This window comes from Rhipicephalus microplus, chromosome 6 (assembly GCF_043290135.1).
Source record: "Rhipicephalus microplus isolate Deutch F79 chromosome 6, USDA_Rmic, whole genome shotgun sequence".
Taxonomy (NCBI): Eukaryota; Metazoa; Arthropoda; class Arachnida; order Ixodida; family Ixodidae; genus Rhipicephalus; species Rhipicephalus microplus.
Genome location: NC_134705.1, coordinates 108,973,327 through 109,045,415, shown reverse-complemented (window position 1 = coordinate 109,045,415; position 72,089 = coordinate 108,973,327). Strand labels below are relative to the sequence as shown.

General features: G+C 42.6%; 1 protein-coding gene across 3 annotated transcripts; it reads left to right on the top strand.

The window, feature by feature from the left end:
* Positions 1-22,188: 22,188 nt before the first annotated feature.
* On the top strand, positions 22,189-63,077 carry LOC142765421 (uncharacterized). 3 transcript variants are annotated; one of them, XM_075866409.1, is made up of 9 exons: positions 22,189-22,304; positions 23,865-23,912; positions 24,357-24,404; positions 35,662-35,703; positions 38,679-38,726; positions 41,489-41,536; positions 49,345-49,392; positions 51,948-52,125; positions 62,844-63,077. In XM_075866409.1, the coding sequence occupies exons 1-9, from the start codon at positions 22,215-22,217 to the stop codon at positions 62,870-62,872; spliced, it is 579 nt and encodes a 192-aa protein (XP_075722524.1). In that variant the 5' UTR covers positions 22,189-22,214; the 3' UTR covers positions 62,873-63,077. The 3 variants fall into 3 exon arrangements, with proteins under 3 accessions (XP_075722524.1, XP_075722523.1, XP_075722525.1); XM_075866408.1 differs by lacking the exon at positions 62,844-63,077 and adding an exon at positions 58,126-58,307; XM_075866410.1 differs by lacking the exons at positions 35,662-35,703; positions 62,844-63,077 and adding an exon at positions 58,126-58,311 and having other exon boundaries at positions 24,357-24,398.
* The last annotated feature ends 9,012 nt before the right edge of the window (positions 63,078-72,089 follow it).

The following is a 72,089-nucleotide window of genomic DNA, read 5'->3' as shown; positions in this document are numbered from 1 at the left end:
CTCGTTTTCGTGCGGGTGTCTAATCCCATACTTTGTCGCCAGCTTGATAGACCACTGTTCTGCGGTGAGCATTCTATTGGTCTGGTTCAATAGTAACGTGGATTCACAAATTCCTTTTAGACAGGAAGCTCTAATGCTCAAAGGCGGCTCATAGCGGCTCAAAGACGGCTCAACCGCTGCTTTTCATTGATTATGCACACACAAATGAGAGGAGTAACGCAAGGCTCTGTGCTGTCCACGGTGTTAATTAATGTGCCGATGAGCACCATTTCACGTAACCAGGACATAACCACTTATCGTTATGCAGATAATATCACCTTCTTTGCCACAACAGACACAATTCAGACGTTATACGGCCGCCTGTAGGCTTACCTCAACAACCTGGAGAACTGGCTTGATGACAGAAAATTTTTACTAAACCCGAGTAAATGTGCTCTTCTTGTTCCCTTACGCCCATCCGCGGTGGTCTACTGGCTAAGGTACTCGGCTGCTTACCCGCAGGTCACGGGATCGAATCCTGGCTGCGGCAGCTGCATTTCCCGATGGAGGCGCAAATGTTGTATGCCCATGTGCTCAGATTTGGGCGCATGTTAAAGAACCCCAGGTTGTCGAAATTTCCAGAGCTTTCCACTACGGTGTCTCACATAATCATATGGTGGTTTTGAAACGTTAAACCCCACATATTCATCAAATCTTCCCCTCAAAATATCCCGTTCACATATCATGTTGTTACCACTCCGAGGGCATACCACTGGTGGAAACTATTAAATATCTTTGGGTAATTTATATTGCATCTCTAAACTGGCGGCAACACATTGAATACATAGCTGATAAGGGTGCTCGAGCCGTCGGCATGTTACGTAGGGTAAGCAACTACCAAAGAGGCATGAGAAGAGATACACTAGTAAGGATATATCTAATGTGTGTTCGCCCTATTTTGGAATTAGGATACGTGCTTTTCTCTGGTGCTCTAGCCCACAAATCCTGGCCTCTCATTCTTTTAGAAGGATAATCGTTACGCTTAGGCCTTGGTCTCCCTGAAACAGTTTTTAACACAGTTTTATACCCAAAATCGAGAGTTCCTTCTATTTTGTGCAGGTTTAGTATCTTGACTGTTCAGACGTTCTTAAGAATTTATGAGTCAGCACTCCAGCTGTCGCAGATAGTATTTATATCTTCTCCGAATTAATTTTTTGCTGTTAGGTGGCCACGGTTTCACACCCCACAGTTTACATTTGCACAACGTAAACTGGACCCGCTAAACGTACGTATCGCGAGATAAGGCAGACTAGCGATAATTTATCCCATGTAAATATTCAGTTTGGCGATATTTTTCCTAATAATCCAAACTTGCTCCACCATCACACTATAGATCGTTTATTGCAATAACACTTGCAGATCATTAAAACAAGTGTAATTATTGCTACAAATTCATCACACAGTGACGAAAAGTCAGCTGTCTGTATATTCGGCCCGAACTTGGATTGGTTCTATTCACTCCGACTACCTGATTTCATACTAGTTTTCATGGCTGAGTTTCTGGCAGTGGTACTCGCCTCACGAAAGTTGAACGCGGAAATTTCATCAGCTGTTTTAATTACAGATTCTCTGTCTCTTTGCGCTGCACTTTTTCTTGGTGCTGAATCGCACATGATACTTGGCTCTTTGTGCAATATTACCCGCCTCCCCCATTTGATCAAACTCTGATCAGTCTGAGTGCTGGGCCATAAAGTGTTGCTATTAAACGAAATGGCTGATTCTTCAGCGAATTCAGCATTCATGGACAATCTTTACCATGTTCTCCGCCATACACTTATGTAACGGCTGCGCGATTTCGCAGGCGTACAATTATGGAAAGCTCCACAGGTACATCACACACGAATTCGACGGAATATTGGCTGAATTTATATCCCTGGCACCACTCCTCTTGTGACACCCGTAAACTACAAGTCGCAGTTACCAGGCTGCACGGTAGGGTGCCCAAACAAAATTTATACCTACATAGGTCAGGCCAGGCTCTTTCTGCAATGTGAGCTTTCTGTGGCAAGCCAGAAACTATGGATCATTACTTTCTCACATTTAGATGATATCCTACAGCTTGTAGAGCCAAGTTAGAAATAAGTTTAGGTGCTATTGCAATGAATTTATCCATGCTTGTGTTTCTGTACGTTGGATCCCCTTTTTCTGGGTTTGCCAATGCTAAAATTTGCGATGAAGTGGGGAATTTTTTGAATCAAACGAAAAGACTAACAACCTAATATTATTCTTCTGGTTCCACATATGCATAACTTCTGCTTTTTTTCTTTTTAAATCTAGGTTTTGATCTAGCTTATCATTATTACCTATACAAGATTACTAATATTACTAATACAAATCTTTATAATAAAACAGATCAGTGATCACCAAAGTGTCATTCCAAAGTTTGTAACGTGTTCAATTTGTAAGTTCTTTTTCCTAGATCGAATAATACTTTATAATACCACTCAATTATTGGCCGATCCTTCGCAGTGGGTATGAGTCACAAGTTAAGGAAAGCAAGCACAAGAACAAGACCTTATTGTCCAAAGAACAGGGGTACGCATAGGGTCATGCATTGCTCCGATTATTAGTGACACGATTCAGGTTCTTCACACAGGCAACTAGAGGGTCATCTCGGTAATTTGTGGAGAAGAAGTTTCTGCTATGTTGACGACTTTGCTGTATTTTCAGTTGTTGCTTTCACAGAGAGGATATTCATAAAATTCTCACGTTATTCAGACAGCGTGGTATGACCCTCGCCTTTACGTACGAAGTTCTTGAAACTAATGAACTGCACTTTCTAGACATTTGAACCACTGTTTCTAAACCTGAGACTAGTCTTTGGGAAAACTTTGCGTGCTGTAATTATGACTCCAGGTCTGTTAAACCCATCCTAAACTTCAGATGCTGTCATTCTTAGGTCGCCAAAAGAGCCATTGCGAAGACCATCTTAAATTCGTCTCTGAAGGAATCGATTTGATTGATATGTGGGGTTTAACGTCCCAAAACCACCATATGATTATGAGAGACGCCGTAGTAGAGGGCTCCGGAAATTTTGACCACCTGGGGTTCTTTAACGTGCACCCAAATCTGAGCACACGGGCCTACAACATTTCCGCTTCCATCGGAAATGCAGCCGCCACAGCCGGGATTCAAACCCGCGACGTGCGGGTCAGCAGCCGAGAACCTTAGCCACTAGACCACCGCGGCGGGGCTCTCTGAAGGAATCGTGCGCTGACATGGCTGAATTGACTTTTTATGATCCGGTAAAACGTCTAATGAACGCGGGTTACGCTTATGCTTTAGTTTCATCTGTATGTGATCCAATTGTTTATGACGTCAAACATATAGAAAAGAAGTAAAGCTGATAATACTAACTCTGATGAATTAAAGAAAAAAATAGGTTTCGTATCTGCACGTTTCACTGCAAATTTCGTTGAAAAACGATAGTATTGCATTTGAAAAGAATGAACGAAACGTTTATTGGATGTTATGCTCGACACAATTGGTGAATTATACTACGGAAGCACTGCGTAAAGAGTCTCGAGCCGTACACCGAAGGCGAACGAGCGCACGGATCTGGCAGTTATCTTCGCAAACGAAGGAAGTCGTGCGCGCATGTCTCGGAGGCGATAAGGTGTAGAACACAAAGCGACGAGCAGGTGCCACCATAGTGTCGCCTTGGGAAAGCGTTGGAAACACTTCCCTTTTGGAGCATCGCATTGCATTGTCAGCGCAGCATAATAACCGCTACGGTCCCTATAATTACTTATGTATGTCTTCTCTAGTATAAAGACACATATACAAACTATTGACGTGCTGTCATGGTGTCTCAAAGTGCAACAACAGCTTTTTAATAACAATCACACAAATATAAACGCTGAAACATGAGCAGTTTTAGTGGGCACTGCGAATGGGGTTGACAGTTTTGGATATTGTTTCAAGTGGTTAGGAATATCGTTATGGCGAACAAATAGACAAACGCACGAACACACAGACAGATCAAAATTTTTGAATCTAAGGTCCCCTAGAAAGGCTATTGTCTTTTAAACGGCAGTGTTTCTTTACGTACAAAGACTAACACATGGGCATAAAAATGTCGGCTGTACGGTGTCAACGCTTTTTTTCTCTGTGAAACTGAGGATATATCGCATGTGCCCGATGATTCACAATGGCCTGAAGGACAAGCAGGTTAAAGGAAAGTGCACCACTAATCAAAGGAACAAGTACATTGCGTTTGTTAAGGGAGCAGCATATGCTGCAATATTACAATGTGGTGGGGAATGCCTAGGGTAAACTAAGCTATGTGTCAATGTTCGACTGCGGAAGCATGAGCGATCACTTCAAGTGGTTACGCAACTACAACTGCCGGTTAGCTGAAGATCATGTGAGTGTCACCCTATCTTCAATAAAACCACCGTCGTTTTTAAACACGTCAGTAAATTGACAAGAGAAATGGCCGAGGCATATAATCTGCTAGTTGTAAGAGCTGTATCAGTGAAGCATCTATTTTTAGCATGAGAAGGAGTTTGATTACTTCGGCCGATTATGAATATATGTATGTATGACGACGCTGCTGGAATATTTCCTCTGTCTTGCGCATGTCACTTACTATATATATATATATATATATATATATATATATATATATATATATATATATATATATATATATATGTGTCACAAGTCAATTTTCTATTGAATTAGCTGAGAGTCACCGTCATCTTTTTTTCCTATTTTTGCTTCTTCCCTCTGTCTGTGTTTTCGCTGTTCAGCTGTACACAAGTTCATGATCAATCACAACCATCTGGTGCAACTTACCAGCTTAGTTTAGCACATGAGCAGTTTGTAGCCGTTTGTCGTTGGTCTTGCGGTGGTCCACGTATTCGTGAGACAACGCGTGTCTGCATTGGTAGCAAAGGAGCAAGTTTGATGTCTTTGGCATGCATGTTGAGGGACCGGAGTGCTGTAGTCATAAACAGCGGCAGTGTTTAGGAGTGCTGTAGTCATAAACAGCGGCAGTGTTGTTGGCAATGACCACCAGCATCAAGCGAAGATCATCGGTAGCATTACTCGGGTAGAGATACCGAATGTTGGTGCACCTGCCTAAGGCGACGTAGAGGAGCTTCTCTAGATATCGTTCACCACCTTCCAGCTGCTTCGCATCCACAGATGGTTCCCTATAGCAGTGATACGACGCAATTTTTTGTTATTTCAAGGTTTTTGAACTCATAAACCACATGTACCAAATCCCTTAATACATTGCACCTTTGCGTAGCGCACAATACTTTAGTAATGCGTGATACGCAAAGGACTTCAGGTTTCTGATTGACTGTAGGATTGACTGATATGTAGGTTTTAACACCCCGAAACCACCATATGATTAGGAGAGACGCCATAGTGTAGAGCTCCACACTTTCGACCACCTGGGGTTCTTTACTGTGTACCCATACCTGAGCACACGTGCCTACAGTATGTACGGCACTATCGAAAATGCAGCCGTCGAAGCCTGTATTTCATTTCAAGACCTGCGGGTGGTCAGCAGCTGAGACTGCCACAGTGGAGCGACTAAATGTTTCTGTAGGTTTCTGTAGGAATATTGTATACGGTATCACCCAATATTTAGGTCCTACAGGCACCGCATTTAGCTACGGATAGCACTAAAAATACACAACATAAATAGTTTTATACTTCCGCAATACCTTTGCGCCATAACCACAACGCTTTCATAGCGTTGATAATATGCCGATACATGGCTGTGCTGGAACGTGCCTAGGAATATTGAGACCTTTCAGCTTCGCTTTTAAGAGTAAAACGTCATAACAATATCCTGTCCCAAGTTTTATTGTAACACTTAATTCACAATGTTTAACTTATAAATTACAATGGTGTAATCGATAAACTTCAAAGCGGCTTGTGTCAATAGATCTTTAGCAAATCGCTGCATTCTGTGCAAAAGGTAGCATCCTTTAAAATACGACAATTATACGCGCAAATTGTTTGTGAAGTTGCTACGCACCAACTTCGTGGTCTTAAGGAAGCACTCACAGTGGCGTATGTGCCTTTTGTAAAGGGTGTCTGGCTTTAAACCACAAGTCGTTATGATATTCTTATTATGTGACATCCGATGGCGGTGTATATTTGTACCGTGCAATATTACGACGATATTGCCTGTTGTATACAGGACGTATGTGTGTTTGTAAAGCTTGCAGGTTTGTTTCACGGCCTTACTCAGCAGATGAAGTCACTTTCACTGAATTTCCAAGCTGAAGCATGGCTGTGTAGTAGAACACCTGCTTGGGGCCCAATGATTCTTCGGACATATAATTTTTATAATTAAATTTACTTTCATATTCTTCGATTCATTCATCACAGAGAACATGACAATTTTTCGCTCGTAACTAACGACGCTAACGCCGACACCATTTTCAGCGGACAACCAAACCGGCGGTTGCGTCCAGGCCTTTGTTTTTATAGGTGTGTATCCCGCTGTAAACACTTCGGAATCGAGGAGCTCAGCGGAACGCTGTACCAAAACGCTCACAATAAATATTGACACTTCGTCATCCTGGGTCGGAAGTACCGCTGTTGAGAGAGCTACCCTTGGAGCGCCGTAGTCTTGAATCACTTCCCAGCGGGGTAAGAAAAAATGCACTTTATTCGTCGGAGGCCATGACCTAATGCATCAGTTTGGTTCGCTACTGTATAGAGTGCAAGGAAGTCAACTTGTGAAGGTGTGGGCATGCTAGTAATATGAAGAAAATAAACTTGAACTGCACCATCAGACAAAGCACACTGTGCAGAATTACCCGAGCTTTCTAAAACTCGGAATGAGCTCGGAATATTTCCGAACTGCCGGCCAAGTTATAAACCACCGATACGAAAAAGCCAGATCCACCTCTCAGTGCGCTGTGTTTCATTCGTTACGATGCGATTCGGAATTGATTCAAGAATGATTGACAAAGTTGGGCGGTGTTTTGAAACCGTAGACCTTTTATTTCTTTTGTTTCTCGTTACACTGATTGCAGAAGAGCACCAATTCAATGAAACTCTTAAAATTTTTTTTTAATAATATTTTAGGTACACGGTTGTTTAACTTCATTTTCAAGCTTTTAATGCCTGCACTAAGTTCCGTTTAAGAACAATCAGTACGGTGACCTCAAAAATTATTTACAGCTGAGCGTAAAAATTCACGACTAGGTGATCCAGGACGTGCTATGACGAAGTTGATTCCGCAAGGTCAAGGTAAGGTCGAGATAAATACACAGTGTAGTGAAGCATACGCACTAACGCGTATGCGCCTTCCAAGAGAGAGAGAGATAAATTTGCAAGGAAAGGTAGGGAGCCTTCCAAAGAGAACAAAAAACTCCGTACTCTGATTGCACGAGAACCTGGGTCGCCTTTTCGAGACTTTTCGTACGGCCATTTTTTTGTTGCGACATCGTTGTGACTTTTCTGGTTCAATAAACGTCATCACATTTGATTGAGACTGCTGAAATCCCCAAGCAGACCGGGAGCTCCGCTCTCACAAGTTGCCCGAGGGAACACCACGAAATATGACTTACGCGGTCGCCAACCAGCTCATCCCAGCCCAGCCAGCACCACCGGCTGTCCCGTCTACCCGCCCCGGCACTACTCGCCAATGGGACCCACCAAACTTCAACGGCAGTGGTGAGCAAAACGTCGAAGACTGGCTCTCTTTGTACGAACGCGTAAGCACCAGCAACAAGTGGGACAACGACTCTAAGCTATCTTTTACTTGGCAGACATAGCTAAGCATTGGTTTACCAACCGCGAAACTGCCATCGCCTACTGGTCCTCCTTTAAGACACTCGTGACTGAAGCGTTCGGCCGACCAGAGGTCCGCAAGCTCCACGCTGACTAGCGCCTGCACCACCGAGCCCAGCAGCCTGGCGAGACGTTTACTAGTTACATAGAGGACGTGCTTGACCTCTGAAGGCGTGTGAATCCAACAATGCCTGAAGAAGACCAAATTCGGCAGATTCTCAAGGGCATCGAGGATGGCGCATTCCAGATGTTGCTAGCGAAAAGCCCGACAACGGTGGCAATCCTCTTAAGCCTCTGCCAGAGCTTATACGAACTGCGCCGTCAGCGTTCCGTCGCCCGACAGACTGTTCCACTGCCGGATTCGATCTCGGTCATCGCATTCGCAAATGCCAACGTTCGCTAAGAAAGTCTGTCCAACCATATCAAAGAATTCATCAGGGAGGAAGTCGCCCGACAGCTCTCCCTGCTGCCGCATAGCGACGCGCCCACCGCAAGCCTGCCTTCGACACTGCAGCAGGCTGTTTGCGATGTCATCCCTACAGTGCAGGCCCCTTACCCGCACAGTTCAGTAGCACCTAATCTCTCAGCTGCCGGCTACGCACCACCTGCACCACCTTCACCTCTCAGCTACGCAGATGTGGTCACGCGGCACCCACCGCATCCAGTCGCCTTATCGGCTCCACCTCCTCCTGCCTCGCCTCGAGTTTACAAGCCCCCACCTCGCTTGTTTCGTAGATCTAATGAGCGGCGCACCCAACACAATCGTCCTATCTGCTTCGCCAGTGGCATCGCTGGCCACATTGCACGCTTCTGCCTCCGTAGCCCCACACCTGCAAACGCATACTTCGGAATTCCTACCTACGCGCCGCAGCAGGCCACCACGTCTCCATATGAACAAAGGCACTCACACTAGGATCGCCGCCCATCGACTGCTCGTTTTCCATCCCCTCTTCGCCGATCGCCATCGCCTATGCGTCGTCGACCACCTCCTGAGGAGGGAAACTAATCAGTGCAGTTCCGGAGACAAGAACTGCAACTTGTGTGCAATTCCCTAGGCCTCCATTTTCGCCGCAAAATGTTGTTGATGTCGATGTTGAGGGAGTCGCCACATTAGCGTTAATTGATACCAGGGCCGCCGTTTCGGTGATGAACGCCAAATTTTGTCGGAAACTGAAGAAAGCGACCACATCTCTCTGTGGCATGGTGCTGTCCACGGCTAGCGCGCAACGCATTCATCCCTCGGCTGTGTGTACGGCGCGCGTCGTCATCCAAGACGCTTTGTACGTCGTACAGTTTGTTCTGCCATCTTGCTCTCATGACCTTATCCTCGGTTGGGATTTCTTATCACGTCACGAAGCTATCATCGATTGTTCCCGTGCCGAAGTGTCCCTTGTGCCAACATGGGAATTTCCACCACCTGACCGGTCTCCTCGGCTCTGCAAACTCATCGCTGACGACAACATCACCTCGCCTCCGGAAGCTTCGGCCCCTATAAGCCTTCCATGTGTGGCGCAACCTGATGCCACGGTGGTGTTTACGCCATCTCAGTTTTTTACTGAACGCAAGGCCGTCATTCTCCCATTTGCCGTTCTTACAATTGCGTCTGGTTTAACCGTAATGCTGGTTACCAACCACTGCAACTACCCCATTGGCTTACTTCGTGGTGAAACGTTGGGATGTGTGCAACCTGTGGGCCATATCGATGATATTATTCTTCCCGATGAAACGCCATGTAACATTGCCGCAATCACTCATGCGTCTGGGTCATCAAGTTTGTCAGCCTTCGACAATGCTATTGACGCAGACCTTCCCCTCTCGTATCGCTGCCACCTTGTTGCTCTCCTTAACAAGTTTCTCTCTTCTTTCGACTTTCAAGAACCTGCTTTGGGCTGCACCACGACTATCACTCAGACTATTGACACCAGCTCACATTCGCCTCTGCGACAGCGTCCTTACCGCGTTTCCGCCGAAGAGCGCCGCGTCATTACGGAGCAAGTAGACGACATGCTTAAACGTGGAGTCATACAGCCTTCTCAAAGCGCTTGGTTATCACCTGTGGATCTGGTAAAGAAAAAAGATGACACCGTTTGAATTTGCGTGGACTATCGCCGCGTAAAGAAGATTACGAAGAAAGATGTCTACCCGCTACCACGAATATACGATGCTCTTTACTGTATACAAGGTGCCGAGTACTTTGCATCCTTGGATTTGCGTTCTGAGTATTGGCAGGTGCCAATGGCTGAATGCCATCGGCCTAAAACAGCCTTTGTAACGCCAGATGGCCTATATGAGTTCAAGGTCATGCCAGTTGTGCTCTGCAACGCACCTGCCACATTTGAGCGCATGATCGATACGATCTTGCGTGCCAATAAGTGGAAAACTTGCCTGTGTTACCTGGACGACATCGTAGTCTTTTCATCTGATTTCCTGACACATCTTGTTCGCCTCCACGAGACTCTGACGCGTCTAACTTCTGCAGGCCTACACCTTAACTCCAAGAACTGCCACTTCGCAGCACGAAAACTAACCATCTTGGGACATGTCATGACAAGAGATGGTGTTCTTCCGTATACCGATGAGCTTTGAGCTGTCGCTGACTTCCCGTTGCCCACATCACTGAAAGCGCTAAGAAGTTTCGTTGGTCTCTACTATTACTTTCGTCGCTTCGTGCGAAACTTCGCGTCCATCATCGCACCTCTCATGAGTCTGCTTTCCAACAGCATCACAAGCATGGTCTCCTGCATGTGATGACGCATTTCGCCAGCTGCGCCGCCTGCTGACCTCACCACCTATTCTGCGTCACTACGACCCCGCTGCTGCCACAGAAATTCAAACCGATGCAAGTGGCATTGGTCTTGGTGCAGTTTTGATGCAACGGAAAGGCACCCAAGCCGAATACGTAGTCGCCTATGCAAGTCGCGCTCTCAAGAAGGCTGAATTGAATTACTCCGTGACAGAGAAGGAGTGTTTGGCCATAATATGGGCCTTGACGAAGTTTCGCCCGTACCTTTACGGCCATCCTTTCGACGTGGTCACAGACCACCACGCTCTATGTTGGCTGTCCACATTAAAAGACCCGTCCGTACACCTGGGACGTTGGGCACTTCGATTGCAAGAATACGACATCCGTGTAGTATATCGTTCCGGTCGCAAGCATTCGGATGCCAATGAACTTTCGCGATCGCCATTAACACCAGACGTGGCTTCTCTGTCACCCCTTCTTACCACCTTGTCACCAATAGACACCATTGACATGCTTTCGGAGCAGCGTAAAGATCCATACCTTGAATGTTACTCGACTACCTTACTGATCCGTCTGCTGTTCCTTCCACGAGAGTGCCACGCCGACAAGCAGCCCACTTTTCCGTGTGAGACAGCATTCTTTACCGTCGACACTACATGCCTGATAGTCGGAAGTGGCTCCTTGCTGTCCCAACTCACATGCGTTCTGTCGTCTGCATGAATTTCCATGCACACCCCCAAAGTGCTCACGCAGGTGTCCTGAAAACCTACGAAAGGCTGCGCCAACAATATTACTGGCAAGGAAGCTATCGCTTTGTGCAGAAATACGTTCAGTCTTGCACCAGTCGCCAACAGAACAAGACCCCTTCGCGGCCCCTTGCTGGCATGTTACAGCCACTCTCATGCCCGGCTCGCCCATTTGACCGCGTGGATATCGATCTCTATGGCCCCCTCCCATATAGTCGCTCTGAAAACCGGTGGATTATTGTCGGCGTCGATCATCTGACATGCTACGCTGAGACTGCAGCTCTACCGGCAGCGACCACCCACGAAGTTGCACTCTTAAGTCAGCGCAGCTTCATTCTCCGCAGCGGGGCTCCACGGGAATTACTCAGTGATAAGGGTCGAGTGTTCCTGCCGGAGGTGATCCAAGCTATTCTCGCTGAATGTAACATCATCCACCGGAAATCTACCGCATACCATCCAAAGACGAATGGTCTCCCTGAACGGTTCAACTGATGAGGAAGTACACTTCCTCAAACCACACTAACTGGGACGCTGTATTACCTTTTGTTACCTTCGCTTACAACACCGCGATGCAAGCGACTACCGGTTTTCCCCGTTCTTTCTGTTGTACGGCCGCGAACCATACCACTCACTCGACACCATACTCCCGTACCGCCCTGATGCATCAGAGTGCTCCCCGCTTTCGGAAGTCACCAGATACGCTGAAGACTGCCGTCAGTTGGCTTGGCCTAAGACAAGTGAGGCTCAAGGTCTACAAAAACCCGACATGACGACGCTCATCACATAGCGCCTACGTTTTGTACTGGCTCCCTCGTGTGGCTTTGGGTGCCCCCGCACGTTCTTGGCCTGTCTTCTTAACTTCTGGCCCGGTACCATGGTCCATACCATGTCATTGACGCGACCTCACCGGTGAATTACATCATCGAGCCCATGACACAATCGCCAAATTTGCGCCGTCGAGGACGCGAGACCGTACAAGTCGACCGTCTCAAGCCCTACTACGACCCCCTCATTGTGCCGATTCCCTGATTCGCCAGAATGGCTATTTTTCACCCCGGGGGTAGTCTAGTGGAGCATACGCACTAACGCGTATGCGCCTTCCAAAGAGAACAAAAAACCCTGTGCTCTGATTGCATGAGAACCTGTGTCGCCTTTGCCAGACTTGTCGTACGGCCATTTTTCGTTGCGACATCGTTGCGACTTCTCTGGTTCAATAAACGTCATCACAAGAGCATTTTAAGAAGACCATGCTTACGAAGCTAAGGTAGGGCCAGGCTAAATAAAGTATGGTACTTTATAAGTTATATAAAGAATGTTTATTAACATGACGCTAATTATGAGCACGCTAAGTAAAAGCTTGCTAATTAGTCGTTACTATGATGATGATTGTGTTTGTGCTAAGCAGGACAACGTTTTATAGCTCCATACATTACTGACCTTCCTACTTGCGCCCTCCATACTTGCCTTTTAATTGAGACCCTATCAGTGAAGACTAAAGTCTACAGTGCAAGGATAATTAGGCCTTAGTCGGTTAGTACACTCAAAAGTAAGACAGAGCTGATGCAGCCTTCGCTTCGAAGTCAACTAAACAGATTTGTAGACGACCGACCTAAAAATTTAGAGGAAACTGCACTTTACCATAAGCTCCCCTATTTTTTCAGTCTTGCACAAGTATTGCAACCTGACCATAGTAATTTATATGCAAAGAAGCTGCTGTTTAGCGTCCGATGCAAGAAATGCTTCACAGTCACACCGGCACCATGACAGTCACTAGTTAAACTAAGGCCTTCTCAACATCAACAAGTTTGTATCCAAGTTCTCACGTAAATCAGTTTGATTGACAGACGCCTGAGGCAAAGAACGGGTACGCCCACCACGTTTGTTCTTGCCTAGGAGCAGCGTTCACGCCAAGCAGCACAATTATTCTATCAGCTTTATAGAGCAGACTATGCATACACGTACGCAGGAGTAAAATTCATATGATCAGGCGGCTACGATGTCTCGAATTGAATATGTCTGAATTGAAGTTCGATGTCTCGAACTGAACACTGCGTTGCTGCCATGATGCGGGCATCGCTGGTGAAAACCTGTCGTTATATTTATCGGCAATATTTGATTGAAGCGAAACGAGCAGCGTAAGAGTGATGCGTGTCCACCCCTGCTGCCTCGGAGTGTGCAAAATTTTATGCTGCAGGTGTAACAAAAAAACCTGCCCGGAAGTGGACAGACGTCCACGAACACAATTGTGTGAGATGCTCGTTGAGTTGGCAAAAAATAGGGCGCAACCACGCTCTCGTCACTGCACTGCTAAAATGTTGATTGAGTGGCGGTGCTGACGTGTTCGTACGCAGTGTTTTGTTCATACCGACGCAAATGTCCCACTGGTGTTTCCAAAGCCATAAGTGTTCTTGTAGGAAGTTTATTCGACGCTGCTATCGCACACTCCGCACTCTTTTCATGCCATGGGCGTCGCCATTGAGCGAGCTTGGAGCAAACTCGTCTGCTTGAGAAAGTCGAATTATTCTGCATAACACCCAAGGCCAAAAAGTGACGAAGCGATTGTGGGTGTTACGTCTTTTCTTGATCTGATCTGATTTTGCGTTTCTAGTTATTGAGCTTAACTTTGAAAAATACTGTATAATAAAGGCAGGCTTCTTAAAGAATGAAATGCACACCTTGCTGGCAGAAAGAACAAATGACCAAAATGATTAGGTTGACAATGAAACTCACATGTCAGCATTTATTTCGTGTTTTTATAGAAAGAAATGTACAAGCATTTATTGGATGGAGACGGCTAGAGAGGACACCTCATATTTTCTAAACGCGATAGCGTTAAAGAGTTCCTAATACAGAAGATTTAGCGTCGGTCGTCGATGGTTCTGGGCGAAATATCATCATCTTGTCCGTTGCCGAAAATGAAGAATTATGCCGATAAAATAAAAAAGAAATTTGTCCGTGTCCGAGTGAGTGTTTTCCAGTGGTAAGCTACGAAGTAGAAACCTATAGACGCTGATAAAGGTGGTTACACTTGATTTGATGATGACAAAGCAAGCAAAGGTATACCTTAGTGAGTAGAGAAGAGCAGAGTTCATCAGGGAATAAACGGGTGCAGAAAGCACGCTGTTTGAAATAAAGAAGAAATGTATATAGCTAGGCGCAAAGCGTAAGATTCAGAACTAATTGAGGATAATTTTGTAGCTTTTAGGAGAAGGCAAACACTTGAGGGGCGACAGAAAGTGAGACGGGCAGATGAGCATAGAAAGTTTTCTTGTATAACGTGACCTGTTTGATTGGCAGAACATGGGAGTCACCTGCTGCGTGAAAAGGGCGCCGTCAGATTAAAGAATGTTATTACAATGCAAGTGTACTCATACAGCTCAGGAAGCCATCACACGAACTTCGGTGTCAGGTAGTTTACCAATTCGAAGTCCACTTGCAAATGATTAAGCATCACGAAGGGGACTGTGTAAGTATAGCCGAAATTTCTGTAACTGCCGAAAGACTGCCAGCCCTTCTAGCTCGGAAGGCGATTGTAACTTCCCACACCCTAGTGCTGACGACCGACACCCAACAGTACACGTAGCTCTCCTGCAGGTTCAGGTTTCGAAATGGCAGCGTCAATGCTGCATAGACGTTTAGGCCTCATCTAAATTGGCGAGTGATACTTGCTGTACAAAAGCGTTCTAAAAGAAGTGGTGACACCATTTGCCAGTTACATCGCACTGATGGGAATATAGACGTGAAAAGCCAACGCAAGCTGCTTATCAACTCATATCAACTTAAGAGTACCCTACGTTAATGTAAAACTTCGTCAGCGTCAAATGGGGAATAAACCAAAAAGCAATCAGATATTTGTGTGAATACACATCGTAAATATTGGCTATCACTGTTTTCGGTCATCTTACTAGCAAGTTATATCAGATAGGCAAGGCTAATGGTGACAAACAATGGTGCCAAACCAAACTAGCGACCTACAAACATAACATTGCAGTGACTTAACCACTTGCTGTCTCTGCGTAAGGCACTGGAGTGAGATGTGACTTGAGTGACTTTACTGTCAATTTTTCATTGTCTAGAATAGTGATGCGAGTGAGAGAAGAAGATATTTCGGCTACACTATGTTAGTTCCAGCTTTGATGCGGATGAATCTAGAAGTTTCTGAACCATCGGGATGAATAAATAGCATTTCTGATTAACTACCGACAGAGCAAGACCTAAATAAGATGGCAGGAATTCATTGATGACTAAATGGGAAGCAAGATTAAAAAAAGATTGGTTTACGCAAGAACGCGTAGTTATGAAGTTGGTTTCCGTAAAGAAGAAGAGCCATCGATATGCTGTGGAAGCGATGGAGCATGTACGAACGGAATCAGGAAATATTGACCCAAGAGTACGCTTGCACACGAGCCTATGTGAAGCCCTGGGCTCTAGGGCGAGCAATAAAAAGCTGATCGCAATCGTGATAGAATGAAGTTAGAGAGGATTAGAGTATTAGTGGCAGATAAGTGGAGAGGCATAACAAAAAGAATTACGGATAAATACAACATACTGTCAGGAGGACCAAACAAATCGGATGTGAAATTCAGTTTTTTTTTCTGTAGCAAGATATATGAATAAAGGTGACAAGGCATAAGCTTAAATTTCATAAAAACCAAAAAAACCTTTTTGAGAAGCCTGTGGAACACGTTATCATTCTTTCTTAATGGGGATGCTTATAGCATTGATCGACCCATCCTTTCATGACTCTTGCAATCGCGTATATGCAAATGCTAGGAAGTTCGCACGCTGTACAGCAAATAATGTGTTGTGACGACCTGATATGAAACTAAAGACAGACACGGGAAGGGTCGTAAAGGCTTCGTTTTGGTGTTATGTTGTGTGTCAATTCTCACTGCTCAACTCTGTCATCTGAGGAATTGCTCACCCAGAATGGCTCTTGATGTTTGATAGAAGAGGCGGGTCAAAATGAAGTTTCCACATAACGCGTGAGGTGTTCGATGGCCACAATCAGACAGCAATTGCCATAGAATGTGTTTGGCATAGCGCTCCAAATAGAGATCAATGCCGACGCGATTACGCACACTGAAGGTGCCAGGTAGAGATTGGCAGCTGGGCAGCTGAACGAAGGGGATCATTGTAGTGTCCCAATGTATGCATAGAGACGTGCGAATCATGCATCCCGCGCCTCTAACAAGAAGGTACTAGGCGTGTGTAAGTTCTGAGTGCACTTGTAACTGCGCTCTTAGCATCATTGTGAAACTCCGCACAGAGATACGAGCAGAGATGTTTGGAGGGGGGGGCAAAAGAATGTATTTAAGGCCGTCTGAAAAGTAGTTAAGGCACTATTGGCCTGGTGAGCGACCGACAGTGACACTGCCACCCAGACGTGTATGATGTCAGAGCGTACATTCGCGCACTTTCTTCTCGCTCACTTGCCCGGCGCCCTGTAGAAACCACCGTCGTGGTAAAGTATTTCATTGAAACAGTTCACTTGGTGCACTCGAATATAGTGGCTGCCGGCATTGTTCGAAGAACCACGGGTCTCTGGTTTTGTTACTTGTTTCAGAAGCAGAGCTGTTTGTTTCTTGAAACTGTGGTTGCTCGTCTCAACGGCCTGTGCTTCACAACGGTGAAATACTGTTCTATGCCTCAGTTCACTTTGTCCACCAATGAAAAGGGTATTCGCTCTCACAATTACCCTCAGGCTCCGAAGCTGAACAAGAAGTGAGTAGTCAAGATAAGAATTAGAAAGCTTCGCACGCCTTTATTGACCGTGTTCAGCTAGCACTTCATTGACACTAATTTCTGCTATATCCACTCTGTGCGCCCTACCAGTAACCTTGTTACTAAGTTTGAGCGCCTCGCCAGTGCTTCATTCATTTATTGCACGCAGGCTCTAAACATAAGCGACTTAAACAGGTGCGGTGCCGTCCCAAACCAGCCACGCAGGCCCATAGACAGGTAGCGACCATGCGGCCTACGAATCACTTCGCTGGTAAGCGTGGCTCTTGAGCGCAGGTGGGCAGCACTGAAAATGCGAGACTACGGCTCTGTTTTTTTCTTTTTGATATACGTAGACATGGTTTACTCATGAAGCCAAGGGTACCTTGTCGACTTCTTATCATAAATTTATGACTGAAACCTGCTGCCACTGTTTAGTGGATACTGACTTAAGGCTTTCTGTTCTCAGCTGAGACAGTGCAGAAACTCTTTAAAACGCGGAAAATTTTTTAACTTTTTTACACCACGTGCGTGAACATAAGCTCGACCCAGCTGACTTTGTCACGTTAGTTTCTGTGGACCGGTGCGCGGTATATATATTGAGCAATAACTTTTTGTTATTTGCTCATAACGAAGCAACGGGCCTACGTGGTATTATTTTGAACTACTTCACGATATCGTTACCACTGATTCAACAATACTGGAACGTACTGGATTCATTGACACTGGGCAGGGTGTTCAACAACTTGGCACTTGCCCTCTCCCCTGGTCACACGAGTTTCCTCAAGCCCCTGCTTACCGCAATACAACACGCGCATAAACTGTCAATTAGGACAAATTCTCACCAACGCCCTCGACTACAATCATAGCACAAAATTTCGAATTTGGTAATTTCTAGTGAGTGTTCTGAATGACAGGCTCACTGCTGTAGCAACAATTCAAACAATTATCCTTTTGTATTATACTCATTTGTTTCTTGGAAATATCAGAGGGGCATAATTATTCAGAGATCATCACACATTTCCTGATTTTCCCTCTCACCTGTGAAGCTCTGTGCAGTAAAGATATGCTTTGGCCACAAGTTACACAAACACAAGGTAAAGAAACACACAACAATAGCCCAAGCGGCCAAAGCATGTCATTAAGCAAGTACCAACTAGGCCAACAATCGGTACAATAAGGATATTATAACAATGTCAGGCGTACCATTCTCCCAAGGATAGTTGTGAAATCAAATGTCCTTTCCACGGGTGGACGAAGTACACTGAGACACAAAGCAGTACTTTACAAATGCACAGCACGCACCGCGGAATAAAATATAATACTTTGTAACACACTATGCTCACATAAACTAAACTATTACGAACTCTATCACCACGAAGACGTTGAGTGGTGATTTTGCAAGACCACTTATTTGCCTAATTTGAGCCTGACGGCCTAAACCGTGTATTAAAAATATGGCCTGCGTCGATTGTACAGTACTTCACCCTTGATTCGACGTCACTTATGTGTAGATGCTGAGGTAGGCATGGTTACTGGTATATAATAAACTCGAGAACTAATTAGCACGGCCATGAGCATCGGCAGGTATTTTTTTCTTGGGGCGTGAAAACCGGTGTACTATGCTCTGGCACTTAGAATCGTTTCTTCTGACTCCTCTAATGCATTGGAAAGACAAGCTGCAGTAGAAGTACTTTAAATATTTCGGTTTAATAATGCACGTTTCCGCTTAGTAGTACAGGAGAGCCTACGCTCAGTAATTCTTTGTGCTTTTGACGATGACCCTACGTCTGTACATTTACGTCCTGCGTAGACGCACTAACATACTAAGGAACGTTTATATTGGCCGGGAATATGATAGTTTGTTGAAGTGGATGCATCCTTCAATTTGTCCAGCGGGCTTCGTCTGTGACGAGAAAAATGCTGAACTTATCCGCGAAGAAAACGAAGACCAGTGAACGTGCTGGCAGTCCCTAGCCGCCGCTAGGCTGACGATGACGACGCTGTCAGATTGAAGCTGTTGGCCACTCCTGCACTCACTTTTGCGACCTCATGAATGATCCCTTCAGCCGTACGCGTATTAGTCTTATCTGCGCATGACGCCGTGCAATTTGAAGCAGACAGGCTTGCTCAATGATGAATTTGAGCTATTTACATCTTAAATGAATTCTCGCTCCGCTGATTTGAATTGCGTGCAGGAGTTTTGCAATACGGTACCAGCAGATTCAGTAGGGGTGTCTTTGCACTACAAATATACTGTGCTACCGAAGCAAAAACCGCAAAATCACCTTTAGGTTAGCATAGGTGGTCATGTGCAACCTTTCAATTGGCAGTGTAAAAGCACTTTAAATTTTAAAATTGCAATAATATTATTATATTCGAAGCTTCTCTTAGCTTCCATATTACGGACTGTAGTATGTTTTGCAGGAGCGCTGACAGGAGGTGGCACACTGAAGCCCTGCCCCCACCCTAAAATTTTTTTCGCCATGACGGATAGGGCGCAAAAATGAACAATTCAAGAGGCAGCTCCCGCCCTTGAATGTGACGCAATTTACATGGCACTAACGTTTCGTAGCCAACCCAGTGCTCCTTAAGAAGAACACTTAACGCGGACGACTGCCTTGAACGAAATGTATGCATTGTTGCAAATGTTTACTTCATGCAAGAAATTCACGTTTTGGCACATTGGGTAGATTTGTTTACCAATATTGATAACATTTATTGGTAAAAATACACTGAACGTATCAGAGCAGCAGGTGCTGTATGTTTGGGGCAATGTTAGTACATCGACTTCTACAGCCGGTGATCGACTGGCCATGATGATGATGCCACTATGAGCAACGAATGTCCTGCCGCTCATAAAGTGTTTCTTTCCTTTTTGTTTCGAACGTTGCAATACATTATTTTACATTGAATCTTTACTGGGCATGTTCTCCGCTAGATGCACACAAATTCCCGCCGTTGTGGCTGTTTGTATGTGCATATCTGCGTTTTTTTAGTGGCAAATCATGCATGTTTCTTGCATTTTTTACTAAACAAACCATTTTTATGGCCTCTCTGACAAGCATACAAGCCGTGGAGGGGGCTAATTTTTCTCCTCAAATCCTACCATACAGGTAAACTAATGTTTTCTAAACGCTGTGCCTTGTTTTTGTGGCAGATGAGAAAAAAGCCGGGAGCCGACGAAGGCACGAAAAATGCGTAGTATCTTTCAAAGTGACGGCACGTTCGGAACTTTTGCATTGAAGAAAATCGCCCTTCAGCCGTTGATGCAGTGAAGTATTGCTAACATAATAGAAGAAGATTTCTTATTTTATGACGTTTTATGTGGATTTTATTGCAAACTATATGCACCAATTCATGCTGCTTGCGGGCACGAAGCTTTTTGTGCTGATTACCTGACGGGACCTGCCGTGTAGAGCGCGAAAGCCATTACTAAGCGCACCTGTTATTTTCAATAATATACTTCTTTTATATATAGCTTTTTTGTGTCAGAAAGGCCATCATTATACAGTTTATGGCCTCTTCTTGGCAACGACGAAAAGTGTGTTTTCTAAACCTTGGGTAAATGTCCTGTTTTATTTGGAATTCTGTCCTATGTGCATTTCAGAATGGCCGCATGGCCGGCGGCCAACACCACTACGTGTTCATAGCGTAATTTGAAAAGAAACAACATTAAGGTTAAGATTTCGCGTATAATATGTGGGGCCAAGAAACTTAAAATATCAACTTCAAGAATTGCGCAAGCTCACATGTCTATGAAGCACTTTGAGTCCTGGCTGGGAGAATTTCAAGACCCTGCTTTTATTAGTCGCTTGCTCTAAGCAAACTGTGTCCATGGTCACCACTTCTTGCGCTAGCGCTGTACACAAACTAAATCTCAAATTTTGGCTAAGAGAGGCCTAATATTGCCAGCAGAGTTGTACTCCCTTAGAAGAACTTTGCGTTCCTAACTCTTCAAACGCTGGTGATAGAAATGAAGACAGTACTGCAGTTCAGCCACACGTTAACAAGGGCTAACCAGTCTCGTTGTTCATCATCATGAAAGGCTGCAGATTTGTCATTTTGCCCTCTGGGCAACTCTAAGTTTTTGCACAAAAGCCAAAGCGAAAACTCACGGAAGTGCATAAGATTAATTTGTTGTTATTGTATTATGTAACAGTATTGCATTTAGCCATCACCTTCCAAGTAACATTCACGCGACCAATTTAGCAGGCAAACTGTCAGACAACTAGAAACAAAAGACCCCGTTAGGATAAACTTCAGGCCAGTGCTTTTCTGCGTTGTCACTGGATCATTTTTTTGTTTTCTGTTGTTGATAACATGTTATTGGCCCCTATATCGAAATCATTTGTTCTGATTTCACCTAGCCCTCTTGTTTTTGGAGTCAACACGAGTGCTCAATCAGTTGTTTTAAAAATTGACACACTTCGTTGGCTAATGTCATCTCTAACGCGACTTCCTTTTTTTAGACGCCAAGCTGGCATGGCCACTGTCCGCAAAAGTTGAGATGGCCCGTTTCGCGAAGGCTGTTTCGTCGGCATGTCCGCGTGAAGCTCCTTTCATGCAACCTGTACAAACACTGTGTGCACCCTATTAGGTTAGAGGTTTTACACTATAGATTTGCGTTGTAGCTTGGTCCATTTCTAAAACATTGTGTACATTATTCGCCAACAGAAAAAAGAACAGTCTGCGCAATGTAACGCACCACAATTCCTGCGTTTAATAATTTAACATGCTTTTGAATATTAGCTGTGCGCATGAAAAGCAGTTTTTGCTCATTTCGTGTCTGTGAAGATTCGCAGGAAAAGCAGCTTTATGCGAAATGGTGTACATCAAGTATTGGCAAGAACATTTTGGGGTTTTTCATGCAGCTCTATAATGCAATCTTATCCGTTCTTTCTAGGAGCTACTCAAATCTCTAAAGAGACAAGAGTTAAGGAATATGCCCAATATACCTGACATTTAAGACTAAGCGTGCTATTTGTGCCATTAATTTGACGAAAGAGGAAGAACAATGAAAGAATGAACCAAAATACATCTTTCATCTATAGCCACCGGATGACTCACTCTAGAAACTCTCGAAACAGCGCACATGCGTCAATGAAATTCCATGGTAGGGCTAAGAAACTATATAAAGTAAGTTGCATAACGACTCATTTTACACGATGTTTTTATTAGCAAACTTTGGCGCAGACATGGGTGCTAGCGTTAGAAGTATTCCAACTTGCATCATTTTGTTGGCGTTCGCTATCATAATGCCAACAACCAAGTGCCTAACGGAAGGAGTAAGTAAATATAGTCTAATAATGAAGACTATTTCAAGTATAATAATGCAATAGTTAAAATTATTCGAACTATATTAAGCTCTAAACTGTTCTAAATTTAAAAAATTATATCTATTCCCCCAGAAATCGATTTCCCGACAGAATAACCCAGTTATTAATAACCAAATTCTCGTCAAATCTCTGGACAAGGATCAAAAGGGAGAACCAAAAATTGAATGTTTAGTTTACGTAGTCGAGTTACCAGTGTATTGACAGTAAAAAACGATGCTTTATATGCGGCCGATTTCGAGATTTTGGCCACATTATTCGTCGAGAAAAAAACGCAGAATCGACTTTTCAATTCTTGGCTAGAATAAATCGAAGAAATTCCTGCCTGCGACACTGGTTTCGCTTCATTGTTGCAATAACTCGTCGCTACGCACGCAGCATACGCCATTCTTACAGCCCAGACTGGGAACACTGCAAAGAGTTTCAAGGAGCGCATGCGCGTTGTGATCACCCAGGATATGCATCGCAACGAGAAATGCTATCTTCAACGCTGGCAGGTGCTGACGTGGCAATGCGAAGTGAGCGTGGCATTCATTCAGCAATGTGTTATCATATCAAGTCAACATCTACGGTCTATTAACGCTCTTTGGGGGTTCTTCAAGAGGAGAAGCCGTGACACTAGACTATAGGGGAATCATAATGTTGCGTAGTTATAGCATATACGCATAATTTGTTTCTCTCCCAACCATCAGTCTCCATCACTCATTTTACTTGCGAAGCATTTCTTAGTAATCTTCGGCAACTTGGACCGTATCTATCTATCTATCTATCTATCTATCTATCTATCTATCTATCTATCTATCTATCTATCTATCTATCTATCTATCTATCTATCTATCTATCTATCTATCTATCTATCTATCTATCTACCTATCTATCTATCTATCTATCTATCTATCTGTCTATCTATCTGTCTGTCTATCTATCTGTCTGTCTGTCTGTCTGTCTGTCTATCTATCTATCTATCTATCTATCTATCTATCTATCTATCTATCTATCTATCTATCTATACTTTCGCGTTTTGTGAAAACTTTCAGACATTTCTGATAAAAAATACAAACTCCGTTCACCAGAAGTGCTTTCTTTTATGAATTATGTACTCTCACACAAACTTTAGTAGCCCGAGTCAACCTCAATTCACGTAGCTGTCGTTCCTGAATTTATTATGGCAAAAATGTCATCCCTTGTGCCCATCTTTGTTTAAATTCGGGATTGCTGCATTACAATATTTACAGCCTTAGATAACTTTATCAGACACAAACGTTGTGCCTGATACAATCCGTGTTTGCGTTTTATCGGTTTAGCGCTCACCAGTTTTTGGGATTCAAGATACTAAATTCTTTTTACTGGGGTGTTTTCTTTGATTGATTATACACTCCCATGCAAATTTTCAGCAGCCTAAATCAACTGAAATTCCCGTAGCTGTCGTGCTGACACCTATTCAGGCACCTGTGTTATTCATTGTTCCTTTCTTTGTTTCAATTCCTAATTGTCGTATTACTTTGTTTACAGCCTGAGTTGACCTCAACAAACGCAACTACTCTTCTAGACACAATTGAGGCAAGTGTTTCATCTGTTGTGCAAACTCACCAACTTTTGTGATTCAGTATTACCTAATGTGTTCAACGGAGGTGCGTGCTATTATTCATTATATACTTTTCTGCAAACGTTAGGCAGCCTTAATCAACTTAAATTCATGAAGCTGTCGTTCTGGAACCTATTCAGATTAATGTTTCATCCGTTGTGCAAACTCAATGTTCTCTAATGATTATAAATCAGTAAATACAGTGTATCAGGAGCTATTTTGTGTTCGTTCTTGATAGACATGGAACTTTTTTTACGGCCTGAGCAATCTCATCTCCTGTAATTATCGTTCTAGAGCAAATAGGGGCAAGTGTTTAATCCTTACTTAAACTTAGGTCTCATATCATGCAATTCTTTGAAATATGTGCCACATATACTTTTTTGTACCTCTTTTTGATTGTTATGTTATCTTTTTCGCAGCCTGAATCAGCTTCAGCCAAAGAAGCTTTCATTCCTGGTGGAGTAAAGGCAAGTATTTTGTATTGGGCGTAAACGAAGTGATATTTGTAGATCATTTTGTTGACTAGAGATGCTCGTTTGATTTTCTTCTGTAAAATCGTGCAATGTTCTTGGAAAACTGCGTCAGCTACATTTCCCGTCATTATCGTTCCTTATCCCATTCGTGCAAAGTCTTGTGGCCTTAAATAAACTACGGAGGCTTTGATGATCCATAAAGTCTCTGAACAGATTAGTTTATGAGCTACATTGTATGAATTCTTGATTCTCAAGCTATCCTTTTTTTCGTGCCTAAACCAATCCCCAGTAACGAAACCGTCCTTCCTGTTCCAACTACGGTGGGTGTTTGATCTCTTGTGCAAGCTAGGTCACCCGAGGAGTATATAAAAACAAATAAGTAGGTGACCATGTACTGCTGAAAATCATTAGCAGGTTTCATAAAGGTAATCATTTTCTGTATGATAGATAAAAGAACTGAATCAGTCATATTTTTTAACACTACTGCAGGCCTTTGTACAGGCCCATACTGGAAGCAGTTAGAAACAGTATACATAAGCATGGACATAGCAATACAAAAACGAAAGCAGAACACGGATGTCCTCAGTAGATAATGCTTCATAATAGAACATTTGAAAATTAAGGCGATAACAACCTATACGACCTCTTGGTATATCAGTATCATCTCTTGGTGAACGTGCTTCTTAACATTTGGTTACGATTGAAAATTTCATACATAGAGATAAAAACGGTAGAGCAAATGTGCTCGATAGTAAAAAAAATTATAGTAATCTGTTCGCAACCCTGCAGCCACGAAGTGGTTCTATAAGGACATTAAATCGAGACGTTGTGCTAGCCTAGTGAGTAAGACACTCATCTGCTGACCGATATATCGTAGGGTGGAGTCCCAACCATGGGGGCTGCATTTTCGCTGGAGACAAAAATGCAAGGGGCTTGTACACTTATAATTGGCACATATATCAAAGAATCGCACCAGGTAGAAATTTTCATAGCCCTCCACTACAGCGTCTCTCACAGTCATACGGAAATTTCAAGACATTAATCTCCAACATTTATTAGGGACATCAAAATTGTTTTTGTATTCAATGACTGCGGTTGAGAGCACTAGGTCTGACTCTTCTGCACCAAGTGCAGAAGAGTCAGACCTAGTGGTCTTCCGCTCCTTCATTTTCTCTTTACTCTCACTTGGTCGTTCTGCTTTCTTGCTATACCACAAGAAAAAGAATGTCAGCCAACTAAAAGTCTCGCCTCAATCATCTCTGAGAGGGTGTTTCAGAGTCTTGGCACACTGTCATGAATGACTAAAGTAATCTTAAAAAGCGATGAAAGAGTCAGAAAACTTGACACTGCTGCACTAAGAACTTACACGCTTGAGCACACAGAAACAGATATTTTCGGAGCCGATTATCAGCATAAATTTCAGGAATGTTTATGGGACTCAGATAGCAAAAAAACATTGTGAGACACCTTGATCACGAAAAATAGCGCAGCTTGCAACGATTTTGTCAAGATTGTGCCACAACAAAGAGCTCGGTGCCTAGATTGTCCACACTTTGCCATGCATTTACCCTCTCACGTCTCTTTCCAACCCCATGTTGTACTATATGCAATACAAGGTTACCAATTATCGCTTCAATCCTATATGCCATACTTGCTTTCTCGTGTAGCAGATCTCTCCCGCATTATTTAGGCAAATCTCATTACTAACTACATTGGCCCACGAAAAAATCAGAGAAAACTGGCGGCTAACAACGGCTAGGGGCCACAAGTTTCAGATTCCTTTGTTAACCCTGTGTACTGACTGCTTGGTAGGCCCTCAGTGCATGCTAGTCCATGATGATGATGTTGTTTTTATTACCTAAGCATGGCATATCTGAAGCTTAACTGCCGTCCTATGAAATGTAGTTCAAAATAGGTCACTATTAGATATATAATTCGAACCGCTAGCATAGCTTGTTGTTGATGATCATAATTTTATTACACATTTTACAACTCCGCCCTATATTTACTGGTTTTATAATGCATGTGCCAGTGTAAGCAAACCAAAAGTAATGATTGGAAACAGTGCTAAATGTGTAGGTAGTAAATGAAGCCAAGAAAAACGTCATTTCACTGAAGGAAGTCTTTTAACGTTATTTATTTATTTCATAGTACACCTAAAGGCCCCCGAAGGGGTATTACATAGGGGAACGAACACATGAAACAAATCTTTGTACGCCTATATTATGTAAAAACAAGATTATACAAAATAATGAAAGCGAGATAAATACAAAAAAGCAACAAAAACCAGATACTTTGGAAAAAAAGAAAATCAAGTAGAGATAGAATATTGAATACTGTAAACATAAATTAAGGGCACTAACGGATACAGTATACAAGGAAAAAAACCAAAACGTAGGCATAATCTTAACATACAAGATTTTGCAATTAATGCATAAATAATACAAATCAACCCTGTACAATGGCCGTGAAAAACATTAACACATGATAACAAGAAAATTAAACACTGATGTACATATGAAGAAGCATAATGTGAGTACGCGCGGTGAATATCTAGTCAAAAATGTTGAGTAAAAGTTCGTGAAACGTTGCGAAATCTGCTTGAGTGGCAATGTGGGATGGCAAGTTATTCCTTGACATATTGTTCGGGGAATGAAGGAATTAGCATAATGAACTGAGCGACAAGTTATAATTTTTATCTTGAAGATATGGCCTGCGCGTGGAAAGATGACTGTTGGTGTTTCAAAGATGCGGTGAAGGTATGGGTGGTGATAGAGTTTGCGGAGAAGCGAAAGGCGGGCAGTTCTACGGCGATGAAATAAGTCGTCAAGCTGAGCGCGAGTTTTTAGTGCTGAAATGCTAGTATAGGGTGAATATTCGGAAAAGATGAAACGGGCTGCGCGGTTTTGTAAAGATTCTATCTCTTGGGTTATGAACATTTGGGAGGAATCCCAGATAGCTGATGCGTATTTGATTTTAGGACGTAATAATGTGATGTATGCTAGTCTACGGAGATTATCTGGAGCATCCTTGAGGTTGCGTTTGAGTAGACCTAATGAGCAGTTAGGTGATGCCAACGTCAGGCGGATGTGATGATGCCACGTAAGGTCAGACTGTAAGTGAACACCTAGATAGTTATACGAAGTTGTAAGTTGAAATATGTTAATATTGATTACATGGGATGACAGAATGTGGTGCATGCGTCTTGTAAATGATAATAACAGTGTTTTAGCTGTATGAAGAGTCATGAACCATGTTGAAAATCATGTATTATTTGAGTTAAGATCAGCTTGAAGAATATCTTTGTCATTGTCACATGAAATTATTCGATAAATTACACAGTCATCCGCGAAAAGTCTGATGTGAGAGGACACGCCGTTAGGTAAGTCATTAATATAGAATAGGAAAAGTAAAGGGCCAAGAACGCTGCCCTGCAGGGCATCGCAGGTTACGTTGGTGAATGAAGAGATGCTGTTGTTCACAGATGTGTATTGTGTCTAGATGAGAGGAATTTGTTAATCAATTCAATAGCAGTTGTGTGTATATACAGGTTCATTAGTTTTACTATTAGTCGATGGTGAGGAACACGAACGAAAGCTTTCAAGAAATCAAGGAGGATGGCATCAACTTTAAATCCTAGGTTTAGATATGAATGAATGTGATGTAAAAAGCCGGCTAACTGCGTTTCGCATGAATAACCCCGACGAAAGCCATGTTGGTATTCAAAAATAACGTTGAGGTCTTCTAAGTAGGTAATGATTTCTGTGTATAATACGTGTTCAAGTAATTTGCAAATAGTACTTGTTAGAGAAATGGGGCGTAAGTTCAATGGGTGAGTGCGGTCCCCGGACATGCATATGGGTATGACTTTTGGTACTTTCCAGTCGCTCGGAATAAAGTTAGTAGATAGAGACTGCGAGAAGAGTGCACACAGTATAGGTGATAAGCTAGGAGACAAACTTTTGAACATTTTGTTATTATAGCCCTTGTGATCAGATGCCGAAGAAGTTGTATGTTTATTTGGTAAACAAGAAATTCCTGCCTCACTAATGATTACTTCAGGCATAGATACGTTGATGAGATTGACAGGGGAGGGCGATGATGTGGTGTCTTCATGTGTAAATACGGATGAAAATGCGTTATTAGGTAGATCCGCACACTCACAGTGGTGAACCATATCGCCGTGCTCAATAACAAGTGTTATGTCAGGGTATTTCTTCGGGTTTATTACACGCCAGAAACGCTGAGGATTTTTAGTGAGCATGGAATACAAGTCATGAGCAAAGAAATCTTGTTTCCATAATTTTAAGAGTGATTGGTGTTGCTTATCGCAGACCTTGTAACGGTGCCAGAAATCGGAGAGGCGGTCCTTGTCCGCTGAACGATAAAAACGCTTTTTCTTATCGTTAAAGCATTGAAGCTTTGTGGTAAACCAGGGTGTTGTTGGAGTGCAGGCTATTTTTGTTAGAGGAAAGAATCGATTGATTAGGTCAGTGAGAGTGGTTTTAAACATTAACCAGTAATGATCAGTAGTTTGAGATTGGTAATTATTAAGAAAATCTAAAGAAAAACATAAAGCTCAGAGTTTATGCTGTCGAAATCAGCTATATTATAGCATCGGATATATTTATCAGAGCACTGGTGTCTTGGAAGGGAAAGTGTAAGACTACCTGTTATGATGTCATGATCAGAAAGCCTATCTTGATGAGTTAGGTCAGAGCACACTTCCGGATGATTGGTTAAAAGAAGATCTAAAATATTGGCTGATGTAGCAGAAGATAGCGTGGAATGCGTGACAAGTTGTGTTAAAGAAAAATTGAGACATGGCTGCAAAAAAATACATGAGCCTCTGATAGGTAGGTTGTTGTGGAAAGGTTAGCTCAATAGTTATCGGGGAAATGAAAATCCCCAAAAATTAGAAGTACAGAATTAGAAAAACGAGTAGTAATATTTTTAAGAAGCCGTTGGAATTCCCGAGAAAACGTCTTGTCCATGTCAGGTGGTCGATAATTGGCACCAATGATTATCAGACCTGCTTTATGTTTGATTGAAACCCAAACACACTCTAAAAAAGTATCGAGGAGAAGACGTGCTTCGAAAAGATATTGTTGCACTGCTACCAAAACGCCACCACATATTCGATTTAACCTGTCACACCTAAAGAAGTTAAACGAAGTCCAACTATCCAGAATGCAGTTATCGGGTGCAGTATCGGTGAGCCACATTTCAGTTAGTATCACGTCGAGTGGACGAATAGTTCGCTCGAGAACATGACACGGGTCATTCTGTTGCTTGTTTTGACACTCGCGTCGCGCATTTAAGAACGTAGTCCCATATATAAACGTCATCATTTATAAACAACTTGTTGAACACGAGTCGCACACGATCACCGTCCTTGCGGATTGTTTTTGAAAATTGTAGAAGGTTGCGCCGCTTGTTTCGCACAGTTTCAGAGTAGTCACGTGATATGCTAAACGGTTCATCTTTTAGTTTGTAAGCAAAGCCAATTATTGCCTCAACTTCTTTGTCATTCAAAAACTTTGCAATAATTGGTCTCTTTTTATCGTCAGTAAAGCAGGCTAACCTGTGCGCTCTTGCTACTGAAAATATTTTCAAACCAAGTTTGTTTTCACAAAATTCCTGAACCAGGCGCTCAGACGTTTCCCACCTCTCATTCTGCTCAGAGTCAGAAAGCCCGTAAAACAGCAAGTTGCACCTGTGAAAGCGGTTCTCCAAATCATCAACCTTGTCTTCTATTTTAGAAATACTCGCTGGATGCGTTGTCAGAGAGTGCGCATTAGCATTTCCCGACAAAGATCCTGAAGTTATCTTACGCTCGAACTGATCGAATTGATTCTGCAATTCAGAAAGCCACTCTTTGCAGATAAGTGGAATTTTTCAGAAGTATCAGACTGAATTTTGCCTTCAAGTTCTGAGACACGCCGATTTAATTGTTCGAGTTCACACTTTAGGCTGATATGAATTTAGAGCATCTTGTTAACAGATTCTAGAATACCTATACTGCTCGAATCTAGTCTCTGAAGAGTATTGAATACAAAGTCAAGCTTTTCTTCTCGAGATTTAGTCATGGGGCCCGGGTTTGCCTTGACATCACCCCCCCCCCCCCCGCAGGAATAGGCGCCACAGATGCGTAACACAATCACAAAACGCTTTAATGAGTTGGGTGGCCACGACACCACTAATAAAAACACATCGTTGTCGCGAAAAGAATGGCGGAGGCATGAAATGTGAGCGTGGCATCCCCACAGTTTCGGTGTCGTGGCCCGAAGTACTGTCGAAGTGGGCGTCCTTAAGTACTGTGCTTTCTGTAGATAAGGTTCTATGTTGCCAGCCGGGTAACGCAGTCGTATCCAGAATAGGCGGTTGACATGGTGGTGGACTCGAAGATAGGCCGCGTGTCGAGCGTCGTAGTTTCAGCATGGTGTTCTCATTGAGCCCGGTATTTTCCGATAGATAATCCAGGCACTGCGGTACGACGGCCGACTGTAGGCCATAAGTCGCCAACAACACCACCTGCGGAACCACGAAAAGTGAGCGTGGCATCCCCACAGGGGCGGCGTCGTGGCCCGAAGTGCCGTCGAAGTGGGCGTCCTTAAGTACTGTGCTTTCTGTAGATAAGATTTCATGTTGCCAGCCGGGTAACGCCCTTGCACCTTGTCGCACATAGCCATCCAATAGACAACTTCACAAATTGGTTGAGGCTGCCTTGATAAAAGCCGGTCCCCATTCAACGCACCAAGACCTTGAATAGTGAAGCCCGTCGTGGACCATGACTAATGACACTGCCGACCAAACGCTTCCACGCGCACCGATAACACATCGAGGTGCCCCTCATGTCCATGACCCATTTTCTTCACTACCATGCATGTTATCGAGGGAGAGCACATGCTCGCAATTACCGAGAAATAAACTGATAGAAGCAGGGAAGCCGAGAAGCCCAGCTTTGTATCTTACGGATGTGAAAAGCCGGTATTGCGCTATCACGCATAACATTTTTTGACATTACCTGGCTCAAAGATTAAATTTGACGAGTTTGACCACCTTGCTGCCGTGAAGTTGCAAACAGAACGACGTTTACATAAACACCCTCAATTCAAAGAAGGGGAATTGATGAAGCTAGTGTCTTATTTCGACACTTTGTACACAATGAGCTCCATTGCGCGTATGTATTTACGGCAAGCCTCTACGACTGGGAGAACCCTTAGCCGCCTGATCCGGCACCAACCAGGGATTCCGAAGATTGAGTCAGACTTCGACATCTGAATGACCAGAACAGAGCCACGTGAGGGCAAAAGTGTTTAGATTGTAGGTGACCCTAAAAACATATTGTTAACTGCATGGCTACCTCTTTATGCAGCAACCAGGTATTCGCTATATTACAAGTTTGACCTGGTACGCGGCTGTAGATACTTTTTTCCGCTTATTTTGTTGTGAGGTTGAACCTACGGTGCCTAAAAGAGAGCCCCATTTTAAAAGCTCCTGGTTTTTTTCAAGTGGGCAAAGTAAACCTAAATAAAGTCATTACTCCGCAAAAAGATTGTCCGCCAGATTAAGAATATTGACCCGTTCGGAACGACACGTGGAGCTTACAATAACCTAATATATTACGAGCTGACAACCCTAATACATTTTGCTTAATACACACTTTCTTTGTGAAATCGTAAACTTTATATCTTTATTGCACCACTGTCATGCCTAGAGTGTTCTGTCATGAAACGTTCTACAAAAATAGAGAACTTTGGTACTTGCCATGTTTTTACACTATGTAGAGATAGCAAGCCTTGGCCTCCCATTTTCTCACAGCACTTCACGCACACAAAAGTAGCATCTTCTGCAACAAGAAACGACGTCACTCACATTTTTTCTCTCTGATTAAGTAGGAACATGCGTAACAAAAACATTTTGATAGTCTATGTAACATTTCACATGGTTTAGTATAGTGCAAACAGATTTCATCAAGTTAACTCTTGTTATGTTGCGTTGTATTAGCGTTATGAACCTGTATGTGCTCACGTAAATGTATATACGTGTGCTTTCTTATATTTTGAGGTATCACTTTAAAAATTGTCTAGGTACGGGGTATAATAATTTTTGGAAAATCTTTTTTTGAACATTCAAATGGGTGCTTTAAAAATTTAGTTGTGAAAATAATTTTGCATTAGTATGTTCTGTTCACGTTTTATATTGTACTTGAATGTTATGTGGCGGTAATCACCCCCTGTCACATGTGTGTATGGGTTACCAGGCCTTTTTCAAGCTTTTCTCATGGCTTTTAGTCTTGGCAACCTTCCAGTTCCTTTCTGGTGAATAGAAAATTTGAAATTAAAAATTAGATTCTACAGCACCTCTTCAGCAAATCATCCATTTTGTGCAAAACACATATATAGTTTTTCACAATTGCCTGGTGTCCACGTGAGATTCAAGTTATTTTCGTTTTTAGATTTCTTTCATAGCTCCTTTTTTTATGTCAATGCCTATGTCGATTTTTCTATCGAATGCTTGTTACTCTAGCTGTCCCAGCGTGCATTTTTCATTAAAATTGATGCCCGTAAATGTGTCAACGCTAATCCCAATCAATCCTAATGGACATCCTAATCTCCCCGTACTTCTGGGATGGTTCACTGGCGGTAGGGGTGCTCTGATAAGGAAATAAAGTGCAATTTTTAATGCCCGGCTAAGTTATATACAACGTAATGCTGCGCCTAATTGACTTCGTGGAGTAAAAGCATGCTTGAAATAGAAAAAAAAAGTGCACTCCAAGAACTGTATCGCTATATCTTAAGTCTGTTAGGCATGCTTCATTTGTGTTTTAGCTTAAGTATCGGCGAAGTATCTTCGTAAATCACATGTACATATATCATAGCATGTGTATTAGCGGAGTCCCACTTTCTGGACGATGCTGTATCAGTGCCGCGTACCAAAGAGCCCTCCCAGAGCATTTGATGTAAGGCGGCTAAGCTGCGTCATTTTGTACACGTGTAGATTAAATAAACCTCAGGTTAAAGGTTGAGGAGAAATACAGGGTTAGGGCACCTTTCTATTTGATGTAATCGCAATGTAAGTGGCTGCGCTATTTCTCTTCCTATGTGGAGGTGGAAAGATTTTTCAATCCATGCTTCATTTTGCAAGCACGTGTGCAGAGCACGCTAAGTTTTTTGCCTGACTTGGATGCCCTCCTTCTTCGTTGCGGGTGAAGTACATTCGTCGGGTCACTTGATATGCGTCGTCGCAAGCTTCAGGCGCCGTAAAATATTGAATAAAGGTGTCTTCGCCGGCAGCGTGGAGCAAAACTAAGGTTCTGTAACTAACAAAAGTTAAAAAACCTGGCCATTTCAGTAATATGTAGCGAACTTTTGGCTCATACCCACCCTGGGAATTCGCAAGCGTCGGGTAGATGCGTTTGGGCGCACAGTCGCATTTTGCAGAACGAAATAGTTATTTTCCTGCCTTTCTTCTTTCCCAGCGTGAACTCTCTTTGTTCAAGCACTTCTAGTAACTGTGGTACATATCAACTTTGGGGAATTGGCCAGTAGTTAATTGGTTTTATCACGAAATATAATGTTTAAATTACTGCGTGTTATATAATTCGAAAATTGCAGTTTACCTAGAAAATTGTGCTTGTCTAATATGCGTATTTATTAAAAACTTTCCTCTGTTGCCCACACTTCGTTTTCTTCTTTCTCAATTGAATAATCGAGACAAAGGAGAAGAAATGACACACAGTGAGCGCTCTCGCAAAGTTATTTCTTTTGTTGGTCATCAATTTTGAGCAGTCCTATGAAAGCATAAATAACCAATTTGTCCAGTCATCCACACACCAGACTGTATGTTCACCGTAGAATACTTGCGCGATAATTTGTCTGAAGACGAACACTCCTTTGTCACCTTCCATTGTTCTTAGATTTCCGTATGATACTCCTTCCCAAAAAAAAGGTTTGTCCTTTCGCTAAAGGCCATTTAGTGGTCTTACTAGGTGAGTGAAAAGCAAGGAATAGATGGAAAAACCACATAGCCGATGCAGAACGCGCAGCCTAGTGACAGCGAAAACTTGAAGAGCGGCCTTTAAGTCTCTTTTGGTACTGAAGACACTTTTACGCAACTCCTGCAAGCACATTTGAAGAGTACCCACTATGCCATAATTCATAATTTTTGTGTAGTAGGGAGGCACTCACTATGCCATCCTTCGTTTATGCTTTGATAAAGCATGGTACCAGATTCTCACTTACAAAAAATTTTGCGAAATTTTCTTATCCTGTAGCCCACTACGGTGATGAATTACGCCTGTACATTTTCTAATTGGTTGGAGTATTCCACGAATCTTCCGTTGAGCCGTTCGAATTGTGTGATGCCTGTCTATTTCTCTGCTATCTTAAAACACTTTATTACTCATATTACCGCTATTCTTTTCGCGAAACCAAGCCTTCCTAAGGCCAGATTGCAAATGAGTTTCAAGCACCAGTGTGGCTCTGAGATAGAATACTCGGGTGGCGCGCTGGAGACTTGAGCTCGTGTGCCATTGTGGTCTTGATGTGTTTTTCATGGCGTAGTTTTTTTTTCACTTCGCGCAATGGTAGTTACGTACACCAGTGGTTGCGGCTGTGGCGGACATATGCGGTGCACACGACACTACCTGTAATCTCATAACAGCTTACGCTGTAAAACGCTACGGGTAGTCATGAATTAGCGATAATAAATACAGTATAGCTTTGCACTTCAATAAAGCTGTGAAAATAGGGCAGCAAGTTTTTATACACAGTCACGGCTGATCCTCAAAGAAGTATGCATGCTTCTGCAAGAAGTGACTGGGAGAGAAAAAAAAGTCAACATGCACCCTCAGTTCATGTCGGTGTGTGACAGTGAGTATGGTAATATGCTCAATTCTAAAATCTAAATTAAATCAAGAAAGTTTGACTTGAGAGGGCACCTGAAGTATTTAAGTGCGGTAAGAAAAAAACAAGCCTACAGCATCTACAAAAAGGTTTATTGTAATTTTGCGTGATCAATTTACGTTAAAGGTATGCGTCGTACGAAAAATTCTCTATTTGTCCGCAAAGAGCAGTTCACTAAGCAAACTGATTGTACGTGGTTCTGTGTTCTGTAGTAATTTTTTTATCCTTGCAATTGTTGTTTTTGTCGTTCTACCATACACATCTTCTGAGACTAATGATAATTTGTGGTTACTAATTCGTGTGTTGCAGTTTTTTTTATAATTGTGGTACAATCGTTTCAGCCTCAATGGCCGGCAAGTCCTAACTCGGGTAGATCAGATTCGGTAAGTGGTTAGCTCTAATAGATGCTCTATGTGTTGTCACGTCTAGGTATGTTGTTTCATAATGGCCCACGTGCCTAACGTCTACTTTAACAGGATCCAGCTTAGTCCACGAGAACCCGTTGACGCATCTTATCGCATGCTACTCCACTGCGTTTGAAAACTTAGTGATTGCTTCAGACAATTCTGTTGAGGTTGCCTGCATAGCAACAATAACTGTGTTTACAATAGAGCTTACACAAGTTGCAGTGATTAAGTGATGGATAAACGAGTGTATAGAAAAGCCGAGACATTTTAAAGCAAATGAAGCGCAGGCCAATGTCTGAGGTCGGCGTTACTTTTATAGAACAGTGTTCCTTTCTGTTTGTCTCTTAGATTTACTGAGGCTAAGTACAGCGAATTCGGAAGTTCTATTTTTACCGCCTTCACTATCACACCTTTCGTAGTCAAACCCAAATGACAGTAATGATACCCGATAAAAAACGAGAACCGAGTACGAGACGAGATGAATGTATTGAATGTGACAATACAATGTGGTTCTCTTCATATATACGAATACGAATACCACACAATATGAAGTGATCAGAACAAAAAAACTTTTCAAACGAACGTTGATGGCTTTCGTGAAGAAAGAACATAACTGAATACCAGGTATGATGATCTAATTTGAACTGACAGTCTTCAGGTCCACACTTACCTTATGGCAGCAGGTAAGTCATAGCAGCTAGTATATTTGCGGAAATTGGCATGACAACTGTAATAAAGAGTACGCCGTATAAAACGAATGTAAATAAAACAATATCTTCTGTGGTAGGAGCTTAAAGAAGCAACAATGACGCATTAGAATTCAACTAACCGAGTGCGTAATTTGATGTTCGCACGTTTAGATCCTCATGACGAGAACTCGATTAGCACTTATTCACACCAGGGCTCCGGGCTATCCTGCGCGTTCATCTGCCTAATATCATGTCGTCGAATGGCTTCACCCATACATACTCACGTATATCAAGCTCATGTGCATTATGAAACAGCCAAAGGGCGCGAAAAGTGTCAGTTCAAGCAGGAGGAGATAGGCTGCAGTGTAATTTATTATACCCATTCATGACATCACGCATGCGAAACCATGTAAATTATATCTATGCATAATATACTATTCCAACGAAGAAAAAAGGGAAGTAGGAATGACAAGGAAGCACAGGAGAAAGCGAAAGTATAAATCATTGCATAACTGAGGATACTACCTCATAGTATGTAGAAAAAAAAGCACATATTTAAAGTTCCTTTTTTATTTGTTACTATAATAATGAAATCTAAGAGACAACCATGCCAACTAAAGTACAGGGAATATTACTATAAATTACTTTCACCTAAATAATAGTTCACTGGACTTCTGAATGAAATTCATTGTCGGCGGAATGTCCTCATAGATCGTCATCTGATACGACACCGTTTCACAATGTTCAGTGTCAGGTGCAACGGGATGGTGATAGGCTAATCACCGAATTCTGTTAAGTTGTGCATTGTCTGATATTGTAGATGATATTCTGATTCGAGGAGCAGGTTACCACTGGTAGTTTTTTTTTGGCTTTGTAGCCCGCGCCTGTTGTTTCCATGATACACTTTGATACAAGGAAAGGTTGATACATCTCTAGCTTTGTTTTCTTTACTCTGGCACTTAATAATGTGACAATTGGAAAAGTTGTCTATCTTTGTGGGCACTACTTCAAAGATTGCGTTGGTTCACCACCGCTTCGAGGGGCGATCAGTTTGGAAGGGGTTAGGTGATCCCCCGAATTATGCTATTAATTCAGCAGCCATGCCAACCGCTCACCAGGGAGCCTAAGAATGGGGTGCCACGAGACGCGGTGAAATTGTAGGAGCCAGCTGAAATGCATGCTATGACCTAATACATCTACCCAAAACTGCCAAAGCTAAGACTATACAACTTTTGCCACAAAGAAACATGGAAGTAAAACGAAGTGCGTAGATGACGAGAAAGATCGAAAGAGCCAACGACAAAGGTGAAGAGAGGGATGGAGACAGGAAAAGGCGACGGCTGATTCAACCTGCACTCTACGTAAAGCCGAGGCAAAAGAGGTGTGTTACATCCGTCGGGTGCCAGTCAAATTACCCGCAATGGCTTATTCTACAGGATCTCGTTTGCTCCAGACCCGACTCAGCCACGTTCGGTGAGGCGTTGGAAGAAGACGAAACACCCTTCCCCCGTCAGATCGAATCCGTGGTGATACTTCAATTTTAATGCATTTTAGCAGCCACACTCTTAAAGCTCCAGGCAAAATGCTGATCTTCCGCAAAAATCCTTCCTGCTGTTTCTCATCACGTGCCGTGACTTTTCAGCTGCGCCAACCCCCGGACACAATCCGCATAGCCGCGTTCGAGTGACAAAAGGCCCGTGCTTCTACCGTGGATGTTTCAGCCAGCTTGACGCTTCAGTTCTAGCACAGGAGTATCAAGCTTCTTTCATCGTGTGTGACAAGATGCGCTTCTACTCTACTGTGTCCACGCCAGGGAAATATTTTGGATAAGCCAAGAAGCATATAGCAGTAACTCCATGGGATAAAGCAATTTCGCTGTTTTTTTTATTTAAACCAAGAGTGTAAAAATGAAAAGCTACAATATGCGAGACAAAAAAAAACGATCCAAGATTCTGTACTCCAAACAAATATATACAGCTGCAGAAATCATACATACAAATAGGTATTCATTATTTCTTACAACCTAATTTTATTTTCGCCTCTAATACTACATTACAGCTTGAAAATTGGTCACTTCACTCTAAGGATTCTTGGCCTATGTGACTGTGCAATTTAATTGGTTCTTCCATTGCGCTGCGGTTTTTTAACATTATAGAGTTACTAGCTCTTCATCGAAAAAGATGTCTGTCAACACACACTGACTTGAAATCACCTGCTTGTGTATATTCTTCAGTCCTGATTGTCGTGCCGTGGTCTTTGCAGCCATTGCTCCGTGACACATTGCGGATGTTGGCGGCTCGTCCAGGTGAGGTAAGTGCTCTGATAAAATGATCTGTGGGTTATATCTGATGTTCAAAAGATTGGCTTTATACAAAACCGTCGTAGCGTTTTTCAGCTAATGAGGTATCCGGTATTACTGATTGATTGATATGTGGGGTTTAACGTCCCAAAACCACCATATGATTATGAGAGACGCCGTAGTGGAGGGCTCCGGAAATTTCGACCACCTGGGGTTCTTTAACGTGCACCCAAATCTGAGTACACGGGCCTACAACATTTCCGCCACCTTCGGAAATGCAGCCGCCGCAGCCGGGATGCGAACCCGCGACGTGCGGGTCAGCAGCCGAGTACCTTAGCCACTAGACCACCGCGGCGGGGCTATCATTATTACTAACACACTAAGTCATGCGGCCCATGAACCTCTCGCTTACAGCCCGCGTTATGCGCACGTTTGTTCTATACCTTTTTACATTGTCTCGATAAGTATGTTCGTGAGCTACACATAAATGACAGATCTAAAACATTCTTTTTGTGAGGAACGCTCTTCGGTGATCACGGTTGAAATATTATCTTGGAAAAATGCTGTGTTTCAGAGTAATCCCGCAGGTCGCAGTCGTATTGAAGATCAGCCTCAACATGTTGTTGAAGCTCTGGCGCAAGACATTCTTCAGAAACAACTCGTACTAAAATGGCAAAAACAACCCTTCTTCTCGCTTTAGGTCTTAACAGGAATAAACTGTGTCATTGGGGCCTTTGAACTGGGTTAAGCTTGAGACCCCTAAAGAGGAAGGAATGAAAAGCTGGTGCACAGGGAGGGTACCACTGCATCGCAAATAAAATGTCCATTTTCTTCCTTGGATGCCTACAGGCTGCATGTATGGATTGCAAGCAGGCACTTGCTTGGCAGCCAATAGATAGCGCATAATTACTTCGCAGTTCGTACATCTTTCAGTTTGATCGCAACTGCATAGTTGTTAAGACAACGGTTTGGCTATAGGAATTCTTATATCACTGCCTGTTGCTACAAGTGGTGCTAATAGATACCGTGGTATTGTTGAATTTTCGTACAGACACGTTCTCATTTTCATGAATGGCAGGCTGTAGTGGATAATTCTTCATGTAGGACTGAATATATTACTGAGAATTGTTTCATGCACAGCACGAGTATTGCAGTGTGATAACGGCATAGTAGAGAAAGCTTCGCAGGTGGAGAGGTGTTTGTGGTGCTAGAATACAGAACTCAAGGGGGCGGGTTTGAATTTTGCAGTAGGGGCCGCTCAGTGGCAACAAAATGGTAGGTGCTCCTTATTAAATATTTATACGCACATTAAGCACAAACAGGGAAATCATTTCTGGGCACCTTGTCTACTGCACCCACAGTTATCTTACGGCTATCTTTAGGATGTCAAACTCTAACACTTATGGTAATAGGCATCTAAAGTTGGAAGATTATGGAAGAAACAATGCCAACGTCAACTTGCCGAATTATATATTAGAACCTGCAACCATAACAACACAAAGAGAAACACTTTTCAGTTGACCCTACCCCTTGCCTTTACATAATGCAGTGCTTCAGTACTATTTAGTAATGCCTAAAGAACTTATGGCTTAACGAGTCGCAATGTAAGTGAAGCCCAACGATAGTGCCAATGAATGCAGCTTTCGGTACACGATATTTGCGAAGCTGGTTCAAAAGTAAAAATATCTTAAGTTTTGCAACTGCGTAGAACTGCGTAGTAGACAAACATTAAAAAGTTAATTAGACATGTATAGCAAGTGTGAGCAGTTTGGGTAATGAAAATGACACAGAAGGGAGACGCTCAAACTTCAGAACACCTTAGTTGTAGTGTTTCCTTTTGTGTTTTGTGTGTTTAGAACAATCGAACGTGCAATATTGCTGTAAAAACTTGTCACGCTTCACAAACACTTCACATCCTAATGGAGGCGTTTTTCTGAATTCTTGTTTCTTCGATAAGGGTAACCGTGCGGAAAATTCAACCTGAATGCACGCTAACCACCCACATAACTCGCATTTGTTGTGGATACACTGTGTTTGACCTCATGCTTTTTTGTAAAATAGAACGTAAGCAGATGTTATCAGGCATTTGAAATTTTATAATAAATCAAGGCCACACTTAAAACAGGTGACTATTGCTGTTTTATTAGCGCAACGACATAGTAGAAATCACTGCTGACACTGAAGAAATTCCTATGGGCTCCCTCAACGCATATTTTAAAAACTCTCTCAAAAGAACTTTGGCTCTTCACATTCATTGTTAAATTTAAGGCAAGGAAAATAAGTTTCACCAGAGGTTCACTATATTCGCTCTAGGAGCAATGACTTTTGGCTTCAGTGTTTCTATTCTTGTATTCTAAACGACAAAACAATGTAGCCAGATATTACCGGCAATCAAGACACATAGGAATCTATGGAAGGCCAACTAGTTTCGCTGATGCACATCAGAAAAATTCAAACTTTGGAGTGATTCAACAACAAGGTGTAGCGCTCAATTCACAAATCTAAACATTTCTTTCATTTTTCACCAATTATAAAATAAAGTGTTCAAATAGAATTGCGCTCTAAATATCATAAAACTAAGTTTAGTTAGCTAGTCTAGGTATATCAGTGGAAAGCTATGTTCGTGCAGCCCATGCAAAGCGCCTATAATACAGCATTGTGAAACAGACAATTACAGCTGGTTAATTGGAGGAAAGAATGCTAACGTCAACACATAGTTTTATGCACTCACGTCCAGGGTTCATTGTGGATTTTGATTGTCTCCATGTTTCAGCCTGGGTCAGAAGACAATCCCGGAACTATCGTGCCTGGTCCAACTCAGGCAAGTGTTGTTCTTTTGAAAATCACAGCTACAAAAATCTGCGGGATTCATGCAGCATTGTCTTTCTTGTAGCAGAAGGCATCTTCAGACGAGTACAATAATTATTTATGGCAGTCTTTACAGAAAACAACACAATTAGCTTTTTCTCCAATGGTGATAGCCGTTCAAGGCAATTGGGTGAATTTAAGCCATTCCTTCGAATATTCTACAGTCACTTTATAGTCTATAGTCATGGAAACTTATAGTCATTGAATATTCTATAGTCATGAAAACGCGGCAACTGGTAATCAATGCGGAGCGAAGCAATCAGCCTAACTTCGCCGTTATCAACCGTCCGTTTAGACACTTCGCTCCGAGACCACTTGTCCACGCTCGGTAATTCTTCTTCCCCACAGCGAGAAGTTGTGAAAGTGAATAGTAGATGTATAGTTTGGTGTTTTGCTTTAGGTGTCACCAGATAAATTGGCCAGATTCGCAACAAGCTTAATTTGCCACAGCAATTGTCATGCTGGTGCTTATGCAGATTTGTTAAATGCGAAGCATTTTTTCTGAAATTAGGCGACTTTGAGCGTATCTATCTATCTATCTATCTATCTATCTATCTATCTATCTATCTATCTATCTATCTATCTATCTATCTATCTATCTATCTATCTATCTATCTATCTATCTATCTATCTATCTATCTATCTGCCTGTCTATCTATCTATCTATCTATCTATCTATCTATCTATCTATCTATCTATCTATCTATCTATCTATCTATCTATCTAGCCACCTACGACTTCTAGCTCTTCTGGCCGTTTCAATAATGAGATCGATACCTAAACGCATATGACATAACATGAATGTATGATGAGCAAAGGTGACAAGTAATCATAACGAGAAAATCATAACATGCAGTCATGAGTGTCATGATTTACATTTCATGAACTTGCTGCTGTTGTGGTGGTATGACACGCCGAAATACATTAATAATGGCATGCGTGTCATGCAAAAACATGACTACATGCCACGCTCATGAAGCGCTCGCGATAGTTTCACTAACTTCATGTATACCAAATTCAGTATTATGTCACATGAATGGAAGACAAAGTTACGTGACTGCAGCAAACATGATAATCATGAGATACGTGTCTTGTAACAACCTGACTGCATGCCACGCTCATGATGCCCTCGCAGCAATTTTGCTTGCTTCATATATACGAAATGGGATATTACGACACGCCAATGGATGACAAGGTTATGTGACTGGTGCAAACATGGTAATCATGAGATGCATGTCGTCTAAAACTTGACTGCATACCGCGATCATGATGCGCTCGTGGCCGTTTCGCTTGCTTCACATATATAAAAATTTGGTATTAAATGACGCGAACGGACGAAGAAGGCATATGACTGGTTGAAACCTTCTTATCATGACATGCATGTCTTGTAATAACAAGACCACGATCATGATGCGCTCGTTGCCCTTTTGCTTCGCTTGAGAAATTTTGCTCATGCATGATGTGAATGGACCACGAACAAAAATGTCGAGTGTAAACATGATAAATATTAGATGGAAGTCACGTACGCCATAATTTAAATGCCGGCTACTGCTGGCGCTCAAAATGCAAACGACAGTGGGGCTGTCGTTACGTGACTCAAACAGCATACTTGCATCGTATCTAGATGGCCGAGTGCGCAGAACATTTCTATTTGTGTTTACTGTGTACTAACTCCACGTGCCTTAAAAGGTTATAATGACTTTACTAAAGTGATATATCTACCTCCCTCACTCGTGCTTCGCATATCACCGATTCACATCAAGCGTAAGATCTGCCAATTTATTTTCATTGCCTTGCACTTGCAAAGCCTAACGCAACGACGTCTTTTCGCCGCGGTTTGCGTCATACCTTGTGAGTTATTGAATATTCCAGCACCATAAATTAAATTGTCACCAGTGGGGACGTTATACCTTACTTCGATCTAAATCTCCACTTACCGCTGTACCACTGTCTTGACTTTAATGAAGAACCAGTGGAGTCAATCTCGCCCTTTGTGTCATTACACCGAAAACAGCGTCATGTTTTTTTTTTATTTTTCGGCTGTTTCTTCAGCCCCTCACTGTAAGTCCTCTGCCCGAATATATGGAAATCACTCTTCAAAAAACGCCATCAAATAAAGGCAACGACAAACTTTTCCAAGAGACAGTATGCAAATATAACAAGCCCCAGCATACGTCTACATTTCACGGCTGACACAGTGCATGACGTTGACAAAAATTTATTGAAAATGGAAAATAAAGAAAGAAGTAAACACCGTCTCCGGGTATCGACATGTTAATGTTTTTTTTTGTGTTGCCACTGCGCAAGCAACTTAGACCGTCTACACGACTAACGCGTGAGCGCAGAAGCCATTAACAACTGCGCTTACGATAATGAATGAATAAGTATTGAAATAGTTTCATTCTTCTATACTGGCTAAGCTAATTCGTAGATTTCTCAATGCTGCAACCAGCTTACAAATTAGACTACAGAAACTTGCGTCGCTATAGGTTGCGATGGTATCTTGCACAGGGGAGCACGTAGGTGGAATGCAAGAAGTTGAACCACGTGAATGAACGACTTTCTATCTAGTACTGGCATGTTTGTCTTCAAATTATGTTGAAAACTTTTGGGTCACAGTGCCATTGCCACATACTATCAGCAAGTGTGAATACGTAGTTCTGGGCTTGGCAAAACATATTTAGGTAACTTCCAGTAATGTACTTTGGCCATTTGTTTGGAATTCTATTTTGTTAGAAAGAACTGATGATTGGCCAGCCTACAATTTCCACTTTCCTTTTCCAGCTATCATTTTCGAAGCCCTCGAGAAGTGCGCTCTGAAAGACTAATTACAGATGTGAACTTTTGGCTGGAACACAGGTGTTTGATGGCTGTCTCTCAGACGACATTGTCGCTCCAGAGCAAGATCGTAGGTCATCCCTGCTTAAACGACACTAGCTTTTGGAGGCTAGTCTAGATTGATTGATCGATATGCGGGGTTTAACCACCCAAACCACCATATGATGATTAGAGACGCCGTAGTGGAGGACTCCCGAAAAATCGACCACCACTGGTTCTTTAACGTGCACCCAAATTTAGCGCACAGCCCTAAAACATTTCCGCCTACATCGGAAATGCAGCCGCCGCAGCTGAAATTCGAGCCCGTGATCTGCGGGTCAGCAGCCGAGTACCTTATCCACTAGATTATCACAGCGGGGATGGAAGCTTATCTAGTACCTTTGGTTGAATCAGTGTTGCCGAATGTAACTATGTCCTAGTGTTTTGACTCTCGTTTTTTTTCGTGGTTTTTTTAGACTCTAGGTGCAGCCTAGTCACCCCGACGAACAAAGTTTCTACCTAGAGGGCTTTCCAGTGTGATATGCCTTCAGATAATAAACTCCATAAATTTCTTGAACGTAGGGAGTTTCGCTTTAGGAGCTTTCTTGACAAGCTTATATGCTCGCGCCTTGTCCAATGGCGGCGGCCTTGTTACATTGGCTAGAATAGGGAAGTTTGATGAACACGCCGACTAGTGCGGAACGCTTTGAGACGAAACCGGCAAGTGGCGCAGGTACACGTTTGCACATTACCCAAGGCTGCAATGTACTGCGTAGAGACAGGAATCAACCACGCGCGCGCGCTGGCAACGCAAAGCATTTAAAATGTGATTTGTTGCTTGTGCATGGCCTCAATAGGCAACCGAGCCATTATGGTAATTAGCTTCTAGAATTACAGGATGGCTACGCGGTTGCGCGACGGAACTAAAATATTGACAGCGTGCCAAAAGTGAGCGTGTGACGTCATGAAACATTTTATCAATGTCAAATGGTAGAACAGTGGAATGGTAAACTCATTTTTGAGGCATTGCTTGCAACAACTTCCATAGCGAACCATCAGTTCTTCATGCACTAATCTGTAATTTAATCCCCATTATTTGTAATGTCCATGGCTCGCTATAGCTACTTCTGCTAACACCATAAAGTTTCATACAATAATACCTATGGCTAACGCATAATGAATCTCAGAGGTGAACATCACAAGCGGTATCGGCATGAAAAGGTTTTTTTTTTTGCACACTGGTCATACAACACGTTTTCGAGTAATGACTCACTTGTTTTCATCCCTAACAATTGGTCGCGCGTCTTTTATATAAACAAAAAGTTTTATAGTTCACAAGCGCACCACAGAACATCGTTTCCCTTGGCTAGGTGACGTACCTGAGCATCAGGTACTTTCTTTTTTCATTGGAAGATGCTCGCTTTTTGTAGAGTGCCTTTGTGTAAAAACGCAAACGGGTGGGCAGAAAAAACGGGAGGGCAGAAAAAAAAAACACGGTGCTGCGCACAACAAGGTTCAAGCCTTGTTGTGCGCAGCAACGTGTGACATCTTTTTTTTTTTTTTGCAAGCAGAAAACAAGCTTTTCTTTGAAGCTGTCACTGTGAAACTTGTTGTAGCTAAACAACTTTGAAAAAGTGATTTCAAGGGTGTCTACAAATGGGAAGAGCTTCCTCGAAAGTCCTACCCATAGGCGTCCACACGAGGGGGCAGGGGGGGGGGGAGCCCCTTTTGTAGTCACCCAGCTTGGAAGGGGGCGCTAAATCTGCTCTACACAATAAGTAGTGATGGGGTGCTCTTTTAGTCACCCAGAAGGGGGTGCAAAATCTGCCTCATACACTGATTCAACAGAGAGGAGGGTGCTGCAATGAACCTTTTTTCCGTCTCCCCGCCCCCCTGAACTAGAATCCTGCACACGCCTATCCCTTTTGAAGCGGACAATTTCTCGCCCTTTACAGTGTGCTCGAAGTGCAGTACCTTTAGTAGAAGTACAGCTCACAAACAGCTGAGTTTTCTTATCGCAGCTTGTCAGCGCGGGGCTGACACCACCGCGCTAACAGAGCTTTGTTCTTTGGAGCGCCGAAGAACGCAAGCTTTATCTTAGATGACTAGCAGCTTGTAGTGCAACCCGAAACAAAGCAACGACTTTGTTTTCGCGCCATGCGACTGCATGCACAAGCAGTGGCGTCAGAGTGCCACCGAAAAAAAAAGAGAAAAACGAGGACGAACGCGCTTGACGAAAGTGTCGGAAACGCGCAAACAACGTATAAACGACTGCGCGTGCCCCCCCCCCCCCCCCGTGGCTGCTGCGCAGCTGCTTCAGTGCGCTTCGTAGGTGCCTTTTGCCACTTATCACACTTCTTCGATGACTTCAGAAATGCTTTCAGCACGTGCGCTTCTTTTCGTTTTGCCGAGAGCTCGCGCAGTAAAAATCTTTGTTACCACTTGGTCACCTTAACACTTCAAAACCAAGGTAGCAACTTGGCCGGTCACCGCCAAGCCTCTGCGGTGATATCACGGGAAGCCTAAGCGAAGAGAGCTAATAGTCGAGCAAACCCAGAGCTCCCGACCAGTGAAGCATTGGTGAAGATGGCGCCATAAATAAGACCTTGTGGTCAGAAGTCTTGAGACAGAGGTAAAACGAAAGTGTTGGAAATAGAAGGCCAAAGAAGTGCTGGCGTGGGATGCCGCAGCAAAGTGCCAAAAGCGGTCGCTAATTGACGAAGCTAGGCGGTGGAGACACGTGCATTTAGCGCTACTTCCTGCACCATACGTTCGACCACAGCTGCAAGGAATGCGACCGCTTGTGGTGCGACAACATGACCATAATTTGTGAGCACCAGAATGAGTAAAACGAATCCTGCGCTAACGACGTCACACTCCTCCAACGAGAGCTCTTTGTCCCTGCAATGTCATTGGCCTCGCCACCAGACTACAATGAGTACAAACTTTGCACCTCGTGTGGAGGCGCTGTGGTAGCGGCAAAAATTTCTACGATGAATGTTACGCACACGTACCGATTTTCTCTGAAGCCCCCTAACCCTACCGGTCGCAATCTTTCCAAAAGTTGTTTTATGCTTTTTCATTCACCAAATAAAAAAATAACGTTCATTCTTCACTTTTTTGCAAACTCAGTAGTTATTCCTTGATGACCATACGTCCTTTCGAAGAGATATAATGGACACACATCTGAAATTTCAGCAAGGTATCAATTCTGTTTTTAAAAGATCTTATACGGTATCAGGGCAATGGTCACGTCACGAATGTGTTTTAACATCGATGCTCCAAAAGCATTGTATTATGCATTCATACAGAGTCATCCCATTTATTGCATTACATCACGGGGTAAGTTATATTCAGTGCAAATTTGGTTGTTGAAGGTGTTGCAAAAACAAGCAATGTGACTCATAAATTTCCCTTCACGTCAGACGCCATTTTGTCAGATTTTTTGCCCCCCCTCCGCGTGAGGTAATACCCTTTTACCAAATGTACGTTTAAAATGTGTGTGTTTTGTTTCTATTTCTAGTTGTCAACTGCACCCACACTATTGATATATTTTCTACTGCCTTGTTGAATTATTTCAATAAAACTAGATTCGAGGTCACTAATACCCTGTTATTACCAATATTTCGACTAATATAGAAAAATGAGCATTGTTTTTTACATCCATTTCATTATAGAATTTTTATCACACGTTATGAGAGGCTTAATTCACATTCTTTCTTTTAGGACATAATCGAAAAAAATGACTAATGAATGTATAACTCTTTATTTTGATATTTTTTTATATTTTTCTTTGTTTAAAAATTCCCGAAATGTTCTTGCGACCTGCTCTTTTGGTATTCGTATTCTAGTTTTCTTTTTGTATTAACACAGGAGGTCCCGCCTGCGGTTTACTACATTGGGACCTCCTCCTGCATACTTACATTCAATATACTACATTTCTGACGCTAATAAAGAAAGATTGATTTATCGATTGATTGAAGCCATACCGCTCGTTAACAAGTCTTCCTAGAGAAAGGGTCCCCTCAGGAAGCACCCATGAGTACCTGGCTTGAACAACTCGAAAAGTCAATAATAAACGAATACCTTAAAATAAATATTGACCCGAGCTTCATCGTGCTAGAAGAGAGATAATGGGAAGGTAAACAATATCGAGATAGGAATTGAAGACCTTGACGATTTTCCACAGGCTGCCACTACACTCAACGTAATGGGAATCCCTTGCCGTCATAATTTGCTGATGATAAAGTAGTTAATATTAAACGCAAACAAACATTATCGAGGGACGCTTTTTCTTGTTTTTGTAACAAAACAAGACTGCTGCATTCATAATGTACATATATCTCAAAGTGTATACGGCACATTCATAAGTAAAATTATTACTGGGTGTATAATACGTGTATAAGGACGTTGTCGCGTCTATAAGTCATGGTGGCTGTGTACAGAAGATTCGCAGGTTGGCGGTTTTCTGAAGTACAAAGCAACTTCTCCATGACATGCATGCATGCTGCCTATACGCTTTGTCACAATTTCAAGAAATTTCTAATAAGACATTATTGTTCTTGAGAAGTAATTTGACTCTACACATTCTTACATGTAATAGATTCTAACGTCTTGAAAGGTCAAGTGATTTGGTTTTACTGTAGGTGATGGTCATTTTTCTTCTAATCTTGACAAGCTTTTCTCTGTTGCGGAATACTTTAATCCGCACAAAAACAAGTGTGTACAGCATTGCGTGGAACTCACAAAGTCACTCACTTTATTACTCTGTAGCGGTGTAAAGTTTAATTAGTGTAACCTCAGCGGAAATTTGGCTGAGAACGACGTAATGAACAGCTCAATTGCAAACGCTACACTATAAGTACGTTTTTTAAATGGCAATGTATTGTAGTATGTGCCTGCTTCTATTTACTTTCACTAATCGTCATACCATCCTCATTTCAGAAATGGTTGGCTGCAGCATTCCACGGTGGCTTGATTCCTATTGAAAGGGCAAGTCCTTATTCGCTGAATTTGTACAATCACAAATTGATGTTCAGAATAATACTATTTTACTCGTTTGTCCTGTTTAAACATTCATTTAACATCGTGCCAGCTGTTATAAATGAGCACTTACGTAGGCACAGATTCGGACAATAGACTACCAAAGGGGTATAAGAAGGACCCTGTAGAAAAACTCTCCCATTTATATATATATATACATATATATATATATATATATATATATATATATATATATATATATATATATATATATATATATATATATACATATATATATATATGTGTGTGTGTGTGTTTGTGTGTGTGTATACATATATAAATATATATAAATAAAAGTGTATACTTAAGGACGACCTGTTTTTCGTGTTTGACAGAATAATATTGGGATCTAACAGACAATGATGCGAAGGAAAGTATATAGGAAAGTTATTACACCGAATTGTAACGTAGGTGTGAAGACAAAAAAGTGGGTGAAAAGATAACTTGCCGTGAGGAGGAACCGCACCTTCGACCTTAGAATAACGCCTTCGATGCTCTACCACTGAGCTACATGGTGGCTATTCCCCCCCCCCCTCCCTCCACACATTTATTGGTATATATTTTGAATTAGACGTGGGAGTATCAGTCAGCACCACCTGTAGCCAAGGCGGCGAGTGTGGCACACTCTTTATGAGCCCGTTTGGCGTCACATAGCACGTGAAGTTATTATGACCTGGCAGCTGACCAATAGTCCCTCATGTACTACCTAAATGCACCATGTCTGCCAGTCTATCACAACTTCTTATTGGGACTTCTCTGGACGAAAGCAGTCATAATTTTCAATGATTGCTTATGAAGCCAGCACAGACTTTCGTTTCTCAGATATTTTTAATAATATAGGATGTGCGCAATAGTGAACACTACTGGCGAAAGGCGAATTGAATGTAAAAACGTCGGCCACTGGCACACTCTTGTGAGACAAAAAAGGTTAAAGGCTGAATGCACTCAAATTAGAAAGTTAAGCTGCATGGAGCAAGCGCGAATTTTCCTGACACTTCAAATCTCATAATCTCACAGTGTCTTACAAACACTTTAAGCGGAGATTTCGTAAGCTACCGATCATGACAGGGACAGTGGTATAGTCCACAGTAAACGTGGCAACTGGGAGCGTACGAAATATAATCCCCGTGAAGTTGTCCTTAAAAGTGCGCCGTTCACTTGTATGATCGCGTATGCTATTTTCAAATGAATAAGGCTGCCTTTATTGCAGACTTGTTGGGGCGAGCCATGTCAGAAATGAAAATTAGATCTTTTTTAAATGTCACTCTTCAATTCAAGTTGGTGCCTGATTTTTATGCTGCCTGAAGTTGAATATGTGACCATGGTTGAGACTTGCAGCAACATAAATGTTTCGCTGCTTAGCAGCATGGTTCTTTATAATTAAAAATAAAAGTGTTAAAACACTTTTGTCGCAAGAAATAAAAACAAAAATTGATATTACAACTAATTTCTTGAAATGAAACGCTTCACTTGTACCTTTTTTCCCGACGGGGAGAGGATTTTAATATTTTCTGGCATTGCACAGATTTGCTCCTCATGCTACTGCAGCAGGATTCAAATTTTTTTCTTCATTTCATCACATTCGTAAGCCTTGCTCAAGTTTCATCATTTACTCATTCCGCAACTACAGATAGCAAATTTTGTATTAATAGCCAATATATAGTAAAAGTTGCATTTGTATAGGCTGCATCCTTGGGTGCATATGGTTCCATCTCTCTCTCAACTGGAAACTCCAAATCCTTCTTAGCAAGTATGCAACGTGGTCTCGGATACCATCGTACATATTTGTCATTGTGGTAACTGCCCATACACAGTACTACTCGATGACCATAGTGGTATTGAATATAAGCATTCGCTAAATTGAGTACAAACAAGATATTTATAAATATGTTCTGCCCTAATGCAAAGCGTCTACGTAACTGTGCGCGTCTTGATTTTCGGCCATATACAGCAGAAATATGTCGTTCGTTGGTGCCTAGTACACTTGAACTCTATATATTTCTCAATCTGCACTTTGGTCTATTATAAATATATACGTTATTCAAACTTCTTTACACTTTCTAGGTTGCGCACTGTATACATAAATAATATTGTGGGGCTGGAGGTGCTTGAGCCCACTAAAATATTTCATAGCGATTGTTTGCTTGTTTACGGTGCTGATCACTGGACGACAATCTACCCAGATCAGGTCTCCTGAAAGCTGCCCTCTATAGCGGCTGCCGATGTAGCGCTGATGACACTTCAAAGATAGTGTATTCCTACCGTTGTTTGTGCGGCTCCTATCAGCAGCAAAAGAGCTTCATTAATTTGTTTTATCGCCATCAAACTGGACCGACAGCAGAGAATTGTAAGCAATGAGAAAACACATTTGTTGGATACACAATATGTTGTGTGTTTATTATTTATTCCTCTCACAACTGTTGTATTGTGGGAAACAAACACTAACATAGATCTTTCGTCTTTACTGTACCTCTGGGTCGTTTTTTTTTTTGTCATCACTATAGTTGAAATTCAAGAACGAACGATGCAGCAAGCGTTCCATCTGCGAAGAAGGGACATGTTGCCTCGACTATGGCGGCACTCGTAAACGATGCAAACCACTAGGCAAACGTGGTGACCATTGTGTAGACTGGGCTATAACTACTGTGTATTCCGGCATTTGCCCCTGTGATCCAAACGAAGGTAACATATATTTTGTAATATCATTCCTATAAGCGACAAAGCACAGCTTTTATTGTTAGCTTGCTTCATATAGCTTGAAATAATCAATCAATAGATTATCATTTAACCATCAACTTGATTTATGATGCAAGAACGTGTGAATGAAAACATGTAGAACAAAGTTTTGCAGTTTCTCTGAAGCCTTGAAGAACATTTTAAAAAATGTTCTTCAAGACATCAGTTTTTTCACCACTATTTGACGACGTCTAATGACACAAGTACTTGTATTCTTTGAGAGCGTGAACCAGCACATAAAGGGTCATAATGCGACTATTGAAATTTTTACTTACTTACGGTGAATGCGCCACGTGGCTAACTGTGATAGAATCGTTTCCAAAACGTATCTGCTGAAAATATCGTCTATAGGTGCAACCACATTGAGGTATTTTTAATTTTCAGCATTGCTGCGCAATACGAATTGCCTGTTTGGTTAAGTCCGCACTTTAATGCTCAAAACATACTTTTTGCAAACTGAAGCTGCACATGATCTCGTATATTAAGTTGGCGCGAGTGTGGTGCTTGTTGATAACAGTGAAGGAGCAAAGCAGGGACATGAAAAGTATAGAGTTTCCTACCGTGGGTTACGTATCGTATACAATCCTAAAGTTGGAAAAATATATCTTAGCGTATATCTTGCCGTTTCGTACCTGGCTCTTTTTTGCAACTTAATTATAAATTGTTAGGAACTTGGTTGAATGGTTGTTAATATCGGTTTTATGAAACCTTTCCGACGATCTACACTACCCTCAAATGATGCACGCATTGCAAACTCTCGTTTAACGATTCGTCTAAGGGATTTCTGGCCTAATAATACTACATAAATTGAGAAAATTTTTTATTTGTACTGTCATAATCATTCTATTCATTTAGTTTTTGTTCTTGTACAATGCACCAAGCAGTTTTGTGAAACCTTTCTTTAGTTCCTCGAGTACTTTACCAATATTTACCACGCATTGTTTTTGAAAGCACCTTGTATAAATGTTTCCAAGTGTTTCCATATGCATAAAAAGTTTTTAATGTTCGTTTTGATGCAAAGCCCAGCAGGGCTTCTTTGCCATCAATTGAGGCGTCGGCGTCGTTGGTTGTGGCTGAAATTTAACGTTGCCCGTTACCCAAAAATTTTCAGAGTTGCAAACAAAATGAATACGTGAAGTTGTGGAGTTTATAGAATATCGAACATCATCTTAATATATGTTACATCAATTAACAAAACTGCTTCACAAAATAGCCCCAGTTTGAATGCTGAGTACTGGTAGGACTCTTCTCAAAGCAGGCATTATGGCGTGGCACAAGCGTGACATCAAGGTGGTCATTACAACTTGCACATTGCGCAATGTGTGGCTCTTTGAAAGGGTTGCTGTACTACGTTTCCAAGAAGCTATTCAGTGGCGTGAGCCGATTGCCTCAAGACTCGATCTGCAAAACATTTTCTCAATTCGGTGTAATAGGAGCTGACTAACAGATACTGGCCCCCAGGTGTCATCACATTCTTTCTTTTGTGATTCCGCGGGTGGCCGAAGCTGAGCAGGGAGCAATGTACGAAGGAAACAAGTTACGTCATGAGGTAGTCTTCGTGACCTTTATTTTTCGCACTCTTCATTTTTATTTTCTTCGATTGGGGTAGGTCGCTTACAATGGGATCGCAGCCACGCACCCTGCAACCTCTTTCGGCTGGCAGGAACCGTGAAACAAACAGTGCTCAAACCTCCTCTGGTGCCATAGTGCCGATGGGAACCAGTGAAAAAAAATATTGTATATAATCTAATAAACTTTTCAATTACTCAATCAATCAATCAAATCGGCCAATGACCGTTCATCTTGCTCTGTGGTACGTTGATAGGGAAGCAGTGTCATAGCGAAGCAGCCCAGTAGGTGCGAGTGTTGTACGAGGTTACAACGAACACCGTTCATTACTTGGGTGAGGTGGCCACGTGGTGACGTGAGGCCATAACGTGTGACAAGGAACAGATGGTCCCCAATTCTGGCATGATCGCGCAAAACAGCGCATAGCTGCACGCTGCCGAGGCACATGCGTAGTCGCGCAATCGTACGTCGCAGCTCCGCGTCACTGTTCCATGTCATTGTAGTACACATGGTCACGGGTTCCTTGTCAGACAGAGATTCCAAAGAAACAGCCCTGGGAGCTGGGCGAGTTGCTAAGTTACATTTTTGGAGAAGCCTACAGTGCGCTAAAGACGGCGGACATGTTGTGTGTAGTCTGTTTCCTTGTCCATCTCATGTGCCACACAGTACGTTTACTTGAAACTGTCACGCCCAGCGATTCTGGGGTCAGTCACGCCACCTACCGTCGAGCCAAGAATGAACTCGGCACTGCTTCCAAAAAACAAATGTCAGGTGAACCATCCCCTGTGCTTAATTGGTTCACCATCTAATTTTATATCAACCTAATGAATGCTAGAAAAAGTTTCAAAAAAATAACCAGCAAAGATTAGCCATATTGAGAGGGCCCTGTTATTATACCACAATAGGCCACTATGTTTGAACTCCACACCACCGTTCAGAAATCGCCTGGTATTTTTTTCGAATATAGTTGAAGCTCGTGCAGAAACGCGAGTGCCGACCTTACCGACTACCACAAAGAGCCATTTGTGAACCTATGTAGTCAACTTTTTTGGTTAGCCCGTGTTGCTCTTAAAAGAGCCTAATTCACACAAAGACGTTGGTCTATCTCGTAGTGTATGGCTCTAAGTGAGAAAAATTAAAAAAAAATGCTGCGTAAGAAGCTATTCGATGACTACTCGCATGGCTCATCAGTGTTAATCATTTTATTGATTGACGCTGTTCACGAAAAAGGTGGTACATCTGCTATTGCGCCATTGTGTCCACAAGCAACCCCTTGGCATCTGCCCAAGTTCATCACAACAAAGCTGAACGAATTCTATTCCAAACGGGTTCAGACACTGTTGCAGACCCCAAACTATACGCAATGATCTGCATATCATATTTAGTCACCGTTTCCGGCTCATGAAGACAGATGTATTAGCAATTTAAACAGGCATGAATAATAATTGAAACCGTACAGAACCGCTCATCATTAAGGGTGCAACAATGCTCGTATTGCATACCAGAAGCCGTTGCAATAATATGCTTTTGAACTGGTCTACGATGATTGGAGGTTAAAATACGTGAGGGAAAGAGTGACTTGGTTGGTACGCTGGAACAAGAATAAACGTTTAATATTATGAATGAATGTAACAAAATGATTTGCCTGCAAACTGGCTGGATTTTCATGCCTAGGTATTTCTTCATCTTGCCTGCTTTGCTCGAATGAAGGAGGAGCAAGTCGGCAAGCAGGGCCTGCACTAATTCTTTGCGTATTCTCTCTGTGCTTTTTTATTGCGTGCAAGTATTACCTTACGTGTTGATGTTTCTCCATGAAACACAAAGCACATGCATCGAGCATAGGTGGGCAGGTCATGGTCAGGTATTCGAGAGATGAGGTCATACTTTATGCATTGGAGTTGAAACTCCGAATTATGGAGTCGGTATAATTGGAAAGCGCGGGCTGAGCATAGCTTGCCGGGCCGTGGAAAAGAAGTGGAATAAGGAGAGCGCGAACCGAGTATATGCATGCAGTGTGAGAGGGCACAGCGTCCTGAGCACATGATGGCCGGTTGTGTTGCTGGGTGGTTTTCAGAGAAGGGTGTAGAGAGAAGAAATCGCGCGCATAATAAAGTTTTCTGGGGTCGTGCTAGCAGCCGGTGGCGGATGATTGAGTCTTTGTCATATCTTTTTAGGGACGATAGTCTTTGTTGAGGACCTTCGACGCGAAAAGTTTTGTCTGTCTGTCACTTTGTCTGTTTGTCCACCCTCAACAGTACTCCAAACGGTCGACCTCATCCACAGCGCCCACTAATGTTGCTCAAGATTTAGCGTTCATACTTGTGCGATTGTCAACTAAAAGAGATAATTGCGCATATCTGAGGCACCATAACAACATGTAAATATTTTGCTTGTGCGTCTTTTAATAGAAAAGGCATACATAAATAATTCTAAGGACCATAGCGTTTATCACGCTGCGCTAACCATGCAACGCTTGCACGAAAAGGCAAGTGTTTCCTAAGCTTTGCCAAGATGACACGGTGGTGGCACCTAACCGTTGCCCTGCATTCTACACCTTATCACCTCTGAGACGGGCGCGCATGCCGGTCTCAGAGCCGCACGCTTTGTTTTTCAAGATAAATGCCAGGTAGCTCTCATATCTCACGTGTTTACGTGAGTTGATGCGCTCTTTCGCCTCCGCTGCATGCTAGAGGCACTCCAACTCAGCGCCTCCAGAACACTATTCACTGATTTTCTTGCGCAGAGCACCAAATAAATGTTTTGTTCACTGTCTTCAGATGCAAGACTATTATCTTTCGGCGACATTTGGAGATTAATATGCAGATACGAGGCCAATTTGTTTTCTAATAGCAATGTTCATGGGCTACACATGTATGTCGTACCTACCCTAAAGAAAAGAAAAACAGAAACATCAAATTGGTTTATGTTGTCATCCATTGGCAGGAGCAGAGCTCTTCTGGTAGTGATTTCTTTGAGTCCATGCAGAGCAAGTCTATTCCATTGGCATATCGAGAGTGCTCCCAGTATGTTTCATTGGCAGATCTGGAGGAGATCCTTCGCGAGATTCACTCGACCAAGCAACTTTTTCTGCTCCAAGAAAATTGGTGGATTTCGACCAGAAGTCACTAGCACCTTGCGCCTTGAAGCGGTGCCAACTAAGGGTGCACCAAAGTACGTTAGTCGTGTCAGTTGCGCCTCACGTCGGAGCTCACGTTTTGCTATAGCGTAGCGTCGCTGCGTCCAGCGTGCCCACTTAAGCAAGAAGAGAGACACACACACCGCGTTTCTTTCTGACCTTGCCATTTGCTCCAGAGGGAGCGTATGTGTTCAATGGGCAGATTTTCTTCTGTTGCCCTCCGCCAGAGTGAAGTGCTCTAGCGCAGAAATTGTCGGTCACCTCGAATTCGCCAATCGAGGACACCATTACACTAGCAATCTGCACTCCGAGACTCCAACACCATATATTTTACTAATATAAGTTGACTGATTGCAAAAAAATCAAGAACTCATAGATGCTTTAATTCCTTAGACGTTACGGCATTTTGCAACGGAAAGGTAATGTCAAGTATCTCTACCCGAATTCTGCTTTTCACGCGCTTTCTCGCTTACCAGTGTTCCTTGCTTACCAGTATCGCATAGTGTTTTCGAAATAATAAAACTTTACTTTGTAGTAATAAGCAAAAATATTGAGCTTTCTTCTGTCTCTTTAAGCTTTATTTTTGGTTAAGCACCATCTGTGATTCTTTGTGTGGATGGACAGGCGGTTAGTTGTCGAAACCAAAACTTCAGTGGCCGGAAATACCACCATTGCTAAAATGACGCACCCCTCCCCATCATCATAGCCCAACAAGTCGCGCGTTTTAAGGCACGAGCCGGCCGGTACCCCAACACGCCACGACGACAATTCAAACATAAAAAAGACAACTGCTTCGTCTCAGATGTTGAGGCGTCTCCGTCCTCACGACTGCTGGCTCTGAAGCACTGTCAACGCAACCACTCGTTAAAGAAGCCATTACACGTTTTTTAAAGCTTTTTCAGCTTTAACGCTAGAGCACTATCAAGCCATTCGCACCCCAAGTTTTGTGGCATGCCTTGTACCAAAAACAAACACTTGTATCATACCCTCCTTCTCATGTCTACCTGGCCTCCTCAACTCACAAGGCACGCTGACATCACTGGCCATTACAGAGCTGTCACGAGCACAGTCGACAATTTCAGCTTTTACCTCTCTAGACGTCCAAGCTTGCACGTCTACAGGTTACGCGCAGTCTGGGAGGCAATTGCACAGTGTGCCACGAAGCTCTCAAGGCACGCTGTGCGACGCAGATAGTGGTTTGGTTCATATATCTGCTCAGACAGGTGCCGCCTCTCTTTCAGCCAACCTTACTTCGGCGAATCCTACAGCCAATGACAGCCAATAAGATCAGGAGCTACGAGAATGTCAAGTGGCCAAAGCATGCTGCTCTGCCAATGGGCGAATGAAAGCGCATTTGGCCGAGTAGCAGCGATCTTCTGTAACCTGCAGCGATCCGTCGCAATTCGCCGCTTTGGAGCCTTGTCATAAATTATACAGTTTACACACAGACCTTAAATTGTGTTTTAAATCAAAGTTAGGACTTGTTGTACCGGCTCAATTTGTTTGTACAGAGTTGGCAAAACCGTTTCAGGGTCCCTCTAACTCCACTGTCCATTGCGAGGACCCTTGCCAATCGGAAATTCACGCGATACAAATCGGCCAATCGGATCAAAATCACTCAGTTGAATCGCCACGGCTTTAAGGCTCACACTAAGCGGGCGAGCCTTCAGCTTTCCTTAAGAACATTTGAAAACCCTCCAACTCTGGTAGTCTGCAACTAATTGCTCACACCCTTTGCGAACATAGTTGGTTCATTAACTATACACCGATGCAATTATCATTGCGGCACAAGATGACCACACCTGGTGACAGCAACAGGTGTCCACTTTTTGCTCCATACAAATGCACGTTGAATTCTCGGAGGCGCTTACTGTGGCATATCACTACCATCTTCACCTCTGGAGGGTCCGCCACAGCTACTTCTACGCGATGGTGCAGCCCAAAACCAATAGAGAGTACAAAAGTCGCATAGCCAAGCTCACCTAATGAGTGAACGGGACAATACGTGGCACAGCTCGCTGACTTGAACTGGATGGACCGATGCAACATAGCTGCTTGACAACTGTCCAGCTGCAGTACTTAGCGCACTTTGGCTCATTTTTTCAAGCGTACCTGAATTCGAACAGAGATATGAAATCATCTTTGACGAGCGTTTCACAGTGTTAATGAAGCCACTGAAAAAAATTCACAAGAGAACTCAGAGACCCACATCTATGCACAGCGCCCCGCCGCGGTGGTCTAGTGGCTGAGGTACTCGGCTGCTGACCCGCAGGATGCGGGTTGAAATCCCAGCTGCGGCGGCTGCATTTCCGATGGAGGCGGAAATGTTGTAGGCCCGTGTGCTCAGATTTGGGTGCACGTTAAAGAACCCCAGGTGGTCGAAATTTCCGGAGCCCTCCACTACGGCGTCTCTCATAATCATAGGATGGTTTTGGGACGTTAAACCACAGATATCAATCAATAAATCCATCTATGCACAGCAGGTCTCTTGAGGGCTCGCGTACTTGTATTCAGGTAACAAGAACACGGAGCTGCATCGACTATTCTATTTATGTGACCTAAAGGCTGCTATGGCAAAAATTAGGCGAGCAATGGCACCAGTAAAGGATAAAATCACCTTGAATTACTGGCCAACCTCTCTGTATACGCCTACACTAAGCTTTTTTACACATCATCTTCATTTGAATTGGAGAAAGACGTCTCCCGATCGGGTGGAAGACCACGCTGGAGACCACCATCCCCATTGCAGCCAAAGCCGATAGCTAAAACAACCTCCGCTTCATCTTTCTGACTTCCAGTGGGAGGAAGTTAATGAGGAAGGTAGTGCTCTATAGCTTGTCCAAGCTTGTATTGTCGATCCAATGTTTGGGTTCTGCCAACAACAGCCCGCAGCAGGATGTATAGCTTGAGCGTGATCCTTATATCATGGATCAGATGAAGTACCCCAAAATGACAAAGTTATGCTTGCTTCGGATCTGAAGGAGATCTTCAGTAATGTTATTATATGCTCTATACCAACACACCTCGCACAGATTGATTTTGGTCGAAACACATTCAACTACATTAGGCTGTTCCAAACCAACCGACAATCACACATTCGGATTGAACACTTTAAGCATGGCCCTTACCGATTACCCACGAGAATGGCCTCACGAGTAGCTGTCTTCTCACCCCTTCAATTTACTCTGGCAATTTTAAAAATCCCCCAGGTGGCAAAAGTTGAAAGAATGGAGCGTGCTTTATGCCGACGACACCACCATATGGGCGTCACAAAACTTGGCTTTAGACATGCAGGCCAACCTGCAGATAGCGGTGGACATCGTTGATGACTACACCCGTCATTGCGGCAATCAGAGATCACCATGCAAGTGAGAATTCGTTCACATACGTCTATCGCCAAAATGCACCACCACAGTCAACCTCTTACTTCACAGTGGACCCATACCACAATGTGATCGCATCGGAGTAAATCGAAACTGACAGGAAATTGGCTGAATTGCGTCAGATGAAAGAGCAGGGGGCCAGATCACCCGACTCCTTTCAAAAAATCGTTGCGTTCTGTGCTTGGTTCTTTAACTTCACCATGCTAGTTCAACCAGAACGGACTTGAAGACCCTCTCCGCAAAATCTACAAGCGTGCCGTCAATCTTCCAGTAACACCTCTAATCAGTGCTCTCTGGGCATTGGAATGGCCAGCCATTACAACGAGTTGCCAGGAGGCGCACAACAAAAACCAATATAACAGGTTGTCCCCGATATTGTCGGAATAGGGAAAGCGGGTGTGTACATTCTTGAAGATGTACACACATGTGCACAATTTTCCGCTTAACATGCCCTGAAACGGTCACAATGGGTGAGCCTTTGCGCGGGCAGGAACTCTTTGACTCCCCACTATGGTCACTGATTCGTAGTTTTCGACGTGGACGTTCCTGTCCGAACCACGGAAGTTGGCACACAGCCGTAGTCGTCCACCACAACACCGCCGTAAGTCGACTCACCTTCCGTGCACATAACGTCATGCACGCGGAGGAGATTGAATTCTAGCCGCCGCAGATCAGGACTGAACGAGTGCCAGCTGCAGTACTGAACAGGGCTACCTCCCGTACTTAGCCTACAGTAGTCTGCAAAACAGTGACTACTTGGGTGCCCCCGTGCGCCGAATGATCGTTTGGCCTCCGGCTCACACGGGCCTTGATGGTAAGGAGGATGCCAATGCTGTTTGCTGCCCGCGCACTCAGTCTCCGCACATCGTCCTTATCCCGAATGACCCGGAGCTCGAAAGCACTTCGGTTCACACTATGAAGTAAACCACAAGATATAACCTATCCGGCCCTGACAACAGTGCGAAACACTGAATCCTTCTAAGACTTTAAACCAAAGCTGTGTTGTGCCCGGCAATCCTAAACACTTCCACTCCTCTTGCACGGGCAATGTCCGCACTGTGAGGAAACTTCCTGTGATACTTTCTACTCAGTGTGGCCGTGCCGGAAAACCTAGAACCTCATCTAGTGGCCCAACGGGCCTTGGATGAGCGTGCCCGGGGTGCGGCTGACGCCAACTGTTTACCTTAAAGAGGATCGCATGTAGTGTTTGTAAGGGGCAGCCCCATAAATACCATTCCATTATCTCCTTGTGCATAAACTCTCCAAATGAATGTTTTTATCGTCTTCGAGTGCAGACACATTGAAGTTCAATAAAGTAGATTGCTGGGCCACTTGGTACAATACAATGTGGAAATATATGAGCGCACAAGGTAGAATCAAAAGTCACTTGACAGGAAAAACGCTAAACACAGAACTCAGCTTTTACTGGAGAACAATTAATACACGATAACACAACTGCTCAGACGCAATGAACTATCACTTCAAGGTGCCACTCCCCCCCCCCCCCTTCAAAGAAGAACTAAAAACATGGCATGCTGTTTGTACTGTGTACTCCAGTGGTTGTGTACATAATACCCTTGAGCTGCGGAAAAGTGTACATTGGCCAGACGGGTCATGGTTTAAATGATCGACTCCAAGAACATGGGACGTCATTGAATGTTCTCGCACGTGGCACGCACTTGTCAATGCACTGCGGGGATTGTAGGTGCTATCCGCAGTTTGACAGCATAAATATTCTGGGCAAATATTAACACAGATTTACCAGAAAAATCATGGAAGCGGAACAGATTAGTGCGAACGCAAGCACGTGTATCAGTATTCCTTTGGTAGCACTAAGTGAAAAAGCGGTGTCTTTTTTCAGCCGTTGAAGTAGATAAACACACCTTCTTGTTTTCTTTTTTTTGTTTGTTTTTTGATGGGTATGGCACCTTGAAGGGATAGTTGGTTGTGCCTGCGCGTTCGTGTTATCGTACAATGAATGTTTTCTAATAAACGTTCAGTGTTAAGTTGAGCGTATTTCCAGTCAAGTGATTTTCTTCTTTTACCTTGTACGCCCATATATTTCTACATCAATGTAGATACATAACCATGAAACAAAACGAAGAATCCCCATTAATTTGTTATATTTGTCATCAAAGCCAGTATCAATATGTTATTGCAATAATATGACTTTGCTATGTAAAAAATATTTGACATATTGTAGAACATGCTCCTTCCAATTTTTATACCGTCTTGACTGTCTTGGCCCTCACAGGAGTAAAGTTTGTGACGGCTGCCACTTAGCCAATGCGAGTTTGAAACCCTGGTTTGAGGCGTAGGGAACGTGGAGTTCAGAGAGAAGTCGCAGGCCGAACCCAATGGACCGGGGTCATAACATGAGAATCGAGAAAGAAGTGGTAGCTTAGGACGTAGCTGGGCGTATTCGGAAGGAACTGTCAAGCGAAGACTGCGTGAGCCGAGCACATGTGGCCAGCACGATGGCGGAAAAAAGTATGCTGGGGAAAAATATTTGTTGTACAATTACTATGTTAGCAAAAAAAAGAAGAAAAATAACAGAATATGTTCATCTTTTTCAGGTACCTGCCAGTTTGGTATTTGCATGTAGTTGGCGTTCATGGATTGTTCGCCCAATGCCGTGCAGAGGAAATAAACAGGCGTTGAAGTTTATCGGAACTTATGAGTCTTGAAGTTACCTCTTCTGTGTCCTGCTTTAAAGAAGAAAGTGATTGTTGTTCATAAGGCCTTACATGCATTGGACTCACTGATGCATTGAATAAAACGCGATCCTATCCCACTTCTTACAAAACATACTGAACTTGACGTTTGCCACATATCATCATTTTGATCAGCGTGATTAAGGCCACTGCAGGGCAGGTGCCACTACCATGGGTCGCCAATAATCCTGGTGTGGTGCTTTTTGCTCCGACAGCTCTCGTTGTTATTTATTCATGCCTCTTTTGCAAGAGAAATGAAAACGCTACAAAGAAAACAAAATGTTTTAGATAATTTTAGCAAAACTAAATTTAGCAGCAAACTTTAGCAAAAACTTTCACACATTTTTTTTCGCACACAGATGGCAACCATGATGGTGTTCCTCAAACCATATTACAGTCCTATAATATTTTTAAATCACTAGTGGACATTTATTTTTTTGTTTATTGCGGCAGATGGGCATACATTTCCTTTTAGTTATAATTTTTCTTTTAGGTAGCAAATTTTCTTGCGTAATAATCGCATATATATAAAAAATTCTGTTTATTGATTCCAACTGTTAGCCGGAAGTATCATTAAGCACTTACATAAAGATATGGACTGGCCGAGCAACACAATCACAATACCTAATTGCCATGCTGCATCGCCATACACATGCCTATGCCTACCAAATGACAAGTCAGCTGAAGCTTATGATGCGCTTCGTTGATGGTGCAAAAGCTCACAGTACCCTAAATACAACTTATTCATATGAATTAAAACGATAACCGTGTTTTCTTTTACATCAATGAACATGATGTACTCAACCTGTGGCACAGTAATAAGAAACGTTTCTTGAATTCGCCTTTGCAATGCCCCTACGATCGAGGCAATATCGACTTTTAGCTCATTAGCTTGTAATGCCCCACCTCTGTGAATTACTTACCTTTGGTCAAGCAACTATGTCGAGTGATGACGTCATTATGTGATGCTATAGGATGACATAAAATATGTTGGTGATAAGTAATGCCAATCTGATTTCATGCTGTAACATGAAATCTCCTTCATTGCGAAAGTTCACGTCGCCAATGGTCGTTGCGGGTCAATTTGCGTGTTAGATAAGGCAGAAACAACAATGACACACAAAAATATCCATTTCACAGCATCAGGGGCTTCGGCATGAAGTGCTTGAAAAAACGTTCTTTTTTGTTGTTGTTTCTGCCACGAGACTCCGATGTATCATGCTGGGAACTCCGCATGTATGAAAAAGTGAAACATCCTTTTAACCGCAATTTGGGGAGGGGGCATTGCTTTATAGAACAACTTCCCCAACCATTACAATATAGGGTACAAAGCGTTCTTACATTAGTGTTACAAATTAGAACAGTCATATTAGAGCAGGTAGTTAAAAAGGTTGGTGGTGCGTAGGGATTGTCGCAAGCCTCTGAGAAGCCGTTGCATTCGTGACAGAAAACTCAAGGTGAACGGCTATCCAAACGAATCGAGTAAAGATAGTCACACCATTGGTGTGTTATATTACAAAGTGTCCCAGTCAACGGGGACGAGGATTTCGAAGGACTCGTGTGTTTATAAAAGCCGCATTGTTGTATAGTAGTGTGCCCAAACAACCTGTATTATTCTAATTGTTTTATATTAGAGCAAAATAAATTAATAACTGTTATTAGCCAACTTTCCTTTTTTAGCTAAAATCGGTAAAATATTCAATCTGTTTTAGCTCGTATTGAATAACCTCACATAAAGCATTTATTGTTTTGCTAAAATTTCCACGGCTGTTTTGTGCGAGAAAAAATTGGCAGATCCCACGTACACAAGCAATCAATCATATAAAAAGCAAGAATGGGGAAGGTAGTTATGTCACATTAAAATTGATTGACTGTTTGATATGTGGGGTTTAAACTCCCAAAACCACCAAATGAATATGAAGGACGCCGTAGTGAAGGGCTCCGGAAATTTCAACCACTTGGGGTTCTTTAACATGCACCCTAATCTGAGCACACGGGCCTATAAAAATTCCGCCTCCATTGGAAATGCAGCCGCCGCAGCCGGGATTCAATCCCGCGACCTGCGGGTTAGCAGCCGAGTACCTTAGCCACTAGACCACTGCGGCGGGGCCTCTTTAATCTCAGCACAACGTTACGGTTCGGACGTAAATTATGCCGTACATGACTTTCATGTCATGAATATTGTGTTTGAGCCTGGCATTTGTGTTTCTGTTCCAGACACGTCACGTAATGCCAAATTTGGTATACGCGAAACTTGCGAAACAGCTGTGAGCGTCCTATGAGCCTGCCTGGTACTCATATTTTACATGACATGCATGTCATAATTATTATGTTTGCACATGCCATTCAACTTCGTCGTATATTCACGTCACATACCAAGTTAGGTATAAATGAAGCTTGCTAAACGGCCGTGAGCAAGCTATGACTGTCGCACGTAGTGATATTCTTACTTGATACGCACGTATTGATCTATAATTTGGACGTGTCATTTTCCTTTGTCTTCCATTCAAGTCAGGTTATACCAAATTTTGTATATGTGAAACTAGCGATACCACCACGAACACATCATGAGCCTGGCATGCAATCATATTTTCACATGCCACGCATGCCATTAATAATAAGTATAGACGAGTCGTTTAACAACGTTGTCTTTTTACGCCAAGTAATACCAACTTTGGTATAAGTGAAGCTAGAAAAAATGGCCGCGACCGCACTACGAGCGTAACATGTAGTCATCTTTTACATCTCTTTTAGTTACTTTTACTCGTCGTTCCCCGGTTTTCAAAGGCTCATACACAAATCACGTATGCAGTAACAATATAGTCGTCCGTTTTTTTTTCTTCAGAAAACCGTACTGGCTAACAGATACGACGAGGTTGCGTTTAGTAAAAAACTATTCAAGCTTGCAATCGATGATTCCTTGAAATAATATTGAAAATACTGAAAACACGAAAATTGGTCGTTTGTTTGAAACTCTGATTCAATTATTATTTATGTCTATTATTCAAGCCTTGGCTCAATTTTGACCTTTCAGGTCAATTTTTAGCTTTGCAAGATACGACAATAAATTACATATATACGGCGCAACCGTTTATTCGAGACATATTTATTTCTGCTGTTACCTGCAAAAATATGATTTTTAAATTATTCATTAAAGTCACTGTTTGGTGAAAAAAGTGGGTAAAAAAGAGGGAGTTTGATAAATAAGTGATAGTGTATTCAATGGATTGTAAGATTCAGGTGTATTACCAAGCGGTTAACCAAAATTGACAAAGTATTTATTAGAAGCATAAGCTATATCCAAACAACACAACTCTTCGTCAAGCGTGCTTATCTCGTTCCGCACACTATTATATTTCCCTTTCGTTAGATTAGTCAGTTCTCTGAATGCTTTATCACTGCCGTTCTGGATTCTCGAAAAACGCTCAATTAAATACTTTTTGCTGTATAATTCGTTACTCAGATCGTTTCGTTAAGGCGATAGTCTTTCTTGGAGACCTTCTACGCCAAAAATTTGGTCTGTGTGTCTGTCTGTACCATTATCGGTTTGTCGACTCTTAGCGGGTACTTGAAACGGCCGACCACATCCGCAGCGCCCACCTATCTTGCTCAAGACTTAGCGTTCATACTTATGTGACTGTCAAATAAAAATCAGTTATTGAGCGCGTCTGTAACAGCATAACAGCAGGTATATATTCTGAATGTGCGTTTTTTACAAGAAACGTCATACATTAGTCTTTTTAAGGACCGCAGCGCTTATCACGCTGCGCTGACCATGCAACGTTTGCACGAAAAAGCGAGTGTTTCTAACGCTTTCCTAAGACGAGATGTTGGTGGCAGCTACCACCATCTTGCGTTTTACACCTTATCACCTTTGAGACTGGCGCGCACCCGTCTCAAAGCCACGCGCTTCGTTTTCCAAGATAACTGCCAGATGGCGCTTACGTGTTACGTGTTACGTCACTTGATGCACTCGTTGGCCTCCGCTGCACGCTCGAGGCACTCTAACACAGCGCCTCCGGAATACCATTCACCGATTTTATTCCGACGACATTTACAGATTACCATGCAGATACGGTGCCAATTTTCTTTCTTATAATTGTTTCGTAATTCACAACTTTCTGAACTTCTTCCTATTTACTCTTCTTCTACTTAGTGAGAGAATGTCATTATAGCATTGAAAAACTTACTCATAAATTCTGAGTACGCCTGGATTTTTTTATGTATACTGTATATGTTATGGCAGTTTATATTCCGAATAAAACACTGAAACTTGTTAAAAATTTTAGCTGATACTTCTTGTATCATAAGTCTATCAAAATAACGTTGTGTTCGCGAACTCTGTTCATAAAGCGAAAAATTAGAGTATGCTCTCTAATATTCGAACTTTGTATTCAGATTAAATATTACGCGGTACAATATTTGTAACACAAACATCTAAAAAAGAAGGTGCGCAAATCGTAGTTTTATTAGACAAAAAAAACGTGAATGTAACATGTCAAAGATGCGAAAAACAAAGTAACACTGTTGAAATCGGCAGTGCAGGACTGTTTGTGATAATTGAAGAAGCATTGAGACTGCTGGCCATTTGCTCATGCTTTTTGCCTACCTTATCTTCAAGTCACTTCATCTTAGCCGCTCATACAATTTCCGCCCAATGGTAATAGTTTAATAAATATGCTGAGATTCGATTCTTTCTAGTTCTCTTTATCTCCAGCATTTTATTTTTGTTTCTCTCGGCTTATTTTCCTGGTTTTTTGTCTTTCTCTCTATCATTTTTCATACTCTTCTTTACAGGAACGCAGTGCTACGGTTTCGATAAACACTTGATCGGCTACAGTGTCAGGAGAGCCGAATTCTCCAATGCTGGCCTTGGGACCTTTGTACTCGGGTGCAAATGCCACTAAGCCAGAAAATTCTACTTCTATATTTATGTGTTCTTGTTCTCCTATCCCCTGCTCTTCTCATCCTCTCAAGGCTTTCTTTCTTGAAAGTTATCTTTCGATACTCACTATCACACCCCCACCCACCCGAGTTATCCCATACTGAAGCGACGAGTCGCCCAATTGTTTTAATAGCAAACCAAACAATCAAGGAAACGTGGCCTGGTTCATCAAGATGATTACTTGTAGGCCACAGAACAATATCCGAGCTTAAAAAACTCGGGCAGCATAGAAATCGCAGCCCTGTCATAGCTTAAGCATGAAGATAGAGCCTTCCTTGCAGACGGGCGTCTTTAAATGCGGGAAACTGATATTTTGTAGCAAGTGTAGAGTAGATTCATCATTTTGTGCTTCCAGAGTTTGTTCTTGAGTTAACGTGAACGCGTGACCACCGTTGTGTTATGTATATTCTGCTGAAAAGTAGCAGTCAGTTCACTGTGTGAAGGTAGGCTATCGGCGAAAGTGAAGCCCGCGCTCATGTCTCAGCTCTCGTCCACATATACAAGTGGTCATCAGCTAGTACGTCATTCCAATGCCCGGCCACACAATATTTTGGATGTATGAGTGCGTCAGCACAGCGCCTGAACTCCTTTTCACGGCGAAATCCATACTATACTCAGAAAAGGATCTTACATGCCCGCAGATGTTCCATTTTATTTCACTACCCAGATATTCTTGGCATTTCTCATGCAAAATGTTTTCCTCTACGATAGCTTTCTAACCACGAGAAGAGAGCATATATGTGGTTCATGCAATTCGGAGTTTGCAATCGATGGTGTTTAACTTAGTAATTAACACTCTTCGCTTTGCAACGTAGTCGCCCTGGATCAAACCACACTATGTGTAAAATTCCTCTCCCGCCGTAGTCACAGAGAGCACACCGATGTGGGCCAATTTATCTCGCCACGGCATGAAGGTTGTCAGGGAATCAGCGTAGATGCTTCCGAATGCAGCTCTGAAGGGCGCAATGCTTCGCTTGTAGACTACTTGCTTTCCGAGGTCTCTTAAGACACTATCGTACAATAAGCTTTGGGTTTTAGAGACATCATTGGAATGCTAGAAGGTTCCATGGTATACTTATGTAACAGTTTTTTAGAACATGCATGGTGGAAACAAAGAAAGAAGAAATGTCAATTTTAGAAATAAATCATTCTGCAGCAGGGCAAAAAGCTTGGATTGCAAATCGTAAGAATGATGTCATTTAAATCGACACCATATTCTGTGGTTAATAAAATTAGTGTTCTTTCATGCCTCGTAGCGTGAAAGGCATGACAAGAAAAACCAAATATCACCTGATATTGGTGCACAGGTAAATAATTACTCCTCTCTGGTGATGTCCAGGTGTGCACTCTGTTGGTTATTGTGTGCCTGCCTTTGCAAAAAAAATACTTTATCATGCAACCAACAGAATAGAATGTCAACTATAGGGTATTTTTCAGCATAAGCAGATTCACAGCAAGAATCACCACATTTTCTCCTTCCAAAGACGAATGTTTTTTTTATTGTGGTGGTAGACGCTATAAAAAGCTCATTTTTACAAGGGCTCATGAAGTACTGCTGTGAAAGTGTAGGAATAATTTGTTTGCAAAATGAACAATGCTAATTGTTCATGAAGTCCACCTTAGCAAAACTTCCAGGAAATATAGAAGCAGTAAATTAGTAAAAATTTTTTATATAAACAGCTATTCATTCAGGTCTCATTTTCATTTTCAATTGTTGCGACGTGTTCATATTGCACGAAGTAAGAAAGCAGGTGAGTGTGCATTCGAACACATCTTTGACAATAATACAAAGTGGTATTAGGCGCACACTAAATAGCAACTTGATCACAGCGTGGCAGTTGCAGCTACTGTTAATTGACTGCTGTCACCTTCTGTATCCCTCTGAGTCTCCGTTATGAGCAAGCAAGCCCTCAGAACCGACCGACCCGATTCGTGTAAGAAACAGGTATTCATCTTTTATAAAAACATATAGCAGGTTCAACGTATTTTCGAATATTCTTCACTCAAAGCAGTCTGAGACTGGTTCTCTGGCCGTGCTTTATTCGGTTTGCTGAAAGACATTGTAAATGAATAGATGTTTTGTTATATTCCGTAGTTTACTTGAACGTATATTTATTATGCAAATCAAGGTGAATGGATGGGTATTCCGCAATAATAAATGCTACTCATGAATAGTATTACCTTACGTGAGCTTTTGATCTACGCGCAAAAAAAAAACACATGAATGTAAGAATGTGGATGGTACGGCTACGCTCGTCAGTATTGTTAATACCAATGTTCCACAGCATGTCCTGAAGCAGTGGGACTGACGCCAGGGTGGTGTAGTTTTCGGTTCTGTAGCTGCAATGTTGCATATGCATACTGGCATAATTTCCGAACACACCAACGTATTCGCGACTTCAACTAAGCGCTCACCACCTACCAGCCACGCTTGAAAATGGCACTTACGGGGTCAACTATGAAAGTAGATCTGTTACCACGTTGCGCGCGCGGAAAAGTGACCTCATATATCTTATATTTTGCGATGTCGCACTCACGAGCCCAAAAAAGAAGACATCGATGTCTAAATACAATTGCGGTGTACCGCGATGCGTCACTTCGTAGTGTAAAAATGGCAACGTATTGTTCCATTCATTCCCGAAGGGTGCAGACGGTGTACGATGGGGAATGGTGCAAATGAGAAATTACTCACACGAAATAAAGTGATGGAAACTACGCTGGTTTGTTCTAATCAATGCACTCGAAACCACTGAATTCTTCTCGGTGATTACACCATTATCTAGCGTGTGTGCATTCTTATCACTACTCGGGCTTCTCTAAGTATAGCATCGTTTATGTAAGCAAGCACTTCAGGAAATTTGTTGCGTTGTGTGTGTTTCGCCTCGAACATTTTTTATATTTCGAATATATATATATATATATATATATATATATATATATATATATATATATATATATATATATATATGGTGTGTGTGTGTGTGTATACACGTGGTCGCTGGTACGTAGCGTGCGTGTATGCATGTTCATGCGTATCCACGTATATATTGCCCCGTTCCTTCGTCAAGTTCTGTTTACACTTTAAGTATTTCTCAGCGCAAATATGGGCCTGGAGTGTTCGATGAACTTCAAGGGTTTAGTAGGTCTTTTCGTCAATATTATACGCACTGCGCGAACTTTAGACTATTATGAGACGTACGTGGCTGCTAGTGATAACGCTAGAATATTCAATGGAACATGTATAAATCCCAACGTGCTTCACGGCTTATGAGGCATTCGAAAGCCGGTGCTTTGTTCGCCGCTATCAGTGCCAGTGTGTATCACTGTAATCTGATTTTTCGTCATTGGCAAATAGACCTGTGGTCTGCTCCTTTCGTCGGCGTGACGAACGCGCGATAATGTCATGTGCGTGCATTTTTAGCGTGCGTATTATGCGGGCATATATCTGCAACGAGTATCAACTACTCCCAACACGAACAAGCGAGTGTTTCGAAGCACACGGACCTCATTTATCAGAAACTTTGTAACATTACCGCAGAAGAATGGAGCACTTCTCTTACAACCCAAAACTACTATTTGCCTTATCTCAAGATACACTGGCTCAATCATAGCTCTGTTCTGTCCTCAAGTGAACGGTATTCATATTCAACTTTTGACGGGCAATGGCACTCAAGTTTATACTGAAATAAAATTACTTTTGAATAAGTTATTACTCTGTTACAAAATAGAATATACTCCATCTCTGTGTGACCTCAGTCACGAAACACTCGTTCAGCAGCCTGAATCTATCCAGAGTCGAGCTGCTGGTTTCATTCTTTCTAACTCTAATGGCAAGTCCAGCGTCACTTTCGCGAAACCAACATTATTATTGCTTCACCTTTCACAACGTAGAGAAATATCTCGCCTCTGTTTGTTTCGCAAGATATATTATGACAGTCCCCTACTCAAAAGTAAATTATTAACCGCTTATTTTCCCGTAGCCACCCGCATCAATCATCACACAAGGTGGCCATTCCCACATGCCACACACACATTGTTTCAATTCGTTCATTCCTCTACGTGAGCAAGTTGGAATCACCTTCCCTGATCTGTAGTTGAGATTACTAATAACTCTAATTAAAGGGTGTCTGTAACTAACTTGTTGTTGTCATACTTTTTTATGA

What these genes read in the sequence shown, in the direction of transcription:
- LOC142765421 (XM_075866408.1), top strand. Translation starts at nt 22,215, where the DNA reads ATGGGTGCTAGCGTTAGAAGTATTCCAACTTGCATCATTTTGTTGGCG. An exon ending in CTCTTCTAGACACAATTGAG is followed by an intron (nt 23,913 to 24,356) that starts GCAAGTGTTTCA and finishes TCTTTTTCGCAG; the next exon opens with CCTGAATCAGCTTCAGCCAA. An exon ending in TCGTGCCTGGTCCAACTCAG is followed by an intron (nt 41,537 to 49,344) that starts GCAAGTGTTGTT and finishes TCCTCATTTCAG; the next exon opens with AAATGGTTGGCTGCAGCATT.